We start from the raw sequence: 72,089 nt of genomic DNA, 5'->3' as shown, positions 1-72,089 counted from the left end.
CTGACCTGTCATCCACGAACTACAAGTCGTGCCATCTACACTACATCAATCGATGAAATACCCAACTCCCAAGGAAGTGAGGACAATACGAGGTGGGCAGAAGACCTCGAGGGAATGCTATGCGGTAGCCTCAAACCCAATTCCAATGGAAGCACTGGGGGCCCTGAGCTCTGAGCAAACAAGCCACTTGACGAGTAAAGCCGTAGAGAGCCAACGAAAGACCTAGAACTCGTCATGTTGCTCGGCCTAGAGAAGTGCGCAAGCATCGACACGAAGCTGGGGGCCACCGAAAAGGAAGAGCTCGTCCAGTTCCTTAAGAGCAACACCGACGTGTTCGCTTGATCGCACGAGGACATCCCTGGAATTGATCCCAGCATCATGGTGTATCGTTTAAATGTAGACCTATATGCGCAACTTATAAAACAAAAGAGACGACCTGTAAACGTTGAAAGAAGCACAACTATTGTAGGAGAAGTAAAAAAACTTTTGAAAGCTGAATATATCAAGGAAGTTAATTATCCTGCGTGGCTCTCGAATGTAGTGTTAGTAAAAAAAATCAAATGGAAAATAGAGGATGTTTGTAGACTTCACTAACTTAAATAGAGCATGCCCAAAAGATAGCTTTCCCTCATGCGGATTGACTAGCTGGTTGACGCAACAGCAGGGCATGAGCTCCTGAGCTTCATGGATGCCTATTCAGGAAATAACCAAATCAAAATGCACATCCCTAACCAGGAACACACTTGTTCATCACCGACCAGGGACTCTACTGCTACAAAGTTATGCCCTTTGGACTAAAGAACGTCGGAGCGACCTATCAGCGTATGGTAAACAAAATGTTTGCTGACAAGATAGGTCGGAACATGAAAGTGTATGTAGATGATATGCTTGTGAAGAGCTAGAAGACGACCTCCCACATGGCCGACCTAACGGAGACGTTCGAAGTCCTCTAAAGGTACCAAATGAAGCTTAATCCGGAAAAATGCGCATTCAGAGTCTCGTCTGGTAAGTTTTTGGGGTTCATGGTCCACCAGCGCGGAATAGTAGCGAACCTTGAGAAAATCCGAGCTGTACTAGGTATGCAGCCACCTCAAAACTTAAAGCAGCTCCAATACCTCAACGGGAAAATCCTTGCGCTGAATCGTTTCATGTCATGATCTACGAACAAGTGCTTGTCGTTCTTCAAGGTGCTGTAGAAGAAAGATCACTTTGAATGGATCCTAGAGTGTCAAGTGGCCTTTGACGAGCTCAAGATCTACCTAAGCTCGGCACCGTTGTTATCAAAGCCACTACCTGGCAAAGAGCTCACATTATACATCGCGGGGTCGACAAGCGCGGTGAGCTCGACGCTGGTAAGACAGGACTGTGGCTGTCAGAGCCCGGTGTACTACACGAGCAAGTCCATAACGGACGCTGAGACTCGCAATCTGCAGGTGGAGAAGTTAGCGCTGGCACTAACTGTCGCAGCGCGACGCCTCCGACCTTACTTCAAGGCCCATAAGGTGAAGGTCCTCACTAACTTCCTCCTGAAATAGGTCTTCCAGAAGCCTGAAACCTCAGGAAGACTCATGAAGTGGGCCCTCGAGCTTAGCGAGTATGATATAAGCTTCGAGTCGAGAGCTGCGATGATGGGCCAGGCGGTGGCCGACTTCATCGTGGAGCTCATTCCACTCCCCAGCTCAGGGGAAGAGACTTAAGTAAGTGGATCGTCAACGTCGACGAATCCTCGAACGAGAAGGGCAGTGAGGCTGCAATCCTCCTCCAAACGTCCATTGGAGATCGGTTCGAGTACACGGTGAGGTTAAGCTTCCAGCTTCGAACAATGAGGTAGAATATGAAGCATTGATGGTAAGTCTGCGTATGGCTGGAGCCATGAGGGCCATACACTTGGACATAAGGAGCGACTCGCAGCTCGTGGTCAATCAGATCACCGAGGAGTATTAGGTCAGGAGTCGGAGACAATGAACATTGAAACCACAGTGCCGACCTGGATTGACCCTATAAAAGCCTTCCTCCGGGGAGAGGAACTCCCAGAGCAGGCCGATCTCAGGAAGATGTGAAGCAAGGCGACGGGGTACGTCCTCCGAGATGACACGTTGTACAAATGGGGATTCTCCCTTCCACTGTTGAGATGCCTAGATCAGGAAGAGGCGAACTACGCCCTTAGGGAAATCCATTAAGGGATATGTGGCAATCACACAAAAGGGACAATCTTTGGTCGCTAAGCTTGTTAGGTAGGGCTACTATTGGCCCACCATGGGGCGAGACGCCATGGAGTTCGTTCGTCGCTGTGATCGATGCCAAAGGTTAGCCACAACAATAAACCAGCTGCCCAAGCTTCTCACGCCGATCTTAGGCCCTTGACCGTTCGCCCAATCGGGAATCGACCTCATTGGGCCCCTCCCACCTATGAAGGGGCAAACGAAGTTCGTCGTAGTGGCCGTAGACTACTTCACCAAGTGGGCGGAGGTCGAGCCGTTAGCTACCATAACGGAAGCCAAGATCACGAACTTTGTATGGACAAACCTTGTTTGCAAGTTCGACATACCTAACTCTATCATAACTGACAACGGGAAGTAGTTCGACAACCCCAAGTTCAATAAATTTTGTGAACAGCTCAGGATAAGGTACTTCAGCTCTTCACCAACTCATCTGCAGGCCAACGACCAAGTGGAGGCCATCAACAAAATCATCAAGCGCGGCCTAAACTTAAGGCTAGAGGACTACAAAGGCAGATGGGCCGAGGAGCTACACGACGTGTTATGGTCGTATAGGACGACCACGCAGAACTCAACTGGAGAGACACCATTTGCCCTGGCCTTTGGCTCAAAGGCGATGGTGCTAGTCGAGATCGGTCTACCAACAGCTCGGACCGAAGCCCTTGACTCATTGACGAACGATGAGTACTAGAGGCGAGTGAAGCGACATTCCACCGCAACGGTGAAACCACATCGTTTCGGACCTGGTGACCTTGTCTTACGCAAAGTCCTACAAAAGAGGGGGGCCCTAGAACCCACCTGGAAGGCCCATTTCAGGCGAAGTGCGAAAAGCGACCTGGGCCTATACCTTGTTCGACCTATAAGGAAAACAGCTCCCCCACCCATGGAACGGACAACACTTGTGCATTTATTATCACTAGGTATTGTTGAACGAGATGTTTAAAGATGTTGTGTACTGAATATGAAAATGTATCCCTTTCCTTCGCTAAACCGAGCTACATTTAAATGGGGGTCAAAGATGTGCAAGTATGAAATCGCGAGCTATCAAAGAAATAAGTCGCCAAAAAAAATAATATACAGATAGCAGACGAATGCACAAGAAAGTGAGACGTGAGGTGAAAAATAAAAGCGCCGAAGTTTTATTAATGTCACGAGGAGAAGGCCTCGGACCTTAGTACACTAAAAAAAAGGAGAAGATAATAAAGGTTGCGTTCAGCAGAGAGCAGTAGGGTCACTTGTCCAAGAAGTCGGACTAAGCAACTTTGGCCAGAGGGTCATCCTCCACAAAGGCCACCGGAGCCAACTCATCCAGATTCTTCAACCCAACTTGAATGACTTCCTCAGAAGCCAGAGTGCCATCAGTAGAGATCGTCTAGGACTTGACATAGGCACGTTTCAGGGGAGTCAGGTGAAGCTCTTTGTGATGCTTTTCTAGGAAGGCGAGTGCGAACTTGAAGCTATTGTCCACAAGGCTCTTGCTGAAGTTCATGTACCTCAGAAGCTCTTGGAAATGCGGATCCAGAAAGACCTCGCTCTTCAAGTTGGCGACCATAGCGGCCTCAGCTCGCCGCAACATCTCCACTTCAGCTTGAAGACCCCCAACCTCCAACTTTAAGGTCTCGAGCTCTAAGGTCGCACTCTCCAATTCAGCTCGAAGTGAACCCACCTCCTCATTCAGCTCCCCACCGCCAGCCTCTAGTGTGGTGTTGGTACAGCTTAGAACCCTTTATGCAAGTGTACACAACCGTTGTAGCAAGTGACAAAAAGATCGTATCCATAATGATTGATAACTAAACAATTCAACAATTACTTAAGAAAATAAACAAATTAACAAAATATGTTTTGTACAAGAAAAACTAAAGGAACTAAAACAAAATAGTGCATAGATGATTTGCTAAGTAAAACCAAGTAAGAATCAAGCAGAACCAAACCGATTAAAGGAAAGTGTGAAAATAAGAGATTAAATACTGATGTTTAAAAGGGTAAGGGGGAAGAGTTTATGTGACTTTTTCTGGACTACTCTAACGATGCTGCAGCATTAACGAAGTTAATATACTAGCCAAGCAGACATGAAATATTCCCACATTTCCAGATTTTCTGCTATTCATGTTTTTAGACAAACTTGACAGCATATATACTCAGTTTCTAACCTTGCTAGGTGAGCCTTATTCCTAAGTACTCACTCTCTAAACTCAAGTAGATCTAGCACGAGTTGAAGTCAAACACTTTCTATTAAAATTTTCCAATAGTTAATAAGAAGATATTCCATTATGTTGGCCAAACATATTGAAAATAAAACGTTAAAAACAACTTCAACTCAGTATATATATATCATCATCAAGTCAAAGCAAAGTTTGTTGGCTTTTTGGCTTTAATCTCAAATTAATTAATGTATTGAAGATAATAAACTTAATTTTATTTATTGACATTTTTTGTATTTTAAAGTATCCACACTGTAGAGCTCGTTACAACGATTCCAACGACTATTAGATCATCCAAATCGGATCTCAAACAGAGAAGTAAGGATCGAAACAAATTGGAAGGAAAAATACCCGAGAAGATGACGTGGACAGTTCATAAGCTGACAAGTGACAAGATTCTTTTTAAAATATATATATATTGAAATAGAAAAGAAAAAGTTAAAAAAAACAAAAGTTACGGAACGGTAACTTTGTTTAAAAAAAAAAATTTGAAAATCTTACTGTTTTCTCCCATATATATATATTATTATTATTATTATTATATATATATATATTATTATTATATATATATAATTCTGTCAATTCATTGTAAATGTATGTATTTTATTTTATTTTATCATTATTATATATATATATATATATTATTCTTAATTTTTTTAAAATTATCTCAACCCTTCTTTTTTAATGATTAAGATCTAATGGTTCAAAATTAAACTTGATTTTTTTACCATTTTCTTCCATCTATTTAAACTAAACTTCTCATTCAAAATTAAACAACAATTCTCTTATTCTCAATCCTCCATAACTTCAAAATTCTCATTTTGCTAATCTCTCCAAGTTCTCAATTTTTCTTTCTATCTTATTTGTGAGAGAAATTTTATTGTTGTGAGGATTGAAATTTTTGTAAGCTCAAATTTGTATATTTACTCTATTTGAGAGTTTGTAAGTGTGTGTTTCAAAATCTTCAACTCATTGTAACGGTGTGATCATCACCGTGGAGAGGATCGTCTTTTCTCTTGTGAAAAGCAGTGTTCCGGTTTGGCTCCTACCGTGGAAAGAGTCAGAATTTCAATTTACAACCCAAGAGGTGCTTGGGAAGTGGAGTAGGACAGTTGTGCCGAACAACTATAAAAATTCCCGGTGTCAAATTTCTCTAACCCTCTCTCTTATTTATTTTTACAATTAATCTTAGAATTTATTGTTTGCTTTAAATTTCTCTTGTTTGCCTTAGAATTTATTTTATCTTACTTTGTTAAAATTGCATATCTCAAAAAAGTGTATGATTTTTGTTTAAATTGGGTTCATTTATTAAAAAGTTTATATTTTGTTAATTAAACCCTATTCACCCCTCTCTAGGGTTGGCATACCGATCCAACAAAGTTTACAGCCCAAGAACAATTTCACAACATTCTCCCTCTTAGAAATAAACTTAGCTACTCAATGTCATACAAGAAAAGGGAAGAAGAAAATACAAATCCCGTGCACTAAAGAGTACAAAAGAAGAAGAAGAATAATAATAACAGCTTCTCTCTTTGTTGTCTTCTTCGACAATTTCTTGGGAGCTTTCTTGAAGTGAGAGTGAAGTGATGGGGATGTGGAATGTTTTTGGAGGCAACTCTAATTGCAAGCTTTTATATCCCTCTTGATTTTAGGGCAACACAAATGATAAAGTAGGCTCCAGCTCAAAATATCAGGTATTTTTCCGTTTTATAGCAGTAATTTCTCAGATAAAAGCTGTAAATGTCAACTCTGTCTTTTTCTGCCTTCTTGATTGCGATGCTGCAACATCAACAAAGCTGTAGCAAAATGCTCAAACATTGATCATTTACACATGGTAGCATTATAAAGGAAGAATCTAATTTCTGTGATCTTTTAAGCACAAACTCAGTGAATACAGGGTGTAGATAAGGCTATGAAATCTTATATGAAATTAATGCACAAATAACTTTCTTTTGGAGAGTTATCATGTGCGAGGAGCTTAGCCTTGGCATCCTTCAGCTCGACCTTAGCGAGGTTGGCCTCCTCGATGGTTTTGGCGTGAGCGGTCGTCTCCTTATCTACCCATTGCTCACGCCCAAGGAGCTCGGCAACCATAAAGGCCACCGACTTGCACATGAGAGCGTGTGCCTGAAAGAGAACAATAGTGAGAAAGAATATATATGCGAGAGAAACACTAAGTATGAAGGGAGGAGCTCCAGTGGATTACCTCGGCAGCATGGTTGATGGCCAGCTCAATGGTCTCCCCAACAGTCCCAAGAGGTGATCTGACGCGCCCCAAAGCTCGATCGAAGCTCGCACAGTTGATCCTGCAGGACAGCGCGATGATGCTGCCGGAAGTAGGGAAGGTCTTGAAGTGGAGGTCGCAATTTGTCACCTATCCTATATTCCTCGCGGCGAGTGACTCGCCTGCCTGAATCAACCACCGCAGAAGGGTCGACCTTCTCAGCCCCCTCAACAGCCCGTGAGCTCGAGCTTGACCCCTTGTACGTCTTCTTCTTCTTCTTTTTCTTATCCAAAAGGGAGTCGAGTGGACTGCCTGAAGTGGAGCCACTTCGATGGGGTCCGAGCAGGGAGTAGCAGAGACCGACCCTGCAGGGGCCTCCTAGATCGGTGTCCAGCAGCTATCAAGCTCGGCAACCCTCCTTTTTCGACCAAGAAGGAATGCAGGTATCATCTCTGCAAGACGATCCTTCATCAGTAAAGGATAGGAAAAAGCAAATGAGATGAGGACGACGTACCTTCGGAGTTGATAAGGGAAAGCAGGGGTAAGAGAGATCTGGACGGGCTCGGCGTTCAGGGCTTAGACGCTACTTCCTCAGGCGCGACCTCTGGAACAGCTCCCTCGAAGATGTGAAGCCCGCAGTCGTAAAAATTGTCGTTCACAAGCAAAGCCAAGTAGTGCCGAGCTATGCGACAAATCATGGGAATCCTCGTCAAATACTCGCGTGTGAGCTTGTCAGGTCGGGAAACTGACTTTGGGAGGACTGCAAGGAAAAAAGAGGTGAGAAGGTCGGAAGGACCCAGAAACACCAGCCAGCTCAGCTTGCCCTCATGACCCTTTGCCAACCAGTCGCTTTACACATAGAACCAGTCCTCTTTCCAGTGTTTAATGGAGGACGGTCCACGGACTAGTTTCCCAACGCCTTGCCGAGTTGTGAGGTAGAACCAACCTGGTTTCTTGGGGAGGTTCTTCATGGTGTAAAAGGAAAGAAACTGGCTTGGGGTGAGGTATTATTCACCTAAAGTATCTACCGCGAGCCCCCACCAAAGCATTCAGCAGCCTAGAAGGATTCCCTAGTCATTGGGTGCGAACTGCACAGGTGCTATGTTAACCATCTATAGGAATTCCTGCGCGAAGGGGTGGAGGGGAAGCCTAATCCCAAATTTGAACATTTTCTCGTACAAAGCAACGAGCCCTTCAAGAGGATTATCCACCGTCTCATCCCTCATTGGAAACCTCATTCTAATAAAGGTTGGGATGTCATATCGATCCCTAAAGTATGCCAGGCAGTCGTCAACTAGGTCGGACAGACTGCCTTTGGGTTTTTCCGAGATTCAAAGAGGAGGAATGTAGGAATGAATAGCCAAGCAAGAAGGCACGTCGTCCCCACCCATGTAGGAAGAAGACCTACTGTTGGAGGACTCAACAGAAGCCGACCTACCACTACAAGACGCTAAGGGAGGGGACCCCTCTAGGGGCGACTTGAAGCTCTCCTCCGAGCTCCCAGGCCCCGACCCGGAACTACTACTATTGCTATTTGACATCACCTACGACCTAGCTATGAAAGGAAAAAGAGAAAAGACGAGCTACTGACCTCGAAGCGAGAGTAAGTGGAGTCTTGGAAGCGTGAAATGGGAGAAAAGCCCTCGTGTACATATATATGCGTAGGAGCACGATCCCAGCCACACATGTGTCCCCTATAGACAGCCCAAATCTCCCCCAAAGCGACGGTTAAGCATTCAAGAGCGCATAGAAGGTCGTGCCGACGTGAAACCCCTGGACGGCTATTATATGCCCCTGTTGGGACGACTGATTGGTCCACGTCACCTATAGTAGCTTAGAGACGGAGCGACGGACAAGTCGACTGCTTTCCCACCAACGTCTCTCAAGCGAGTGACCCGTCACCCCACTTAAGAGGGGGGCCAATGTTAGGTTCAAGTCTGCATAGCCGACTTGTTCAAGCCAGCCCAACCAAGTCGATCTTGGTCACTTAGTAGGAGGAGAATGGTGCCAGATCTCACCTACCGCAACGAGGATCGGACCGGTCAATGGCAACGACCGGATGTCGCTCGGGAGAGCCCTAGACGAGCAGAACATACCCTGATGGGACAGTTATCTACTCTATCAATCGCTATAAATACACCACTCCACCATGGGCCCAGGTACGAAATCTGTCTGACGCTGATCTGTTGAGCTCAGATAAAACATTAACTTAGGTGTCGGAGTGGCTTACCTCCTTGTAGGTACCCTCAGATTATTTCAAGTAAAGTCGGCCGACCACCCAAGTGACCAGACATGTCACCTCCCATGACTTGACAGATTCTTGCATCAACACCCACAATTATTGAAATAAAAAAAAGTTTTAGATCATATTTTGGTCCTCAAACTTTTAGGTTTGTTCCATTTTGGTCTTTAAATTCTTAAAATTTCTATTTTAGTTTTTTAACTTTCAAAAGTGATAATTTTGGTTTCCTACTCTTTTATTCTTTTCATGTGATTCAGATACATGTTCAAATTAACATGTTAATGTACATTATAGAAATTGTATTATTAATTTTTTTAAATCAAAATAAAAGTAAGGACCAAAATAGTCATTTTTTTTAAATTTAAAGGACTAAAAAAGATATCTCAAAATTAGTTTAAAATCTAGTTATATTTAAACATTTTCAATAAGACTCCAGGATACCAAGATCTTCGATACTCAAACCACAGGCTTCATCTTTTGATTCACATTACCATTTTCAAGCAATTCGAACATGCTGGTAAAACATTTATGTGATCATGAAATAAATAAATAAATTAGACAGATTTGTAGTTTTATGTGTATCATTTCATTCATACTTGATTTGTATAATTAACTCCAAGTAGGGAGAAAAAAGATGTGAAGGTAATGATTTTATTTTTAATTGTTATGATTTTAACAATTATACATGATTTATCCCAATTTCATTATTATTATTGAGGGATGAAAACAACTTCTGCCACATAGAGAACAACGGAAGCTTGGAAGACAACGTCCTTCCGCAAAACTCAAAGGAGAGGCCGACCTTCGAACTCAACCTTAAACCGCTCTCGCCCAAATCTGACCTTCGGCACTCGACAGGCGAACCTTCGGTAACATACTTCCCGATAGCTAAAACCACATGGTCGAATGCCTTTCTGAATGCCTACCTTATAAATAGAGGGTCTTATTCTGACATCAAGTACACATTCTAGCTTATTCTTACCTCTAAGGCTAAATTCTTACTGATTTGAGCGTGAGTGTTTGCTTCTCTTGTGTAAGTTTTCCTTACCATGTGACATTCAAGCTCAGAAAATACCAAGTCACGCCTAGTTCTGACCTTGACCCAAAAATATGAATAAACATTTGGTGCCTTCTGTGGGGACTCAACTAAAATAAAGTCATTTCCTACACAAGCTATGACTGGCAGAACTTCTCAAAGGGTCCAATATCCTCTACAGTTTAGTAGACATTCAAGCTCTTCAAGATCTTCCGCTACCACAAGATCTTCTTACTCTAGGCACCTTCTGGAACATACCACACCACAAGAAGCATCGCTAACCTTCCACCGATCCAAGGGCGACTCGTAGTGTACAAGGTCGAGCCATGGAGCAGACCTATTATGACCTCGGATAAATCGAGATGACTAAAGCTCTATATAAGCACGACCCTTACACTGGAAAACCCATGTTGATCCAACCCTTCTTGAAGCTAATGGAGGCCAAACTCATATAGGCTTGACCTCGACACTGGGCAGGGTCGTTCAAACTAAAACTGGCCACGTGACCCATCAGATAGATTATGTCAAGGATGACTCTCCCTTCACAGAATACCTTCCCCTAGAGAACGACCTTCCCTTTCAAGATGACTTTCCCTTCGATGATGATTTTCCTTTGAGGACGACCTTTCCCTTACGAATAAACTTTCCTTGGAGGACGACTTTCCTTTCGAGAACGAGTCTCCGTTCACGAAAGACCTTCCCCTAGATGACAACCTTCCCCTAGATGACGACCTTCCCTTTGGGGATGAATTTTCCCTCGAGAACGACATTCCCCTAGATGATGGCCTTCCATTAAAGGATGGCTTTCCCCTTTAAGATGACTTTCCCCTCGATGACGACCTTCCCCTCGAGGATGAGCTTCCCCTCGATGATGACCTTTCTTCAAGTAGGACCTTCACCTTAAAGATAACCTTTTCCTTCGAGTAAGACCTTTTCGTCGATGATGACAAGTTGAGGTTCTTTTGCACAAACAATATCGTAGAATATTCTGCGTGTATCACAGGTACTTTTAGAGGTGCACCATGTTAATAGGAATCGACAAAGACCTTCTTGTACACGTCCTCAAAGGTTGCATTCATGGCAATCATCACTTTCTCCCAGAGGATGACTTTTCTATTGAGGACGTCTTTCCCGTCGAGGACGACTTTCTCTTCGAGGAAGAACTTTCCCTAGAGGACAACCTTCCTGTTGAGGATGAGTTTTCCCTTTAGGTGACTTTCCCATTGGGGACAATTTTTTACTCGAGGAAGACCTTTCCCCTTCGAGGAAGACTTCCCCTCGAGGACGACCTTTCCCTTCGAGGATGACCTTTTTGAAGATGACTAAACACATTGTTCCCGCTTAGAGCATGACTACGACTCTACTAGATATTCATATTTTAACGAAGATGTCCAAAATGTCGTCAACAATCAAGCTTGAAGATCATCATCCCACTTACAAGGTTAAACACCCCTACCAAAAGACCTAAAGGGAATGATACGTAGTAACTCTCAAAGGCTCGACAATTTGTGCAGCCATCTTCGAACTTGCCAACCTGAAAGAATACCTTTCTTATCAAGGCTGAGAAACATCATTAGAGGAGTTAGAGTTGTCATTGCTCACTCTTTAAAAGTAGGTGTGACAGACATCAAACCTAAAATAAGGGTGCATAATCGTGAGTAAGAGCTTCTATCATATAGCTCATCATCGTCTACGGCAAAAACTTTCATAAGATAGCTCATCCCTATCTAAAGAGAGAACTTCCATCAAATAGTTCATTATTGTCTAGAGGGAGGGCTTCCATCAAATAGCTCATCCCCATTTACAGGAAGAGCTTTTATTGGAAAGCTCATCCCCGCCTAAAGGAAGAGCTTCCACTAGATAATTCATCTCCACCTAAGGGAAGAGCTCCTATGATCTATCTCACCTTGGCCAAAAGGATGAGCCCCATGATATAGCTCATTTTAGTTAGAACGAGCTCTCATTAGACAACACACATAGGTAAACTGTTGGAACTTTCTCTAACTTCAAAAAGATTAGAGACTCGTGCAAGCGCACACGGTCACAAATAATACTCGGAAGTAATCCAAGGCCGAATCTTCAAGGGCTTGTTGCTTTTCAAAATCAAGTAATGTTGTGAAATGGTTCAAATATGCAATTGGGATTTAGGAAGAAAAATGTGATGAAATGTTGTTGTTTGGGGTTTTAACTAGTAAGCAATTTAATAAAAATCAACCTTTTTGCCTCCTACCTTAGTCTTGATGCAAAATATGGAAAACATACTATGTTGGGGAAATTGCGCCAGATGCAATTCCTGACTTTTCTTGGGATTCGAGTTCTACTCTTTTACTACCGCTTTTAGTTGCTACAGAGGCTAGGGAAACCTACAATCATATGTCTATGTGTGATTACAATTCTAGAGAATATCTACCAACTCACTTGCATTATAGGTCAGAGGGCCTATGTCTAGGACCATGTTTTATGTGTTTATGCCTAAGTCACATCCCATATTGGTTTCCTATTATTTTACCTAACTCACATTTCCCAAGGTTGAGTTTTGGTGTATAAATCAAGTTCCCACCGGCCGAATGGAAAAAAGATGTAAAGAGAAGTTTTTAGAAACTAACCCAAAAAAGTGTCAGTCGCAATCTGGCAAAAATTCCGAGCGTGTTAAAAATCAAATTATTTTGGCTAAGGCATTCCACAAAGAGGTTGATGATTAATTTAGAACATAATATTTTGGGTAAGGCATTTAAATGAATAAATAAGCCGTACAATGAGTTCTAGTTTGACCATCTTCTCTCTCAAGCTTGAGGGGAATTGAAACTCGCTAAAAAACTTTAAAAGAACAGAATGCACAAAGAATGGAAGTAAGAACTTGAATTAAAAGCAATACGAAAGGTAAAAGCGTGAAAAATAAAGAAATGAACAACTAGAACATAAAAATAAACCCTAAAAACGTGTTCTACAACTAAAGAGCAACTGAAAGAAGATGAAATGAAGCTTGAAAGGGATGAATTGCTGATGGAGGGATGACTTACTTTTATAACACCATAAGTTAGTTGGAACTCCCCTTCATTTTAGGTGGAAATGGGTTGAGATTCACCTAACCACCTTACTTGGACTTGGACTCACGGTTTTGAACATGTGGGAAATGTCATCCTTGCCCTTCATTAATCAAAACGTGCGTTTTGCCATTTTGTCCTCCAAAAAAACGTCGGGCGCAATTCTGAAAAAATATATTTCTGTTATTTTCTTCCAATTTTGACCGTATTTTTCTCATATTTTTCCTAAAGTACCATAGTTTGACTTTTATGCAGAAATAATCCGTGCATATTCTACTTTAAGTGGTTCTTTTTGGCAAATAATGATGGGAAAGGGATAAAAAACGTGGTCAAACCGGACTACCGACACATGTTTCTGCAGTAAAAAGTCGACCCTAACACACCCCCAAACTTAGCCATTTGCTTGTCCTCAAGCAAAAACAACAACAACAAATCTAAAACAATCAACATGCTAAAAATATGAATAAGCAACAATCCAAAGGTTCTAAATAAATGAATCATATATGTCTCAGAAAAGGCTCCACAAGCTAAACGTCCTAACTTTACTCTCAAACCAACAAACCATAAACCGTCCTTTGTTTCAAAAATAAAAATGATTCTAAATTCCTTCTTTTCTAAAACACAAAACTTTTTACAAAACCAAGGAATATGCACATTTCCATTTATAGGTTCTGATAGGGAAGACCTGCACAAGAGGGCAAAATATTCGACGCTCAAGTCAGTAAGTAGTTCGGACTCAATATTAAGTTCGAGGAGAAATTCGATACCTGATGGTGAAGTGAGGCCCTCTATTTATAGGTTTAGGTTCCGACAGGGGTCACGACAGGCGGTTACCTTGGTTGGTTTAAGGTCGAATGTGTCGGGTTCGAGTAGGTCGAACTCGGCCAGACTCCCTGAGATAATAAATTAATCCCTGGAGGAAATGGTAAGAATTTAGGAAATCTCTCATCTCGGAGGGTCCCGAGATAGACTTCCACAATATGTTCTTTTTGGGTCTTTTCCCTAGTGGCAAATCACTGTCCTCCACATGGCAATGAGCTTTCTCTCCCAAACAGATCTAATGCCAAAGATGCAACAATCTGAGCTAGAGGATGAGCTACTCTTGTCCGAGCTTCAGATTAATCTTTTTGCCTTCGAACGGTATAATCTCACCAGCTCCAAACACTCTAAGCTTGGAAGTCGTAAGTTTCCATGTCTGCATGTTGTACTCCAAATCTGCTAGAGAGGGGGCCAATGTTGGAAGATAAAACAGCCTTGACATGTGGAGAACAATTAAAGCTCGGAAGACAAGGTCTTCTTGGGAAACTCGAAGGAGAGGTTGACCTTCGGACTCAACCTTAAACCACCGCAAGTAAAACCTCATTATGAATTCTTAGACAATTTTCAATTACAAAAATAAGATTTAAAACTACTTTTTAATTTTTAAAATTTAACTTCCATTTTGAAAACGTTAAAAAGTAGATAAAAATCAAATAAACACATCCATGAAAATAGTATTTATAAGTTTAACTTTTAAAAACATAAAATAAAAAGTAAAATCACCTCAACTATAAAAACTTAATTTCTAACAAGTTACAATTTAAAGAAAAGATAATTATTATGTCTTGAGTTTGAATTCTTATTACATTTTGTCCACTTTTTCATAAAATAAAAAGTTGTTTTAATCATTTTCGTTACTTTTTCATAAATCATTTAATAAAAACTATATCTATCATCTCAATTAAAAAAAACTTAATTTTAACAAGTTTGGTTACAATTTAAAGAAAAGATCATTATTCTTGAGTTTGAAGAAAAGGAATGTTGTTTTAGTCATTTTCGTTACTTTTCAATAAATCATTTCATAAAACTTTACATACCTATTGTAAGTTATTTGTCCAATAAATAGATATTTATACGGACAAGATTGAAAGTCCCATATAGTAGTCAGATATTGAGTAACGAAATGAAGCAAGATCTCAGCCTGTTAAAATATTAATAAAAAAATATATAAAATTAATAACAAAAACCATAATAATTTCTTAAAAATTAATCAAATATAATATTTTTTTAATTATTTTAAATTTTGAATAAAATAAATATAAAAATTAAGAAATAAAGAACAATTTCTTTTAATATCATGATTCAAAACTTGGATGATTATTTAAACAATCTATTTTAATACAAATCTAATACGTTGAATTATGCTCAATTATTTGTTTTTTTATTGATTTATATTATTTCATTCCCCAAACAGAATGAAACCTCCTTTGCGAAAAAAATAAATAAATAGATAAAACCTCCATTTGGAACTCTAAAAGAGACCACTTTTGAACATTGATTTTTAAATACTTTTCTTCCCTAATCTCTCTCAAGAAGAGAAAGCAAGGGAAGCAAGAGCTGAAATTACAAGCACTATCCCTCTTCTTTTGTATTAGCTTTTTCTTCTTCTTTTTGAACACTTCTTATTATTATTATTATTATATATATATATATATATTTTTTGCTTGTCTTCTTCATGCTCTTCTTTAACTAATTGTCTTTTTCTCATAAATCAACTTTAAAATCCTGTTGCTTTTGTCAACATTATAGATCAAAGTTTGTGCAGTTTCTTCAGGAAAGAAAGAAAAAAACTAGAGGATTCCCATACTTTGGTAACCCTAATGTTCGTGGTCACAATGTTTAGTTATTGTCACATTGCATTCTTCTTTTTCTTTATTATCTCGTCAAATAGTGATTCATAAAACATCTTACGTGCTAACACTTCGACTAATCTAAGAAAGCCTCAAATTAAGAAAAATACGTGGCTTCATGAGATAAAAAATGAGTGATGTTATTAGACAAAAACAAAATGCCACGAGTCTAATCACTAGTTGAGCCACGAAGGTCGAGTCAGGAAACCAACGCGGCATGGCCGAGCACACACCAAAAAGGATCGAGCGTATCAGCAACAGAGCCCTCCTAAGATTCTTGTACGATGGACAGCCAGCAGGCAGGATACTGACACCATGTACCGGCCAACCGATGCTCTCCTCTGGGGACCACAAATGACACCACCAAGCCCTTACCTATGCAATAGAGAGAGACATATATGTCAGTGGTCCCCACATACCCCTGGCACGAGACACCTCTCCCCTGTAGATGCCAAGGGAGTAGAGACCTACCACTAAAACTCTCTCCGTCTCTATATTAGGAAACGAACAACTCTAACCAAGTTGGTACACTACATTTTCCTATACAACTTCTTGTGTGAATTCGACACACATTCTCAAGTAGACTATCATTTATGCTTTATCCTTTCTCTTCCATCCCATGTTTGTCCCTATTTGGGTTCTAAATTAAGCATCAGTGTATTCGGCAAAGCAACACACCAGTACAATATTTCTATGCGTGTAGGGTATCAGATTAGAAAAGACAAAGGTGCACGTGGCACTCGATTAGCACCTACGCATACCTCACCCAGAAATTGTCATCAATAGGTTAAATTACAAAATTCATCTTTGTACATGTTGATGCATAAATTTGGCCTCCTGGGATTCCGCCAAATTCGCACCAATCTTTTAGAATAAAAGGGATCGACGAGACTTGCAAAATAGAACAACACTTCATTATAAGTATTTACCTTCTATTTATAGAGGTAAAATCCTAAGGCGATTAGGATATCTTCTCTTTTCGAATATAGGATATATTCTCCTGAATTTAGGAGAAATCCTAAGACCATGAGGATATTTTCTCCTTTTGAATTCCTTAAATAAGGGGAATTCGAATTGTAGAAAACAGGAATTTTCTCATCCATAACAATAGCCCCCACTCTCAAAGTTGAAGATTGTCAGACTTCTACTTTGAGATTATTTTGTCGTTCATGGGTTGACTATTTTTTTGTGGAATAACCCTTTTTTTTGTCGTTGTTGGTTATCCTCTTTATGGGCTGGCTTTCCTAGCCCCTATTCTCTTATGTTGTAGTTGGCTGCAATCAAGTCTCTTGGGTTCTGCTATACGGTTAGTTTTAAACGTTAGATTTTGGCCTTGGGATCTAACTTTTAGCAGGGCCAGTTTGGATTTCTAACCTATTTGGCTTTTGCACATGGTTTTATACCAGGATTTACTCTTGGGTTTTGTTTCGTTCCCACAACTGTGATGAATGCAATTGAAAGTGTACACTATACTCGTCGATTGTAGTACGAACGAGGTCGAATCTACAGGGACTAAGGATGTTACTTTAAGCATGCGTTCAAGGATACCAAAAATGCAAATAAAAGCTAATATGTGGTTGTATAACTAAACTAAGTAAAATGCTATAAAAATGCAGAAATGAAATCCAAGAGAAAAATATTGTAATAACATATGCTAGGGAAAAGAAATGCTTTAGCACATAATGCGAATGAGGGATTAACAGATGCCGGGAAACGGGGGAGACTCCTTATGCTTTCACTAGATTTCGACCTCTACTCTAGCATGTAATCGACTGCTATTGCTCAACTCAACATGGTTCCCTTCCGAGACACCCAGATATGGATACCCACAACTCCTGTTGGTAAATACCTAAGCAATGAAAACGAGTTCTAAGCATGATTAGGGACCTCATTCCTGAGTATCCACGAACCTACTAGAAAAAAGTAGCTAAACACAAATAGAGTAAGTCAACTAACCATAAGCCCTTCCGAGTCATATAGAAGCCAGCATACTAAACAAGGTGGCCAAGAATATTTAGTAAGATGAAAGAAAATACGCACAGCTCCATTAAATAGCAAGAGTTACAACATGTAAATCTTCCCCAAAATGAGGTTTAGTTCATGGGGAAAAAAGGGAAAACGAAATGGGTAAAGAAAAGATACAACTCATTCTAGAGAAAGAGAAAAAAAAACGCAGACCACCAGCACGCAAGGTCCAGCAGCAGCTCCTCCCCGTCGTCTGCTCTTCCTCGAAATGGGTCTGGTCTCCTCAACTTCAGCACCGTATTTGGATTATTTTCTCTCTTGGGACCGATTCTCCCTTGGGGAATGATGGTGAGACAACCCTTATTTTTGTTGCTTTTATAGTACCCTAGAAAATTAGGGCAAAACTCAGTAAAACGCACGTAACGGACATAAGTGAAAATTCTGCGTGTTTCTGCGTTGCCCAGGAATTTCAGCAACAAGTGATGCTCCAACATTGATATGCTCTGGCACAATAATGCTCTGACATTTCTCCTAATATTCTGGCATTCTACTGCTCCTCAGCAACTTCTCCAAATTATGCACAAATAAACTAAAAATAGGGGAAATGAGCATGCATTTGCATAAATTCAGCAACATGAAGATTTAGCATATGATAAATAACGTTTTCGCTCAAGTCCTCACTTTAGCATGCTTCAGCTTAGATAATGATACTCACATTAAAGCACGAATTAACCCAATTATTTACTAAAATAACTCTCTTTTGGAGAGTTATCAGGTTTCTAACCTATTTAGCTTTCGCCAATGGTTTTATACCCTAAGTATAGTTGGCATCCTTGGGTTTCTAACCTATTTGGCTTCTGCCGGTTTTTTACCCTGAGTTTAATCAATACTCTTGGATTTCTAACCTATTTTGGCTTTTGCCAAATGGTTTTATACCCTGGATTTTGTTGATTGGTTTGGCATGTTTGCTTTCTATTTTAACATTGTTGGGCCTATCCGCATGCCTTTCAGCACCTTTGAGATTCTATTTCCTGGTTTCACTGACTGACTTTTAGCTTATCGGTCTACTTCTAGGTTTGTCCCAATTCGAGTTCTTTGACCAGCTGTTGATTAACTTACCTAGGATTTGTCATAGAATTTGTTGATTCATTTGTTTTGGATCCTGCCTTAGAACTTATCGATTTGTTTTTCCCTCTGCTACCTCAGGTAGGGGCAGCCCCCAAGTCGTTTGGCATTCATCGTCAAAGAGTTGTGGTCAGCCTCCATAATCCATGTCGATTTGTTTCTCCCAAGATCTCCTCGGATCCGAGCAATTCTCGGTCAATTCGTTGTTAATCGTCTTGACTTTTAGATCTTAGTCGTCCCCATAGACGGCGCCAATTGTTGATGCATACATTTGGCCTCTGGGATTCCACCAAATTCGCACCAATCTTCTAGAATAAAAGGTATCGACGAGACCTGCAAAACAAAAGAGCACTTCATTATATGTATTTACGTTCTATTTATAGAGGTAAAATTCTAAGGCAATTAGGATATTTCTCTTTTCGAATTTAGGATATATTCTACTGAATTTAGGGGAAATCCTAAGACCCTGAGAATATCTTCTCTTTTTGAATTCCTTAAATAAGGGGAATTCGAATCGTAGAAAATAAGGATTTTCTCATCCATAACAATACACTATGAGCATTATGCCAATTTGGTTTATGAACTCTAAAAAAATAATTACTATGTTCCGAAGCTTTGATTTATGTTTATGTTTAACTTCTATCATTAATACTAGTCGATGAAATAATGATGTGGACTCAATGAGGTAGAAATGGATTATAAATTTTGATGGAAGAGCACAAAACCAATAACTACGGGCCCCATTTGGTAAGTTGCCGTTTCTCGTTTTCAATTTTATTAATAAATCTAAGCATTTTACAACTAATTTTATTTTTTGTTTCTCCTTTTTTGGGAACATTCTCACAATTGTATAGAAATTTTGGAACCAACCAAAACAAGTTTCTCCTATTTTTTGTTCTCAATTCTAATTTGTTTCAAAACATAAATAAAAAGATTGTTTTATCATACCTGAATTCTTGAGAGTTGGAATCATACAATACATTTTTCATTAAAAATAAAAAAACAGAAACAAGAAATACGAACCTTATCAAACGGCCCTACACTACCTTAATTTTAACCCATCGTCCCAAATCTAATTCAACCCTAATTTATGCTTGATTAACGGTCAGATCATGCCCATCACATGTAAATTATATCTAAAAGAGTACCATGTCAACATTCTATCAAACGATATTTATAACGACGACATAATTGGAAGTAAGCAAAATTTAAAATTTAGGAAGGTAATTGAAACTTTCTAAAGCCTTAGATGCGAAGTGAAAGGCAATATTTCAAGCATAGGAACAACATTTGCGATTTAACCTTTAAAATATTTGTGAAATCTTCTCACCTTTTTTTTTATAAGTATAATATTCATTACAAACTAAAAGAAACAAAACGTATAAAAAAAATAAGTAAGATCTTCCTTTGTTCTTTGGTACGTGAGGACTCAAAGTTATGTTCCTGGAATCATAGGGTTCAACATAAGAGGTATTTACTCTTTGTTGACCGAAGCGATTTTAGGACTTCTTTGGTGACGTTGATGCTTTTTCTTATTTCTTATTTCTTGTCTTTTTTTTTCTTTTATAATAAATAAAAATGAAACAGTGCATGATAACTGTTTTTTTTTTTTTCCTTTTCTCTCTTCTTTTAGGACTTCTTTGGTGAGGTTGATGTTTTTTCTTTTTTTCTTAATACAATATGTTGGGGAGGGGATTTAAACTCACAACCTCTTAGTTGGAGCCTGGAGGTATAGTTGATGTTTTTTCTTATTTCTTGTTTCTATTTCTTATCTTTTTTCCTTGATTTTTATTTTTTCTTTTATAATAAATAAAAATGAAACTGTATTTGATCATTGTTTCTTGTTTCTTGTTCTCTCTTCTTTTATTTGAAAGAAAAAAAACAAAAACATGTTTGGTAAGCATTTAGGTTTTTCGTTCTCTAAAATTTTAGATTAAAAAATAGTACATTTTCTATGAAAAGTAATTTTTTAAATTAAATATTTAATTTTCGATGTTATATTTATTATACATTTTATAAGTCAATAATGATAAAATATTGCTTTTAATTATATTTTTGAAAAAACTGGAAACATGAACTAGAAACAACAAAATTGATTTCGTTGTTTCCAAAATTTTTATATGATTTTAAAAATATTTCTTAGAAATAAGAAATGAGAAAGAGAAACACGTTTATATCTTTCAAAAAGTGGATAAAAATAAAAAATAATAATAGTAGAAAATTACCCAATGGACTCAAAGTAAACTTTTAAAATGCGTAAAACAAAATAACATTATAGAAATAATGAAGGGTTTATGTATGATAAACCAAATTAAACAAAGGTATAAATTACTTGAGTTAAATTGTGACTAATCAATATATATTGATTAATAATTTTTATTATCCATAAAATTATAAAATTTATCATCATTGTTATGGATGAGAAAATCCTAATTTTCTACCATTCAAATTACCTTTATTTAAGGAATTCAAGGGAAGATATCTTGGCCTTATAATTCAGGAGAAGATATCCTGATTGCCACAAGATTCTCCCTAGATTCAGATAACCAGATTTTGTAGATGTATAAGGATTCGAATTCTACAATAGGATCAGGATTCAACTCCTATAAATAGTGAAGTAAGTCAAACCTGTTTCGTATGCTCACAACACTCCACACTTTATACTCAACTACTCCGATTCTGACACACCAGTCTTTAATGTTGTTCTGTTTTGCAGGTCTCGTCGATCCCTTTTATTATAAAAGATTGGTGCGAATTTGGCGGAATCCCAAGAGGCCAAATTTCTGCATCAACAATTGGTGTCGTCTATGGGAACGACTAAGATCTAAAAGCCAACAATATGAACTCTTGAGAGATCAACGGTGTTCTGACTATGATCGTCATCCGAGAAAAAGGATGAACCAAAGACAGGTCTTACGCGATGAAATTCCGAAGGAGATAAGCCCACAAGTTTCAAGACAGGGAGAGCAACATGCCCAGAACCCTAATCAGATCAACGAGGATGGATGACAAGGTCTTGATGGTGAAGTGAGAACATGTCATGCAAGTAGTTCAACACCTCCAGTAGGTGACCACTTAACCACCAGAAGGATGGAAACAGATCACGCCATGAGATTAGATCACGCAACCGGTTTGATACCCTCGATAGATAACGACACAATCGACCGCGATGAAAAGGCCGACCCGAGCCCTGGTCATCACATGGAATCTCCCACCTGAGATAGGGAAAAACCTGCTGAAGATTTAGAATCGATCCCTTTAACATCCGAAGAGCAACGAATTAACCAAGAACTGCTCGGATCTGAGGAGATCTAGGGATAAACAAATCAACATGGATTCTAAAGGCTCCCATTTTCTGAGATAGATGAGAAAAAAGCAAATCAACAAGTTTTGGGGCAAGACCCATAACGAACGAATCAACAAATTCCAGGATAGATCCTGGGTAAAATAAGTCCACCCATAAGAAGAAGAAGAACTGCTCAAACCCGATGAGGTCTAGGGCAAAGCAAGTTTACGAGTTCTAGGGCAGGACCTAGAGCAAGCAAATCGACAAGTTCCAGGATAAATCCTGGATGAGGTAAATCGACAGATTCCAAAATAGGTTCCGGGAGAAACGATCAACAAATCCCAGAATATAGAAAGCAACTTGATGAAGTTCTAAGGCATCTAAAAGACAAACTGACTGCTGTGAAAAGTAAAGGGAAAGTATCAAGAACACAATCCTCCTTTTGAAAAACTAGAACAACAAATGGCAACCTACGCCCGTCCGAGGTCCATGGAAGGACAAAACTACTACCAATACCTGATAAGCGAACTACATAACTGGTCATGACCAGACTCTAGGGCATGACCAGATCTAAGGCATGACCAGGTCTCTGCTAACCAGATGTCTTCTGTCGACCAGGTCTCTACTATCGACCAGATCTCTTCCACCGACCAGGCTTATTCTGTCGACCAGACCTATTCTGCGACCAGGCCTATTCCGCCAACCAGGTCTATTCCACCGACCAGATCCAATAACTGCATGACAACAAAAGTTAGCAGGACATAGCAACATGAGCTACCTGGAAAGCCGACCTAGTCTCCAGAAATTGTGCTTGGTAAGGAGAACTCACTTAGTTGAACGAGCAGATAGAGGAAAGCGACATAAGAGAAAACGACAAGGCTTGAAGTACTTGAGAAAGTTTTCATTTGATACCTTAAACGAACCCTCCTCAAGTGGGGGCCAGGTGAGTAACAATGGTCAAGGAACTCGAAGTGGGACAGACCTAGAAGCAGGCCGATAAGCTAGAAGCCAGTCAATGAAACCGGGGAAAAGAATCCCAAAGGTGCCGAAAAAGGCATGCGTACAGGCCCAGCAAGGTTGAAACGGAACGCAGGCAAGCCAAACCAATCAAGGAAACCCATGGTATAAAACCATTTGGCAAAAGCCAAAATAGGTTAGAAACTCAAGGGTGTTGATTAAACTCAGGGTAAAAAACTGGCAGAAATCAAATAGGTTAGAAACCCAATGGTTCCGACTAACTCAAGCTATAAAACCATTGGCGAACGCCAAATAGGTTAGAAACCTAATAGTAAACCCTGGGGTATAAAATCATGGGCAAAAGCCAAAAATGTTAGAAACCCAAGGGTGGTACCGGTAGCCCAGCTAAAAGTTAAGGCTAAAATCTAACGGTTTAAACTAACCGTATAGCAGAGCCCATGAGACTTGATTGCAGTCAACTATGTAGAAATAATATGGAGCTAGGAAGATCAGCTCATGTAACGACAACCGACAACGACAGAAGAGTATCGACTGGACTCAGGGTATAAAACAATTGGCAAAAGCCAAAATAGGTTGGAAACCCAAAAGTAAAGCCTAGAGTATAAAACCATGGGCAAAACCTAAACAGGTTAGAAACTTAAATGTGGTACAGCTAGTCCAACTGAAAGTTAGATCCCAATGCCAAAATCTAACGGTTAAAACTAATCGTATAGCAGAGCCCAAGAGACTTGATTGCAACCAACTACAACAAAAAAGAATGGGGGCTAGGAAAGCCAACCCATAAAGACGACAACCAACAACGACCAAAAAGAGAGTTATTCCACAAAAATAGTAAACTCATAAACGACAAAATACTCTCAAAGTAGAAGTCTGATAATCTTCAACTTTGAGAGTGAGAGCTATTGTTATGGATGAGAAAATCCTAATTTTCTACAATTCAAATTCCCTTTTATTTAAGAAATTCAAAAAGGAAGATATCTTGATGGTCTTATGATTCAGGAGAAGATATCCTATATTCAAAAGAGAAGATATCCTGATTGACCCAAGATTCTCCCCAGATTCAGATAACTTGTATCAGGATTCGAATTCGACAATCCCTAGAGGGATCAACATTGCTCACAACACTCTACACTTTATACTACTCAACTACTCTGATTCTGACTTAAGCATCGGAGCATGTGTGGCAAGAACCACACCAGTCTTTAATGCTGTTATATTTTGCAGATCTCGTCGATCCCTTTTAATATAGAAGATTGGTGCGAATTTGGCAGAATCCCAGGAGGCCAAATTTCTGCATCAACCATCCTAATGAAATAATAAAATTTTTTATATATTATATATTATAAATATTTAAAATCAATAAATCACTTTATCATCAATTGTGGATTGTGATAAGATTTATTTTGGAAGTGAAATGAAGTCATGAATTGTATAAATATAATATTTATGCAAATAAAAAAAGTTGATACTTTTTTCGAAAAACAATATAAAACTTGACTTCCATGCAAATTTTCTACAAAATATATTTTTCAATAGTGAGTAATGCTAAAGAAACCCCAATATGACAACATTTCTTTTTTCTTTTTTTATCTTCCTCCAATTTTGACTATATGACCAAACAAAAAAAGAAAAGGAAAAAAACTTCCACTAAGGTCCATTATCGATGAAATATATAAAGATGTGCACCATGCTAAAAGTAAATTAATATGCACAAGCATTAAGATACAAAAGTTGTTAACTTTTTTGTTTTTTGTTTTTAAATCATTTTTGCTTTTGAATTCCTTTTTGGAGAATATACCTTATCTCTTGATATATGTGTAACCTTCCCTTCCAAAATTTAAATTTTATATTTATAACAATGACTTACACATGCATGATTCATTAATTAATGGTATGATATTTCATATATCGCCTTATATTGTTTTATTTAATCAAGTGTTGAAATATATCATATTAAACTTAACAATTTTTTTTAATGAGAAAAACAGTTTCATGTTGAAATCCAAGTAACCAATTAGGAAAAGGAAAAAAATTATAGGTCAAATTATAAACTCACATTTGTTAATTCAATAAATATAACCATTATTTATTATTGTAAATAAATTTATAACCTTGGATCATAACATTATTTTCTAGAATTAAGCTATTAAGACTAAGAAAATTATTTTCTAGAATTAAACTATTAAGACTAAGAAAATGTATTACTACAAAAGGAACGACAGTAATTTAATTATTACAATCAAATCAGATCACAGAGAATAACTAATTCGAAGTTAAATGTCAGATGAACACATATTTTTGACTTGATTATTGTACCTAAGTAGTTACGAATAAAGTTTGAATATTACTTGATGAATATTCAAAAGAAGAAAAAATTTGCATGTTGAGCTAAGTTATAATTGTTTAGAACTTCTATTTAATCTAATATTTACTATGAAAAAAATATATAGGGGCTTTGGCTGGAGTCTAAAAATATTTTATTTACTTTTTTAAAAAATCAACTCAAAAACCTCTCGTTTTTTTCACTCAAATGGAACTTTAAGAACCATTTTTAGAATAAAAAAAACACAAGCAAGAGCTATTGATATATTTTCATTATGTTTTAAATTATAAAGAAAGTATTTAAATTACAATATTTTGGAATGGGCTGTCGTCAGATAAATGAACCTACAACAACAATCATCGACATCAGTGTGGTGTCCCGCCTAACAACCTTCTACGGTCAAGTCAGTAATTAGAAAGGAATATAGCATAGAGCACCTTACAAAATTAGTGAAAAAAATTTCACTTACCATCACATGGTTCTTCCCTTTTTTAGGCACCCTCGTACGACCATGTAGGACCTAGGACATCCTATTTGCAGTAGGGCTAGGGTCGACATCCTACGAGATTTTGCCGGGCGGTTAGAGAATATCCTAACGGAGGGGCGATAGTATTGTGACCTACGACCCTACAGACTATCGTTTGTAGAATGAGTCGTGCCACCCGTACCATGCAACAGGTGTTCAGGCTGCGTCCTCCCTCAATCTTACATCACATTCAGTTCGTAGTCCCTATCTAGGTGTAACCCTTCGAGCCTACCCAAGTCATCTGCTCGGTTTTAATTTCAAGTATTTGTTAATAAGTGTGATTCCAAAATCATTTAAAAATGAAAATTTTTATTTTCTGGTGTGTGTGGAGAGTCAATTTTAACCCTAAAATTTTGTCTCGTTAAATTAAACCTAAGTTTTACAGATTTGAAAATAATAGTATCGTTACCACCGAATTATAAAAATATTGTCCAAAACATTCAAATACCAAAATAATAATAATAACAATAATAATAATAAAGCTTATACAACCATGAACTTTCAACCCAATTCAATTAATAAAATTTTAATTTTAAGTTGAATTCTAACCATAAAGAAAAGGATTTGTTTTTTCCTTAAAAATTCCAACACGCCATATTAGTTGCTTACCACTCTTACCAAACACATAATTAGTCGTGTCCTTTTGGCTTGCATTAAACTTGGTTTGGCATTATCCTTTGTTTTCCAAACTGAGTAATAATGATCTTAACTTCACCAAAAATATACATATAATAAAATAACAATAAGAAGAAAAAAGTAGCAGTTTTTGTCCAATGAATTTTCCACCCTACGTCATTTCCTCCCTATATTTCAAAATTGTACATTTTTCGTCTTTTATAAATGATCCCTCAACTTATCGCTCCATTAGATACTTCACGAATAAGATGACTGAGCTGATGAGCTAATGTGGCATATCCAAATTTAAAATATCCTTCTTTATGTAGATATTCATCACACGGGCACAATCGTTAGGTCCATCACATAACATGATTGAATATAATCGCAAAGTGATGAAACTTTAATACATCCACGTTGATAACATGTTTACGATGCTAATCCACATGATCATTGGGAGTTATTAACTATTTCATAGCTATTATTGGAGTTGTCAAATAGTCGAGGATTGACATATCGTGAGTAAATTTCTCAGATGTTTTTTTAAGGTTAAAAAATATATTCGGTCTCTAAACTTTCATTAAAGTAACGGTTTAGTCTTTGATTTCAAATCGGGCTAAATTGTTAACTTTTGAAAGTTTAGAAACTAAATCATTACTTCAATGAGAGTTGAAGGACCAAATGTGTTTTGTAACATTTTTTTTAATAAAATATGAAACTTCATTGAGAAGACAACGCAGGCAAGTGTTCACGTATAAGAACCAAACGTGATTTTATCTTCTACGTAGATGTGTTAGGGTTTATGATCGTGTTGCTAAGTTATCTAATCATGCTATACTTAATGATTGTGTGGATGAGTAGCCCTATGTTATATTCTATGTAGACGCTTTTGGGTTTCATCGCTTACGGCCTATTTTCTTTAATCACACTACATAATGGGACTAACATCTAGTTCTTTCCAGATGAATATCTAACATATGAAGGATATTTTTCAATTTAGATATGTCGTCAACTCAATCATCTTTTTCGTTTAATCACACTGCGTAATGGGGCTAACGTCTAGTTCTTTTCAGATGAATATAACATATGAAGCATATTTTTCAATTTAGATATGTCGTCAACTCAATCATCTTTTTCGTAAGATATCTAATTAAGGTGTTAGTCAAGAGAACATTTAAATCTATTGAAAAAAAATCAAGGATAAAAAGTGCATAATTTTAAAACATAACGAAAGTAACTTATGGACGAAAACTAATGGAAAAAAAATATATACTTTCCCGTAATAATAATCTTTTTGGTGGTGGTTTCCACGTGGAATTCAAATCCAATCAAGTGGATGAGTCATTAGTGATGCGTTGACCAATGTGGGCCACCTTGATAATATGATTGGTTGTGACTGTGCTTGATGGACGGATAAGATTCGTTTGATCTGATAGAGGATTTCTGAGTTTGACTCAGCAAAAATAGAAAATAAATATTCGTTAAAATTTGTCCACTAATTTATTAATAACATGGTATTAAATATTTGTAACACGTTCACGTTTTTATCGATATTTTTATGTATTATGTATTTATGAATTTGATATCGAGGTGAGGTATAAAAAAATTGTCAAAATATGAAAAATATCAACAAAATGTCACTAATACATACATAATATTAATATTAATATTTTAACTATTTATAAATTGAATAATGTTTGTTTGTTAATTTAAATTTTTTTTATATAATTTTTTAATTTTTATAGAAATATCTATCGACATCAATATTTTATCGATATTTTCATACAATTGAGATCTCGACATTTCAACCGACATATTCATTTAAAACCTTAACCAATAGTGACTTTCTAAACAAAAAAAAAAGAACATAAGTTATAATAGCAAGATACGTGGGGAGAGAAGACTTTAAATACTGTTAACATCTAAAATCGAGTTATAATATGGTTTTCCGTGATCTTATAATCAATTCTCAACTTGTCCTCAAGGGATAGCTTGGGTGGCTTGGGGCTTCAAGGAATATCTTTAAGGTTTTAGATTCAAGTCACAAGGAACAGTACTGGGTAAATTCACGAAACAGTGACCCCTTGCATATATTCAGATATGGGGACAGTACTGGGTAAATTTTAGAAATTATATTTTAGTCATTTCGTTTTTGTAAGTTAGAAATTTTATCATTACCTATTACAACTTTTAGTCTTTTAAATTTTAATCCTATCATGGTCTAGGAAATTTCAAGTTCATGTCATTTTAGTCTTTGAACTTTCAAAAAATAACATTAGGGTTCATATTATTATTTTGCAATAAAATATATCAATTCACCGAATCACTATTTCAATTGATTGACGTGGCTCCAATGCATGTCTATATTACTATGTTAATATACAAGTTAGGGATATGTTGAACAATTAACAATAAAATAGCATGAAGTTATTAATTTCAATGTAGTTACTAAAATAGAGATTTTATAAATCATATTGACTTTTTGGAAATTAAATTAAAGGCAAATAATTGTTGGGTTTGTAACGTGATTGCAAACAAAGTCTCATAGACTAGAGAATGAGGTAATGATGAGTATATAAGAAAGGATAATTATCTCCAGTATGAAATCTTTTGGTTCACCAAAAGCAAAATCGTGAGAACTATGTCCAAAACGGACAATACTCTTAAATTTGTAGGTTTACTTTTCTTTTCTTAAAGTTCTTTCTCTCTCTAGTGAACTGTAGTTGATTCTTTTTTTTTTTCAATGCCAAAAATGTAGCTAGTAAACACGATGTTTAAATTTACTCTTTTTTTTTCTATTCTCATTAAGTAGTTATGCCTTAAGAATAATGATTTCTTTTACTTGCTTTATATGGTAAATTTTATTAGTTATCAATTTTGCTCTTGACCTATGAAGTTCTATGATTAAAAAAATTACTACATATAGGGGTGATCTTGAAATAGTAAAAAAACTTGTGAGCTGTATATTTAAATTTATAAAATTTTGTGTGTATAAATAATTATAGTTTAGAAGTGAAAATTATAATGTAGTTCTTTTTAAGCCCTGGGTTCCATTAGAGGCATAAGTTGGTTGGCTTTACTTAATTTTACCCAAAACTCGTTTAAATGAAAAAGATTGATTTAGAAAGAATGGAAAATTAACTTATATTAATTAATTCTCTTAATAATTTAACTAATTAAAGTCAACTTAAAATATCAAATTGAAGAGATATTTTTGCTTTTAAAATCATATAACAGCAAACCAACCAATATTAATTATCAAAACTCGATGAAGGTATAAATAAATATCAAGGGTTGGTTTTAGGGTTTGTGCTCTCATTTATTATTTCTGGTTTTCAATTTTATTAAGAAATTTGACTAGTTTTTCACTTTTTTAGAAACATTCTCAAAATTGTATAAAAATTTTAAAAACAATAAAATCAAGTTTCTCATTGTGTTTTCAATTTGTTCGCACATATATAAATAAAGATATTTTTTTGTTATTATTGAATTCATAGGTGTTGGGGTCCTCCAATTCTATTTTTCTTCATTAAAAAAAGATGAAATAGAAACCTTATAAAACATAAGGTATAAAAAAAATTATCCAAAGCAGTCCTCGAGGATAGCTTGGGTGACTTGGGATCTCAAAAAATATCCTTGAAGAGTTTTGAGGACCGTGTGGATACCTCCAGAGATTCTGTTTCTAAAAAAAAATATTAATTATTTTAATTTAATTATACTAATAGCTAACTTAAAGCACTAATTAATTACAAAATTTTAAAAATATCAACGTCCATCCAGAGATTTTAACGTTAAAAATATGAAAATTTGAAGTGTTATATATACAAAGAAATTCTTCTAATTATAGTCAAAGCGAGCATAACTCAGCGGTAATTGGCATATATCTCCAATCGAGTTTGATCCCTCACCCCATATGTTGTACTAAAAAAAATTCTTCTAATTATAAAGGTAAAATTATAACGACCTTGGATTATATATATGATATGACTATGTATAATATTTATTTTCACTTTAATGATAAAAAATTTGTTTTCTGGGAAAAAATCAACCTCAACTATATATGGCAATTTTGGAATGGTTTTATAAATTCAGCTTAATTTTCCATTAATAATCAAGGCACTTTTCCTTTTTTGGCTCAATCGTACTTCAGGTTTAAATTTCTTTTCTTGCCTAAATTTTTAAAATATGTATTTTAATCTATAAAAACTTCCATTTCCAAAATATCGAAATACACCAACCTCACCATGTTAAACAACTTGTATTTTTAAGAAATGAATCAAAACTTAAAAGTGAAAGGTTAAGTACAACTGTACCTCTCGTATCCTAAATAGTATGATATTGTTAAAAGTCTCGTATCAATGGAGATAATTATCTTCATCTATATATCATAAATCATACTCTTCTGGGACTTTGCATTCCCTTTACAAACTGAACAATTCTTCCGTCTACTCTCGAACATGGAACTCCACCATGACTATATGTTCTGAAACTCACCACTTCTTTGTTTGGCATTCAAGGATTCGCCAACACAGCTAGGTTTAGACCATGGCTCTGATACCACTTGTTGAGGACAATAGTACCCTAGTACCCCAAGTAGCTTCACGATGGTATGATATTGTCCGCTTTGGGCATAACTCTCACGACTTTGTTTTTGGTTTCACCCAAAAGGCTTCGTACCAATGAAGATAATTGTCCTCGTCTATATACCATGAATCATGCTCTTTCGTAGCCAATGTAAAACTTTGTTTATATTCCCTTTACAAACTCAATAACATGTGGAAATAATATTGGGACACTACTACAAATTTGAGATTTAATTTTATGACGTGTAATTTAAGTAATAAAAAAAACGCCGTCACACATTGAGCGCGTTTTTGCGAAAAAATGGATATTTACCTATTTTTAAAAAATTATGACCGTTTTTAACTGTCACTAAGATTCTAATGACTGCAAAAAAAAAAGGTCACAAATGTTATAGGCACTCATGAAGGATGAATTTCAACATTACACGTGTCAGCCATACGATACAACTAGATATAATTTATTAAGGTCGAAGTTGAAGATTGGAGTGGGTTCCGAAGTACTACCTATGTGGTCAAGCTCATATGGTCAAATTGAAGATAGGTTGACCAATAATCGCTTAACAATGTCACTGACTGTAATTTTGCACTAGATATTTTCACCTGTAAATACTAGAGGTAACATTATTATGAGATACGCGCTAGTCTGGTTGCAATTAAACCTAAATTCTTCGAACCTGAGACTGGTCATGAGTTCTAAAGTGTTCACCCTTATTTTGTAAGTCTCTGAGTTGATTCTCACTCCAACATCGAATATTTGAATCATTTAAGCAATCAGATTTCGACCGAAACAAAAGCATTATTACGAGAAAGAACAAAAATTTTACTAGTTAAGAAAACTCTATCAACAACAAACAGTTATCCTATCTATCTTTGTTTTGCTTTCTTTCTTTTTTCCCCTAAAAGATCTTCCATTAGAGGTGAACCCATATCCCAAATCAAAGTGAGTTCCATCTCACTAAACCACCTCTCTCTCTCTCTGTAATCTCTCTATGCCAACCCATTAATCTTCTTTTTTGTTTTTGTGTATTAAAAAAGCCTTCTGTTCCTTCATGTGTCTTCTGTGTGTCTGCGTGAGTTTCTCGTGTGCAATCCATTCGCCCTCCATTGCCCACCTCCTGCTTCCTCCAAAAGGAACAATACTCTCCTCTCTCTCCCTTTTTGGAACTTACTCATTTTTTCTTTATCTGCATGATCAGAATCCCACTCATGATCTCTCTTTTTGGATGGGTAATGTAAGACTCGTTTCGTAACGTTTTTTCGTTTCGTTACCAATTTTATTAAAAAATCTAAATATTTTTGTAACTAATTATGTTTCTTGTTTCGAAAACATTCTCAAAATTGTATAGAAATTTTGGAAATAATCCATACGAGTTTTTTGTTCATCTTGTTCCTGTTTCTCGTAGTTACAAAACATAAATATAAATATTAATTGATCGTAGTTGAATTCATAGGTGTTGAAGTCATGAATTTTTCTTTATTTGAAAAAAAAAACAGAAATAGGAAACGAGAAACAGAAATGTTACCCAACGGACCAGACCCATTATGAAATGGCATAAATACTGCGTACTCACATTCATTTTTAGTAACAAAAATACCTCCTTTTTAGGATGGGCGTTGGATAGAAGTCTATAACCCGGTATGAATTAGCATAGATATTACTCACATTTATTTTCAGCCAAAACGTACCTTCATTTTTAGGATGGGTGTTGGATAAGAAGCCTGTGAACCGTTGTGAATTAAACATAGATATTACTCACATTCATTTTCCGTTTTCGTTCAAAACCTACCTCTTCTTTCGTGGGTGTTAAAATCGGTTCAATCCAACTTTTTTCTACGTTACAATATCTGTTTCTCTATAATACGTAGGGACGTACAAATACTAATTTTCTCTGTAATATGTAGAAAATATTATCTCTTTAATATGTAGTAGTTTCTAAAATGGGGTGGGGGCATGCTGTATGGGACAAATAGGAGTATAAAATTAGAGACTATTCTTATAGTATATAAAGATTCTGTACTCATATCTAGACAATAAACTACCGTGGATCAGTGATATCGGTAAAGTCAGATTATCTAACTATCATCTTAGTAAAGTAGTACTGTATTATTGTCTTTTTGAGCTTCAAGCGAGGTTGGAGAATAGGTCGGGCAAAGTTCCTTTCTTTCCCTTTCCTTACTTTAGGGCTTAATTGTCTGGCTTTGAATAAAGGAATAGTCCAACTTTTTATCATATTGGACTTCACCGTCATTTTAAAATGATATGAGGTTTGATAGGGAATAAAAACAATCAACACCAGTAATTATCTCAATCACAAAATTAAAATCTAGAATCTTAATTAGCTGGCTAATCAAAATCAGATTTGGATTCCAATTAATTAATACTGACAATATAATATTTGTTAGCTAATCTCGTACTTAACTTGCAACAAATTACAATATAATAGATAGATGAACCTAAAACTTCTGAGCAAAAGGAAAATAAAAATGTCCAAAGCAAAATTAAAGAGGACAAGAAAGATATAAGGAAAATATAGGAACAGAAAAACGACTGCAGTGTCCCTTCTCAATTTTCTTTCTTGATTTGGCTCTATTTCTCACCACATATTTTACCACAACTCGTGCTTGCAAAGCCGAGGCAGCTTCGGGAAGTGCACATTTTTATTTTACGATATGATGGCGGCAAAAGGAAGTGACAACAACCCACGTTAAAGAAGTCCACGTGGCAGATGATGTGGCATGCTGTGGTGAATCCTAGTAATCAACGTTACAAAAATGAAACCCCGACGAGTGACGTGGGTTAGAATATTATTCATGAGAGATGATCCAGTGGGATTCTTTAATATAGTTCTATCTATTTATCTCTTGATCATCATATAAATTAACTAATATCTCACCATACAAAAAAACAAAACAAAAAGATTATGTCACTGTTTCGTTTGTGGATATATACGTTGGACTGAATCAGTGTTCGACAACACACAACACAGAAACATACTTCTCTCTCTCTCTCTCCTCTCCCCCTTCTCTCTCTAAAGCTTCTGTTTCTGCCATGACCGGAGCAGCAGGGCAGCGGCTGAGAAGATCCTGCGTTCTTCTCATAGGTATCTTTCTCTTCTCTTCCAGAGGAGCGCTCAATCTGTCAATCTTTACTATATATATATATTAAATATTTTGACTCCAAGCGTTAGAATATGAATAAAAGATTAAATTTAAAGTTGTGTGGCATTGGTTCTCGATTTTTGGCAGTGGTGTCGGGGATGGAGAGGTTTGTGTTCAAAGGGGTGGCGTCGAATTTGGTGACGTATTTGACGGACGTGATGAAGATGAGGAACTCGTCGGCGGCGAAGACGGTGAATAGTTGGTGTGGGTTCACCTCCATGCTGCCGCTGCTAGTGGCGCCGCTCGCCGATTCTTATTGGGATCGTTATTCCACCATTTTGGCTTCTGCGTCTCTCTACGTTCTGGTAATTAATATAATTAATCTTTTATTCTCTCTCTCTTCTCTCTCCTGATAATATAGTCACAAAAATCTTTAGAGTCTGATCCATTGATGATATACCCACGAAAATATTTAGATTCTTATCGGTATTGCATGTTTTACAGGTTCTAAAAGTATGAGGACCATTTTTACCATATTGCACTAGTAGAATTCTAGGATCATCTAAAATAGAGAATGATTTCGGAAATTCACTTGTGTGGTTTTTGCTTTAAAAAAATTCTAATTACACATACCCACCTCTAAGGCTCTGCCTATTAAAAATGTTATCTTATTATAAAAGATTTTATATTATAGATAAAATAGTGGTGTAGTACTTCGAACTTTATTACTCTAATATGGGAAGAAGTAAGAAGATGGATCCATGAATGTACCATATTTTAGCAAGGACTTAAATATTTTTCGTATAGTAAACGAAAAAATCAAGTACTATACAAGTATCATACTCCCTCTAATACGCCACTACTAAATTTTAATAGATTGTTTTCTTTATAGATATGTTTTTTTTCTTTTTTTCCCTTCTTGTTTTTGGAGGATGAGTCATTAGTCATTGATAGGAATGGAGAATGAGTCAGGTGGCATATGATTGTTAACTTTGTTTTTTCTTTCTCTGCATGGAAACTATAAAAAGGAAAACACAGAGTCCAAAAGAAGGGTCATAGATATAGTGTCTTGTCTTGACTTTGAAACAGACAAATAAATAGGTTCCAGTTTTGACTTTTTTATATCGTGTTTTTTTAATCTATATCTATTAAATTTAATTGATTAGTTTAGTAGATTCTACTCAAAATTTTAACTACTAAAGAGAAAAATATTTAGTATTTTACTGAATACTATTTTCCAATTTTGGTAGGCAGGAGAAAAAGAATATAGAAAAGAGATTATTTAAAAAAAAAAAAGAAATCGTCAAATTTTTATTGGAGATCTTCATGTTTAACGATAAATATTTGAGTATTGTTTCGTTAAAAATAGAGATTACGTTGCACATTTTAGAAATTATCAATTTTCAAAATTATTAGGCACTTTAAAAGTGACGCATCTAACACAAAACTAACTTTATTAAAAGTTTTGAAATTTTAGGAACCTTAAAGTTTACAAATATTTGATATTTTTTTAAGAAAAATTAGGAATTTATTAGACAAAAATTTAAACTAAACTTGTAATTTAACTAAAATTATTTTACATCTAAAATAAAGAGTTCTTATTCATCAATATGTAGGCAGAGGGTGCTTTTTGATAATCTAAATTATATGTGGACTTTAGCTTCAAATTAATATAAGATTTGAAAACTTGTGGGAAAATTAATGAAGGGCTCCCCAGTGCCTAGTATGTCTTTAGAGAAAATTAATGCATCCCCTTATTTAATTTGATGGTCTTAATTACCTCTTAATTATTGAATATATTGTCAAATTGATGATAGTTTTCAAATTTTCGGTTAAATATTCAATCTAAACAACTTGGTAAACTACCTATCTCCAACCAATAGTTTTCAAATTTTCTGTCATATATTAAATCTATATATAGTTTAATTAACTAGTATTTATCTCCAACTAAAACGTGTCGTTGTAAGTTGAATCCTCATCCCCACATGTACATATATATTCACCCTTCGGATGATTTCTCAAAATTAGTATATATATTTCTAACCGCAAATGGTTCTATCCCCTTTATGATTTCTCAAAATTAATATCAGGATAGTTGGGTAACATTTTATAGTTTAAATAAACTATTTTAGGCACGGGACTTTTGACTTTAGTTTATTTTGGTTGTTGAGACTATAACATTTAGTGACGAGAAACATATCAGAATTACTAATTTCTAAGATAGGTGGTCGTTATGGGATTTGAACTCTCAGTTAATCCTATTGGACCAAATGAGCTACCTATGATGTTTTTAAAACGTTCATTTTCATCCTTTAACTTTTGTTTATTTTAGTTTTTATACTTTTATTTTGGTTCTTGTAATTTTAAAAATTGATTATTTTACGTCATTTTTATTTTTATATTATCTGACCGTTTACCCACTAAATTTCTTGAATTCTTGAATTGTTGCTATAAATTTGTATTAAATAGTTTCTATTATGCTTAAAATTTATGTTGAAATTTTACTAGTAGGGATCAAAATAAAAATTATAGTGACAAAAACGGATACTTAAAAACAACTTAGAAACAAATTTGTGAACGACATGATAAAGATTTTACTTTACTCTTTTTTTAATAATTTCTAGAACTTAAGGTTAATTAAAATCTTCACTTTCTTAAAAATTCCCTTTAAAGTTCTCACCAAATCTAAAAGAAAAGGTCGTTTTTTTAGGGAAAAAGAATACCAAGACTAATTTAAAAGAGTTGATTCTTTTTTAATTTTTATTTTTAAATATTACAATACAACCATAATTTAATTAAAATAAAATCCAGTTTAATCTATTAAGGCATTTTCAAGTTTTTGTCCAAGTTCAATAAACGTAAATAAAATTTTAAAAGCTATTTTCCTTGATTTGGTTTTCAAAATGTTTCTAAAACATGTAAATTATACCATTAAAATATCGTTAAATTTATTTTCTAAATTAAACATTTCAGGTTAATCCACTTTGGTTATCAACTTTTGCTTTAAGACTTTTTTTTTCCTTTTTTCTTTTTCCTGCCTTTAATTTTAGCCATAAGTTTTTTTTCCCTTTTTTTAGAAAGAATTTTAGCCATAAGTTAATAATATTGATGAGGGGAATTTGCTATGCTTGCTCAAATAAATATATGGAAATATTTGGGAATAAAGTAGATTATGTAGCTTTAAGAATTATTCTAATTCTTTTTTAGAATAATAGGGAATCAATAAATCATCCCAAATTTAATTGAGTGAGCCAATTTTAATTTTATTACACTGTACTTTAATATTGGATATAAGTAGCGAAATTAAAAACTTTCACCGGAGAAAAATATAGAATTAACTTTCCAAAATTTAATATTATATATTGTTTTAGGTCTAATATGTTATATTGATTAAAATTTTGTGCAGGGTCTAGTTGCTTTGACATCAACAGCATTGGCAAGATCATGGTCACCAACAAACATGGCTTCCTCCTTCCTCTTCTGGTCCCTCTACCTCATCTCCCTCGGCCAAGGCGGGTACAATCCCTCTCTCCAAGCCTTCGGAGCCGATCAGCTCGACCACGACGATGTTCAAAAGCTCCCTACGTCCTCCAATGAAAAACCGAACAAGAAAAGTGCATTCTTTCAATGGTGGTACTTTGGCGTTTGCAGCGGAAGCCTCCTTGGTGTCACCATCATGTCTTACATTCAAGACACCTTCGGATGGGTCCTCGGCTTTGCCATCCCGATGTTCGCCATGGTTTCCTCTGTTGCTCTGTTCGCTTGTGGCACTAGAATTTATCGCTATAACGTAGACGATAAGGAAGATGGAGTCGAGAAGAGACGGTTCGAGAAGGCGATGAAGATTGTAAAAGCAACAGTTTCGAGGCTCATGTGTGGCAGAAATGTTACCTTGTCCAACAACAAGTCCGATGATGTTGAGTTAGAGTAAGATGATGACACTCACCCTCTCTTTCAAATTAGTACTTTTGATAGTTATGTCTAGTGTTAAATTTTTTTAAATTTTTACTTACCTAACTTTCCATTTTAATTTTAAAATTAAAATAGTATCGTTAGTCCAATTTTTTAAATGTTAACATGAAATACTCACTAAACTAATGAGTTAGAATAAAACGAAAGGGAAATAGGCAAAAAATGGAGTTTCATATGCTCACCTTTTTTTCGAGTTTTTTTAGCTAACTTATCTTTGATCTCGTGTCATGTCATTGTTAGTCCAATTAGTATTTCAGGTCAATATTTAAGCAACAATTTTAACGACAAAAATCTATAAGATTCAAAATTATTCATAGTAGGAGCGTCATATTTATATATGGATTTTGCGGGGCTGATTATTTTGCAGGCTGCAAGAGAGCAAGCCACTCTGCAAAGAAAGCTCAGGAGCCATGGAAGACACCCACATTATTATTCCAGAAGAAAGATTGTGTGTCCCCGACAAGGTGAAACTAGTCTTGGGACTGTTACCAATTTGGACAATGCTTCTAATGTTCGCTGTAATATTCCAACAACCGGCAACCTTCTTCACCAAGCAAGGCATGACAATGGAGCGGAACATCGGCCCCCACTTCATGATCCCGCCCGCCACCCTCCAGAGCGCTATCACCGTCTCAATAATCCTCCTCATGCCATTATATGACACCGTTTTGATCCCGATCACCCGCCTCTTCACCCGCACCGAAAAGGGTATCACCGTCATGCAAAGGATGGGCATTGGGATGTTTCTCTCTACCATCGCCATGATCCTTGCCGCCCTCGTTGAAGCCAAGAGGTTGACGTTGGCGACGAAAACGTCATCGTCTTCATCATCTGTGCCCCTCAGTATCTTCTGGCTCCTACCTCAATATGTAATATTAGGAGTTTCAGACATCTTCACAGTGGTGGGGATGCAAGAGTTCTTCTACTCGGAGGTTCCGGTGAGCATGAGAACAATGGGGTTTGCACTATACAACAGCGTGTTTGGCGTTGGGAGCTTTTGCAGCGCAATAATGATATCGATCGTGGAGATGTTGACAAGCTCGGGGGGGAAGCCGAGCTGGTTTTCCGACGACATGAGTGAGGCTAGGTTGGACAAGTATTATTGGCTGTTGGCATTATGCAGTGGGTTGAGCTTTGTATTGTATGTGATTTGGTGTAAATGTTGCAGAAAAAATAGGATCAATGAAGAAGAAACATAGTGTTGAATTTGAATCAAGCTTTGTGGGTTTGATGGGATTTGTAAATACTTCACCATTTTGAACACAGAAAAAGGGATGTTAACAAAACAGACCCTAAAGAATTTAGAATTTAGATCAATACAGACTCATCTCAGAATATTTTTAAATTATAAATTATAAATTTTGTCCTAATTTATATTCCTTAATTTGATCAGATGAGTCTATTTTTACTCTAGAGGTTCAAGAATCATTCAAAAAAAAACAAAGAAAAAAAAACAGGTATACTCTAGCAGTCTAGTATATAAAATTGATTTGGCACCCGCCAATCCAAGCATAAGTTAATAGTTAAAGACACCTACTAGATGTCAATTGTTCGATCTCCGAATGGTTGAACTAGAAAAAATGATCAAACGCCATAAAAGCATGACGCTACAGAGATTTTTGTTGAAATTGATGATTTCTAATATACAGAGCAAACCAACATCAAATATTGAGTAGGTTTTCTGATTTCTTGAATCACCAACATGAAGCTATCAAACCCGAACTGAAATCGTCCATTGCATTGCTCTCACAGAAAATACTTAACCATCTTGTTTCTCCCCATGCTTTGATGATGCAATGAGTAATCTTCAAGATTAAGCTGCTCTTATCTTTTCCAACAACATCTCTACTCCAACGTTAACATACAACACGACCTACTCTATTCAAACACACCAAAACTTAGATTCCAAGAACGGAAAACTGGAGAAAACCTCCTAAAAATTCAAAAGTTGAAAAACTGAAGTTACACAACAATCCCATATCCTTCCTCATCCATGCTATTGATCTTTATCATTCCCATTCCAATGATATTGGAGGAGTCTAATTTCTATCAAGTCATTTCCTAGTCCCACATTTTGTAGGCAGAATAATCCTATAGTCTGCTTTTTCCAGGAACTAAAAAGAAACACACAGATTATCAAAATGAGCCAAGTCTAGGATCGAACGTAGTCCCACATTTTGTAAACAGAACAATCCTATAGTATACTTTTTCCAAGAACTAAAAAGAAACACAGATTATCTGAACGAGCCAAGTCTAGGATCGATCAGAACCAATGCTTTACAAGGAAGGCAACCTGAAGCAAGACGTAAGCTTCAAGATGATATGAGGCACCAAAAATCCTAATAAAAAATGGTATTGCTAAGCTTGTATGGTTATAAAAATAATCACATCTATCAACGGTCACCTTTAAATAATGATTCTAAAAAGTCAGTTAAATTTTTATCTTCAATATTTTTTCAGTCCTTACAGGTAAAGTAGTAAAAGGTTGAATCATAGCTTCTTTTATACGTTGATGACAACATTTCACACCAGGAATGAACGGATGATTCTTCTCTTTTATTTGATTTCATCAAGGTGCTTGACAACCAATTTGTCTTTTTATCAAATGTATTACTTTCTCTAAATGGAGGTATCTCACTCTACCTCTGAACTTCGCCTATCCAAACAATGAAATGGAATTCTTATCTCATAGAGAATGTCTTGCACTACACCTATATCTCCAAGTTCCAAGCTATCCGCAACTACTCAACTAAATAAAAGACAGACTGCCCTGACGACCGACACTATACCTCGGGCTACATACATGAACTTCAATATTAGGTTTGGGTACAAGCTTCATCTATAAGAGGCATAAGCATCTAAAGAATGTATGAACTTTGAGGCTAAAAGTTTAAGTTTCTTCCTGAGGCGAGCTAAAGGCGTGAACGTGAAAAACCTTTTAAAACATTGAAAGAACAAAAAAATTAACACAAGGCCCCACTTTCAGTATGCATTTATAATTGAAGATATGAACACTATTACACCAGACAAAGCTCAACAACATCAGCAAAACTACTTTCTATTTCTCAGTCAAAATGAAAAAGAAAGAACCCAAATCACCACTGAGAGGATATCTCAACCATTTGATACAAGTTAACCACAACATCTGCAGTCTAAACTAACCATAAGCAAACAATTATGAACCAAAATTTACATTCCTCAAATGAGATTTCCATGGAATTTACCTCATTGATGAGCATCAAGACCATTCACACCGACATCGACCACCGCTTGCTTCGTCCTCCCTGAATTGCTTTCTTCCCCGAGATCATCATCAGAATCCAAAGTGAACTGACCCTGAAACCCGAATGACTGCATCTCTGCCCCTATCGGCCGGTAATTTGTAAAATCACTAGCGCCTCCATTTCTGTACATGATGATTGAATATACACCAACCACCAAGACCAGAATAAGGGCAAGATGGCAATTGAACTGAAGAGTAGCAATTGCTCTGGCTCTGTGATATTCAGGGTGCCCCTTGCATTTTATAGTGTAATTTCCTCTGCTTTTTTCGTGCAAAGAGCACCCATCTGTAATCAAATAGGTGAAGAAAGACACACCCATTTGTAAGAACCATATTCCCTGCAGAATCAACCCAACCCCACGAAGAATTTTGGGGGAATTCAAATTTGGGGATTTCAATTCGAAGATTGTGGAGAAAACACAAACCGCAATGGGGACGAGCAAGAGATCGAAGTACCGATTCTCGATCCCACTGGTGTCTTTCCTCTGCAGGTAGAACAACAAAAACTCTTCTACAAAAGCGAATAAGGCGATCAAACTAAGGATCGGCGATGGAAGATGAAATGAACCCTTAAGATTAACCAAAACACCGATAATCGAATATAGGAAGAAAAGAGAAGCAATCGCCAGAACTGGTAACTGGAGGGCGGAGCCGACTCGGTCGCTCGAATCAAGCGCATCGAAGAACGAAACGAGGGAGTTTAAGATGACGAGAAGTGAGAGAACGAAGACGAAGAGGAAGGAGAGAGACGATGAAGATGTGGCGATTGTGGCGGTTGGCGGCGGAAATTGAGATGGGGGAGATGGGTTTGGATTAGAATTGGAATCGGAGTTGGGATTCAGGGAAGAGAGTGCCTCCCACGCGCCGATCAGACAGAAGCCCCCGCCGGCAACGGCCAGGGCGAAGAACCCCATTCTTGGATCTCGCCGCCCTTAGCCGTATTGCTCTGGAATTTGGATATGAATTTTTGGATCGCTTTCGATTCGCCCCTTTTGTTTCTTCAATCAGCTTGTTTGAGCATTGACCTCTCAGTGTTTGGGTTCTGGAAATTCCCTCCCGTTCCTCCTTTGTTTTTAGCATTAATAAATTTAAGGAAAAAGGAAAAAATAAATTAACCCTTTATTTGGTGTCAGAAATTAAAGAAATTATTATTTTTATTATTTTGAGAAAGAAGAACTTCAATTAAACATAAACACCACACTGGGTTACCAGAGAGGAAAGCCCCTGCAATCTGACCATCTTGAGTTTTCCACATAAAATGTTTAACCTTTGGAGAAACATTTTAACTTCCAAAGGGTCTTCCACACACTGACCATCTTGAGCATTAGAACAAGAATATGCAATCTTTGAATTCATATATAATTTATACCCACTTTTAATGCCGTAGATTCCTCTCTTGTCAAAATGTCATAGCCAACTATCCTCTCTCGATGAATTGTATCGAGGGATTTGCTTGATTAAATCAATATCTTTGGACTACTAATGCATATGTGATTTTTGCTCATCCCAATCCCCAGAAGCACCAAGAAGATCCGACACTCTAAAGTCTTTATTCAATGAGGGAGGGGTAATAGGTTTAAAGATAGTTTCTCTAGGCAATTATCTATCTTTAAAATTGTAAATTGACTTATCGTACCCAACACACGATCTCTACCCCAAAGGAAACTCTTCTAGAAGTATGACGGCTTTCTACCAAGCTCTACATCTAGAAACTCAGTATTTGGCGAATATCGAGCCTTACTAGAAATAGTTTTTAGTAATCTACACTTGTCGAAAAGGTAGGAATAGTTTGACTCACGCTTTTGATGAGAATTTCTTTTCCCGCCACAGAGAAAAAGTGCCTATTCCACCCTTGCATAATTTTACAAACCTTATCCTTTAGAAAACACCAATCCTTAGATTTCATTCCTGTAAAAACTTACTAGAGTCCCAAGTAGGTCCTCAGGCTATCAACAAGCCGGGAATCCAAGATAGATTGGAGATATTGTTGTTCAGATGTTCGGAGTGAAACAGACAACAGATTTCTCGAAGTTAACACATTGGGTCGAAGCTTTCTCATACCATGCTAGAACCTTTTTAAGGACCAACATTCCACCGAATCTGCCTTTATGAAGATAAGGCTATCATCGGGAAAGAAAAGATGAAAAATGATAGGACACTTATCTGCTATCGACATATCTATATCTATACAATATTAAAAATGGACAATCTTAAAAAAAAAAAACATTTTTGGACTAATAAGACCCTCTCTCAATTTCTAAATTACTAGACATGCCACTACTAATTAATTTTAAAAAATAAATTAATTATTTTATCCCTTTCTTTAAATTTAGTAAATTAATTAGTTAATAATTACTAGATGGAATATAAAAGGTTTCAATGCTAAAAGTCTTCTCTACACATTTTAATTAGTTAATAATTAATTATCAATAATACTACATATATTGAATATAAAATGTTGGAATGCAAAAGGTCTTTTATACAACTTTAAAAAATTCATTTAATTATAATTTATGATGGAATTTCTAATGTTTTGTAACTTTAACCATCTATTACTCTATAAATATAAGATTTCTTCTACAATTTTGTTCACAAACACTTAGAGATCCATTCATTGTTCTTTTTAGCATTTTGAATTCATTGTTCTCAAAACGCTCTTCAATCTTCAAATATGACTCAAGATGTTGCGATATATTCAAGTTTCAAAGGAAACCGATGTTGGATCTATATCTCGAATCCTAGGCCTGCTATATGAGAACTCTCCAATTTTCAAATACGTCTCAAGATGTTGGTGGCATATTCAAATTGCATGATTAGATATTGGATCTATATCTCAAATCATAGGTTAGTGACATTACAATTTCACTTTGTAGCACGAGTCTATAGCTAGGGTCTTAGTCTAATTGTTGATATTGTTTTTTTCTATAATTAGTATATGTTTCTCACAAAATTTTTAATTAATTATAAATAGTAAATTAATAAATTGCCAATAATATTAGGTAAGTAATCTAAAAAATTAGAATAAAAACAAGTTTTTTCATTTCATTAGTAGGAACTTATAGAATTTTCAAATAATTATTATAATTATAAATATAATTAGTAAAATAAATTTTATTTAGTGCTGTTGGAAATATATATAAAAAAAGGCCTAAATTAGGCAAAATGTATTTTTTAAAATTAAAATATAAGATTACTTATATATAATTAAAAAGAATGTGATTAAAAATGTTGTATGAGATAATGCAATGTAACGTATATGCACCTAAGAGATTGAATGTAACGTGAAAAGTTAGAATGTAAAAATTAGTTTTGTATTCAATTACATAAATTAATTGTATAATTAAATATTTATATATAATAATATTTAATTGTAGAATACGAACATTTTTTAAGGTTAAAAGGTTTATAACTTTTTAGTTCTCTCCCACCATAATTTCGTGATTTCATTTCTATTAATTATAAATAATAAAATATATTCAACGTAACTATAACGTTTCTATAAATTTAAAGTACATGCTAATTTAGTTAAATAATTTTTTTTAAAATCATTTTTTATTACACGTGCATGGCATGTGGTAATGCACTAGTAACCTAAAATGCTCTCATTGCTAGTCGTCAACAACATAGAAAGACCTTGACACAAATAAGGAAAATATAAGGCGATATAGAATCCCCTTGGTGAAGACCCCTCTCCGGAATGATGCTAGCAATAGACTCGCCATTCAATTGGATCGAAAAGGACACCGGCGAGATACAATGCATAATTTTGGCAACTCATGCTTTAGCAAAACCGAGACAAAGCATAATCTTTTCAAGAAAAATCTACCCCACTCGATCATACGTTTTACTGATATTAACTTTCAAAGCTGCAAAACTTTCTCTACCATGTTTGATGTCCGTAAAACTATGAAGACACTCATGGCTCTGGATAATGTTATCACAAATAGAGCGCCCTGGGATAAATGCAAATTGGAAATCCGAGATCACCACATTCAAAATTCTCGACAGTTAGAAAGCACCGTCGTAACAATCTTATAGTAAAATTTTTTATCTTATTTGAAACAAGATTATTTTGAAATGAATATATTTAAATTTCGATGTTTGGAAAGAAAAAGAAAAAAAATTACTGATTTAAGTTTTAATATAAATTTACTCATTAGAAATTAAAATAATTAAAATGTTAAATAAGTAACTTATTTTGAAAAATAGATTTCAAATATTCAAAATCTTAAAGTAACAATCAATGGAATTAGTTTTCCATTTAAAATTTGTCCAGATTTAAATCACTCAAAATCTTGAAGAAGCCTTAGTTTTCAGTTTCTAAAAATTATGCTGGTTTCTTCACGATTATTTATTTGGTAGATTTTATATATATATCTATTCGGAACACATTTGAATTCTAATCAAATTTTAAAAATAAAAAATTAGTTTTTCAGTTTCTTTTTTTCCAAAATTTTGTTAAGATTTTAAAAACGTTTTAAAGAATTGATAACAAAAGAAAAGAATAGATAGATGGAACCAGTGTGTAAGCTTAATTTTCAAAAAGAGAAAATTAAAAGCAAGATAGTTATCAAACCGGATCTTAATTATTTCGTTTTTAGTTTTCTATTTTCTAAAATTATCTTGTTTGCGTTATATATTTTTTTTTAATGACTTTACCTTTCTTTAAAATACATTTTAATTTTAGGTAAATATCAAAAAAAAAAAAATCAAATTTGTTGATGTAGGATCTGGATCCGAGCTCCATCTTCGATGCAACGACGAACACATGCACATACGATAGATTTGCGTATCGATGTGATGTTAAGCCCTACGCACTCTGATGTCTAAGTCAAACAAAGAGTTGAACTAAGAGTAGCAAAACTTAGGTTTGTAAAATGTACCTCGAGCCCTATGCTTCTCCTCTTTTTTATAAAGGGAGTCTCCTTAGACTAGCTCGATCAAGTTTTGTGAACTTGGTCGGGTGGCCAGCTTGCTCTAGTTGGGTGGTCGCACCTGGTTGATCAGGTGGTCTGGTTTGGCCAAGTGGTCCTGGTCTAATGTGGTGGTTCAACTTGGTATGGTCTAGCTGGATGGTCCAATTCGATCGGATCAAACCTGGTATGGTTAGTTGGTCTAGCCAGACGTCCCCATCTACATCGCTTCCTTGGTCTCACTTCATGTTAACCTGAAATTCTTAAAACATTACTATTTTAAAAAAAGTAGAAAGAAAAACAAATGAATATAGGAAAGTAGCGTTAAAGCTTAATTTTCGTGGAAAATAAAAAACAAAAGGGTTAACAATAAAGCTTCAACTTTCCTATTTTTCAACTCTAAAATATCTTACATATCAGTTAACTATCAATTTTATATCTAAATTTGTAATTTTAAAAAATTTACACCAACTCTATTTTATTATAGATAAAATTGAAAGTTCGAGGATCCATTAATACCAAATTCAACATTTATGTTTCTCTGCTACTAAACTTAATTTGGAACTAAAAAATTAACATAAATATGTATTTATAAAAATATAATTACTTTTTTACAAGTTTAATAACCTACTTATATTTGACTAACGTGTTTATTGAAAAAAGAAAAATAAATAAAAAAAAAACTCAAAAGCCTTTCTTGGCCACTAAAATTTTAGGGTTCTTTGGCTTACATGTAACAAGTTCTCTTTTTTTTTTTCCTCTTACCATAAGATATTTCTAACTTTTTTTTCCCAATGTATTCAAATTACTACGAAGGTATTAGTATTTGTGTTTGAGAGGTTGATATAACGAAAGGGTTGCGTATACTAATTCACTATTGTTGTCCTACCGACTTTTATGTTATTAAAAACATCTTCAATTAATTAAAAGGTTATGAATTCAAATCTTCACCCTCCACATGTTATTTGTACTAAAAAAATTGATACTCTCCCAAACACATCCTAACCGGATTTTTGAAATTAACACGCCAAAACACTATTGAACTCTTAAACTATTAGAACCCGTTTGATAACCTTTTTGTTTTTAGTTTTTTAAAAACAATGTTGTTTGATAATCAATTTTTTTTCAAAAAAAAAATTTCAAAGACAGATTTCTGTTTTTTAAAATCTGGACTTGACTTTTTTTTTCTAATACTGAACTTTTTTTTTATTTCTCGTATTTATCTCTAAAAAATTTCTTTCTCACTCTAAAATTTTTTTATTTCTAAATTTGTTTTTGAATATTTATTATTATTTACCTCTCTCTCAAAATTTTTCATCTTTATGTATTTTTATTTTTTATTCTGTTAAATAAATTTCTCTACAAAAATTTTTTTTCTCTCTCTAAATTTTTAGTACTTTGAATATTTATCATTATTTGTCTCTCTTTTTCCAACCGATCAATTTCATTTCTCTATCTAAAAATTTAATATTTTTTCGAATTTTTTTATCTCTAAAATTTCGTCTTTCACAACTTTTCTTTCTCTTCCTAATCTATTTTTACGTCTTCTTTTCTCGTTCAATTTTCTTTCACTTTAACTTTTATTTATCTCTGTATTTATTTATTTTCTCTAAAAATTATATTTTAAATCTTTTTTTTTATCTCTAAATTTTTCCACTATAATTTTTCTTTTCCGGATAGTCAGGCCCCAAAAATAGAAAATTCATGTCCCAACCTCGTCCCAATTCCATTTTTTAAATAATTAATATATATTTATTACGTTTTTTTATTTTTAAATTCATTATAAAACCAATAATTTTTCTTGAGAACGGAAGAACGAGAGGTAGAGACGGGGATTAAAAATTTTCACGGACACGAGAATGGAGGATAGCATCCTCACTCGTATCCACACCATTGTCATCTCTACTCTACATATAATTTTCTCTCTTATTTTAAATTTTCTAACTTTTTAAAAACAGAAAACTAAATATGGTTACCAAACAAGTTTGGTTTTCTGTTTATCAAAAACAAAAAATGGTTATCAAACATTTTTGTTTTTTAAAAACAGATAATCAAAAACCAAAAACAAAAATGGTTATCAAACGGACCCTTAGTAATCTCTTTGTTATGGTGGTAGGTACGTTTAAATACTCGTCTTCTATTTGAACTAATATGTTTGTTCGCCTTTTTTTTTTTTTTTTGGTAAAATCAATTACTTTGATTTCAATATTTGAAATAACTAAAGCCCTCTTACTTCAATAGTCAATAGAATTGAAATCAAAATTTTCTTTCCATGTTGGTTTATTATGTTTATTAAAAAGTAGGAATAGAACTTGCCTCAAGCTGGAAATCACTCACCGCTCCACACATTTTCAATAATTACTTTACAGCTTCTCTTTTCTCTTTTAGAGATACATAACTTATTTTTATTGCATTATTTTTCTGTTTTAGAGATACATAACTTATTTTTATTGCATTCTTTTATAGTTTTACTTTTTTTTCTACCAATTAATTTTTTTCTAATAAAATAAATTTATTATACTAGTCTTTTTTAGTATATGTGATTTATTCTATAAAATTATGAATTTTATTTCATTACTTAACTATTTAATGTGAATTAGGTTATTATTTATTATTTAATTTGTTAAAATATAATATCGTTATTAGAAAATATATACAATGAAATTTGATCTGTATTTTCAACTAATAACCAAAAAGAACTAAACTAAACTAATAACTTTTCTTATAACAAATTTTTTTTTTAACTAAAAAGATTTACCAACTTTTTTTAGTTGATGTAATTTTATTATATAATATCATAATTTTCTATATAATTTATTGATTATTCAATTTTACTTAATTGTTATTATTTAATATCAATAAAATTGTACCAAAACGAGCATAACTAAGCGGTAATTGACATATATCTCCAATCAATAGGTTGTTAACTTGAGCGTCGAATTGTTTGTTTGCTTGTGCATGTCTTTTCTCACTAAGTGGTCTCTCAGCTCTATCCGGTTAGCTTACCTTGACCTCTTGAGCTGGTCATTCCTCCCCAAGGACATTCAAGCTCTACCAGCGGTCATACCTTAACCACATTTGATCTTTTGTCGATTTTGTTGCATAAACATTTGGCGTCATCTGTGGGAAACAGACATTTGAAGTCATTCCTACTGAACAAATTTATGACTCGCAGAGTTCTGAGAGGTCTAGTACTCCCGACAATCAAGCTCTTCAAGATCTTCTACTTCCACTAGATCTTCCTCTTTAAGATCTTCCCTCAAAGACAACTTTTCCTTGGAGGATGACCTTCCCCTTGAGGATCTCTCTTAAGTAAGACATACTCTAGGAGGAAGACCTTATCATCGAGAATGACCTTCCCTTTGAGGAAGACCTTCCCCTCGAGGATGACTTGTTTTCAAGAAAGACCTACTCCATGAGGAAGATTTTATCATTGTGGATGATCTTCCTCTCGATGACGACTCTCTCAAGAAAGACTTGCTCTAGAAGAAAGACCTAATAATTAAGGATGACCTTCCCCTTGAGGAAAACCTACCTCTCAAGAAGGATCATCCCTTGAGGATGACCTTCCCTCTGAGGACGACCTTTCCCTCCGAGCTTCAAGGATGAACTTCCCCTAGGAGAATGACCAAACGTGTTGCACCCGTACAAGGATCAACTTCCCACCATCAAAGAGTCGCGTCTCAATGGAAATCTCCAAGATGTTCTTAATGGCCGAGCTAGGCAATCAACATCTCAACTATGAGGTCAAACTCGAAAGATATTAGATACACGCTCAAGGAAAAGGCAAGACTATCCTAACTATCAATGATGGCGAGCAGAATGAGCCCCTCTTCCATCAAACAGCTCATCCCTGCCTAAAGAAAAAGGTTCCATCAAGATAGCTCATCCCCACATAGAAAAAAGCTTCCATCTTAGCTCATCCCCGCCGAGCTCATCCCTGCCTAGAGGGAAGAACTTCCATCAAGATAGCTCATCCACACATAGAGGAAGAGATTCCATCAAACAGTTCATCCCCGTTTATAAAAAGAGCTTCCATCAAGATAGTTCATCCCCATATAGAGGAAGAGCTTCTATCTCAGCTCATCTCTGCCTAGAGGAATAGCTTCCATCAAGACAGCTCATCCCTCCATAGAGGAAGAGTTTTCATCAAATAGTTTATCCTCACATAGAGTAAAAAGTTCCATCTTAGCTCATCCTCGTCTAGAGAAAGAGCTTCCATCAAGATAGCTCATCTCCATCTAAAGCACGAGCTTTCATCAGATAGCTCATACCCGCCTAGATGATGAGCTTCCATTTGAGCTCATCCCTACCTAAAATAAGAGCTTCCAACAGACAGCTCGTCCTCATCTAGAGGAAGAACTTCCATCATCTGATCATATTTAAGCAATCATGACAGACCCAACTTAGGTGCTGCCGACCTATACTCCAATGGGAGCCACCAAATATAAAGTACACATGTTATTCTTAAGCACCTAGCTTAAGCCAAGATATGATCTTACCCAAACCCCTAAGCGCCCAGCTTAGGCCGAGCTTCTCTAAGCTCTTACCTCAACCTAAGCACCTAGCTTAGGTCAAGCTTCTCCAAACTCTTACTTCAAACTCCTAAACGTCCAACTTAGGTCGAGTTTCTTCAAACACCAAACGTAATCAACATGGCAAGCCTAAGTTGAACATCTCAAAGCGTCAACCTTAAGCAAAGTGTCATGAGATATTCTTAAGTGCTAAGTCTCAATGGTCATACCTTACAAAGTAAAGACCTTGACCCAAGTTCTCAAAGTTGGCTCAAGTCATGACGGTCATACCTTAGAACAAGAATGACTTTGACCAAACTTCTCAAAGTTGGCTCAAATCATGACAGTCATATCTTAGAACGAGAATGACCTTGACCAAACTTTTCAAAGTTGACTCAAGTCGTGACAATATACCTTAGAACGAGAATGCCCCTAACCAAGCTTCTCAAAGTTGGCTCAAGTCGTGACGGTGAGACCTTACAAAATGAGTGACTTTTACCAAGCTTCTCAAAGTTAGCTCCTGACCAACTGACCTACCAGTCAAGTTATTACTAGAGACACAACTATCCAAGTACGAGGATGAGCTACTATGATCTGAGTGTCATATTAATCTATTTGCTTTCCAACAACTATAATCTCGCCAACTTCGAGTACTCCAAGCTCAAAAGATAGAAGTTACCACTTAGGCGGATTTTCAAACCCAGGAAAAACTTCTCTACCAGGTCAGACTCGGACCAGCAGAGAGGGGGCCAATGTTTAGGGGTGAAAATCATACTGCCACGTGGAGGACAGAGAGAGGTCCAACTTACAAGATCTTTCCTGAAGGCCAACCTAAAGGTCTTCTCTAAAGATCGACCTCGTTAAGGTCTTGCTTGAGGACTGACCTGAGGGTCTTCCTTTAAGGCCTACCTGAAGGTTTTCCCTAAAGACCAACCTGATCAAGGTCTTGCCTAAAGGCCGACTTGAAGGTCCTTTAAGGCCGACATGAAGGTCTTTCCTGAAAATCATTCAAGGGAGGAACGACCTTCTATACTTAGCTAAATTCTAGATGACAAGCATATGAACTGGAATAGCTACTTCTGACAGGCCGCCTTCGGTCCGACATGCCCAACCACTGGTCGTATTCCTTGTCGGGTAACCAAACTTATAAATAGGGCACTTCACTCTTCAGCCAGACATCGTATTCTAGATGGGTCTCCATGCTAAGGTCGAACTCAAAACTGACTTAAGCGTCGAAGTGTTTGGGATATGTTTCTTTAGTTTTATTTCTTCTTGTTTTTCCTTTTTCCTCATTGCCAATTTCATATTATGGTTGCTTGAACTATTTGTAACATGAGATTTTATTGATTATATGTGTAACATGTTCATTTAGATTATGTGTATGATATTTGACAAATGTATGTATTATGTAATATTATACAATAAATGTTATTTTTCTTGAATTTATTAAATATCTTCAACTCAAATTTTACAAAAGGAAATTTTCCGACGATGGAACCTTGAAATGTTCTGGAGGTCGATGTTCTTGGATTCTTGAGGGTAAAGATCGATATCTCGGGAGGCTAAGATTTGATTTTAAATACGTTTTCCTAAATGTGTAATTTTAATCAATATGGTTTATCCCTATATTTTGCAAAGAATTAATTGTTTTTCACACTTTTTTTAAAAAATGGTTTATCATTTTAGGCCAATAAATATTTTTTCTTTAAAAATTTTAAAAGATCTTTTTTTTTTGTTCTTGTAAATCTTCTTTCGGTAAGAAATTTTGTTTTTAATAAAAACAGTTAACTAAAAAATGTCTTTTATAAATGCATTTCCTCCGAAAAAACTCAACACTTTTAAAACATTTATGATATTTCAAAAAATAGCAAATCAAATCTTTGTCATTAATGTTTTTCCTAAAAAATTGTCGTATGACGGAAACATGTGATAGAAATTTAAAAGGGCAGCGGGCTACAACCAGAACTGATGTGGAGGGGCGGCGAGCGGTAACTGTGCAGTGGGCGGATGATGGGGGCGGTGACTATGCAATGGGTGGACGGTGGAGCGGCGGAGCGATAAGAACTTGAGTGGGAGGAGAGATGGAGGAGTGGGCGAAGCGGCAACAATGGAGCTTGAGTGGAAGGAGAGATGGAGAGAGCTTGAATGGAAGGAGAGATGGAGTGTGATATTTCATTCAACTTGACAATTAATGGTGTTCCATATTTTTATTGACATTTTTGTACATCAACTCGAGTGGAAGGAGAGCGGTGACAGTGTGATATACATCGGACGAATATCAGATATATACCGAGCGTATATCAAATATATATCGAGTGTATATCAGATATACGTCATATATAAGATCAGATGTTATTAGGGTAAAATTGGAATAATAAAAATTTCGAAAATAAAAATTTAAATTTTTACTATATTTGCAAAATAGAAAAGAGATTGACATTTTTGTAAATATGTATAAAAATTTAGCTATCCAATGGAATGTCCCATTAAAATTTGTGTTGGGGAGTGAAATTTATCTAATTTTTAATATTAAAAAGTAATTAATTAAAATGAAGTGTATTTAATTTTTTAATAAGTGAATTAATCAATTTGTTTAATTTAAATAAACATAAATCAAACTCTAATTAATTTAAAATTCTCCATCTCTAGAGGATCTAGGTGACCATTTCTGTCAAGTTTTGTACGGGTAACAATGAAAATACCCATATCTAATATTATTTTGATTAAGGACGAAATGTTTGAGATATTGCAAATATGGTCAATCACATCTTTATCTGATTGAGCCAGGTTCAGATTGACGTGGGTTCGGAATAAGAAGTTTTGAGTTGGGAGTATCTCCATCCACTAAGAGGTATATATATATATTTGATTGTATTATCATATTTGATTTCATTAAAATCGATATTATTTTTTTGTTTAGGTCAGCAGGAGATCGCAAGTAATTGATTTATGGGTTTTTTTTCTCTTTTTTTTTTTTGGGTTGGGTTAGTGGTTAAAGCATACGTTATATTCTCTCTTTTTAGTCATAGTTTGTGTAAAAATTAATGCAACGTACAAATTTGCCCCTTCTTAGTTTGCAAATGTACAGGACTATTTTAATCTTATTTAGTCACTAAAATATATAAAGTTGTTATATTTTTTTAATTAACAGGTAGAAGAAATTACTTTTAATCAATCACCGTTTCTTTTTTAAAAAAAAAAAACAATCACTGTTTATTAACTTATGAAGATTCTAAAAATCAAATAAATCGTTTAAACATTTTTTTTTAACATTCAAAACCTCAATTCAACACAATTGTGACAAAAAAAATTGACGGTAATATACTACTATCACAATATATTAATATATTGTTAGTAAATTTATCATGAAAGAATAAAAAAGATTTAGAAAAATTATAGTAAATGACATAAAATAAATATGTATTTATAAAACGATAATTATTTTTTATTTTTTCAAAAATATCTTTAAGGTTAAAACCAATGCCATAGATAAAAATACATATTACTGTTGTGCTACTGATTTTTTCTTGACAATTTTCAACCATCGTGAGTTTTTCATGACGATTAACAAATCTAGCATAGTTGCTTGTTGAGGAAAAATCTAAAAAAATTATTCAGAAAAAAGGAGAAGAAAAGAAAAACTAGAGTATCTAAACCATTATCCTAGTAAAAAACTAGAGTAGCTTTCCATTAACCTAACAATTTCTAATAGTCATTTGATGGTCTAGATTGCATTTTAAAAAATAAACTATCAAAGATTTATATACATCATCTAGAAAGGCAAAAATATCTTGCACGCATGGAGAGAATATATAATAATGCAATCACCTTCCTGTTTTTCTCTTCTTTCCACGTCTCCTTTCTTCAGCTTCACTTTCCTCGGAGCTGGACGACTCTGATTCCGACTCGGAAGCAGTTGAGACCGACGAATCAGAACTTTGAGAATCGTCATCAGGGTCAGATGCTGGTTCTTGCTGCTGTTGCATGATTAGGCGTGGCATATTCTTCAAGTATTCTCGCAAATTCTCTGTGAGACCACCAAGCCCAATAGACGTGAAGAAGTTGATAGAAAACCTTGTGTTCTTTGGATTATCCCTAGGGAAAATGGATTCAAACGAATCCTGCATTGTCGGGTCCGTGAGACGTTCATTCAACAGTTGAATGCCCAGATGCTCTGACAGTTCCTGCATCCCAATGAACACAAAATTAACATCCATCTCCCAAGCAATCTTCTCAAAATTGATGATTGACTGGATAATTGACTGGAAATAATACCTGGAAAAGGATCTTAATAAAAATACGAGAGGAAGATGTGGTGTCTTCTTCGGTTAGGCGAATGTAAGACAAGACATGCCATGGGAGAGCATCCGTGCCGAGAAGGTGCGCGAAAAATTTGGCTACATTACGTAGCTTATTAGTTTCAAGCCTATGAATCATCGAATACTGCTGGACGAAGCATCTCTCAAAATTTTCCTGATACACTTTGTTGATCTTGCAAAATCTTTGCCCCAACAGACCATAATATCGAAGGTAAGTTCTCTCCTGGCTGCAACATTCCAACAGCATGACACATAACTCTATTTCTTGACCAGGCTCGAGTCTAATTTTCAGAAGCTTATGCCCGGCCTCCTCGAAGTCTACACTGGACATAATTGTCAGATATATTGTTCTTCTGAGGTTCACCAGATTGGTCTCTGTTTCATCATTTATTTGCATCTGCTGCTCATCATCTTCTTCAGAATCATCTTCGTCGTCCTCGTCTTCATCATCTGATCCAACAACCGACTGATCATCCTCATCCTCAGATTCCTCGCCAAGTATATTTTTCTTCAAATCCTCATAACGCTTCTCATTGTCGAGGAAATTTGGATCAGCTTTGAAGATATCTGACAGCAAGACAAGAAAATAATAAATGCATAATAAAACAAACATCATGAGGACGCCAACTTTGATTAATTGATAAAGCATGTACAAAATTTTATAGAAATAGATACCTAGAGCAATCTCAGGATCTATCTCTTCTGCAAGAGAGATTTCGTGAGTTAACTGATCTTCTTGCTCTACAAGGTCCAGCTCCGGACGAACAGCTGGATAGCCCTGAATCAAATCCAAAACGTGTGAATTTAAAAGTGAATAAAACAATTGCTGCTGCCATACAAAGAAGCCAGACATGTATGCTTGAGAACAAACAACTTAGGTATCTTTTTCTTATCAGAAACCAAACTTTTCATTGAGAAAAATGAAAAACGTTATCCATTATGTATCAAAGGAAATAAAGAATTAAAAGATGTGTTACTTTTTGCAAGTTACCCAACAGCATACCGAGAACATCAAGACTAACTCTATATTCCTCCCCATTTTCCTAATCTTTTAGGTATTGTTTTAGTTGGTTTATTACCCCTTTTTTTATTCTTAATACTTTTTTATTTTATAAACTTTCAAACAAATATTACTCCAACCAAAATTGTACATGTTCTCTAATACGGTAATATTAGGACTACAAAACTTTATGTTCTTATGTTTTTTTCCTTTTTTATTTAAAATGAGGCTTATGCCTCACACCCCTTAAGACTTATGATTCACCTCTTGATGAGGAAAATCTTCGAGGCACCTTAATCCTGTTAAAACATTCATAATAAATTAATCTTCTAACATAGTCTTCCAAAGATTTGTGAGCTGTCACTGTTAAAACATTCATAATAAATTAATCTTCTAACATAGTCTTCCAAAGATTTGTGAGCTGTCAATACAATTACTGCATTTCTAGATTCTGACTTGAAAAAAGAGAACCTTTTAGACTAATAAGGGGGAATAACTGAGAGAGTGACTATACCTCGAACTTTGCTTTCCTGATTGCAAATAGGCCTTCGATCAGAAACTGAACCCTTTTGTCTATTTCTCCTTCATGAAGAATTCCCCGAAAACGCTCAAATATTCCTACAATCATTGAATAAGAAATAAAGAAAAATGAATAAACAAACTTGGGGTAAAATAGGTATGGATCATATGGGGATTTTTTAAGAATAAAATTACATTAAAAAACAAACTTATTTTTCAGATAATAAGGATTGAAGAAGATATTCTTATTAATTAATCTAATCCTCCAAAGAAGAGGGATTCTGAAGAAAAATGTTCTAGTAACTTCAAAGTTGGTAATCTTCTACATATGATATAAGATTTCCCAGAAAGCCAAACGAGGCATGGCTAGACGATGATAATTTCATGAGACAGATCCATGACAAACAAAAATCAACAAACATTGTGACTGCACACGAGATACTATCTCGGAGATATATCAAAGATTCAAAATAAAGTAATTTCTTACAAGCTGCATATAGCACATATTTTACAATTATAATCTTTTTTTTTTTGTGAAAGAAACAATTTTACAATTATAATCTTTGAACTAGATATTTCTCTCAATCTTCTATCCAAGAATTATGTCTTTCTTGATACCACGTCAAGAAGTTAAAAGATTCTATGATGTATTAATACGATTGAATATTTCCAAAATCAAGAGATAAGAAATAAATTTGTACAAAACCTCATAAAATGATAATAGCATACTCACCATGAAGCCCTTTAGGTGAAAGATCTTGTAGTATTGATCCACAATCGGTCACAAAACCAACCGCGACCTCAACACTATCATCTGTGGGATTCTCCAGCAACACAGTCAGAAGCTCTAGTGCAATTATTTCATGAGCCACCTGTTGGTTCACTAGATGTGCTATAAATTTTACAGCAGCTAGTAGTTGATGCTGTCAAAGATAAATAACGCAATAAGGATCAAATAGAAATTTTAAAATATAAAATCTTACAGAAATTAAATGGAAAAGGAAAATAAATTACAAACATCACCAAATATTACCTTGTCATTCCTTTTATATGCTCTTTTGAGCTGCAATACAATTCTTCTTAATAGAAGTTCGCCCACTTCTGGAAACTTAGTATTCACAACAGCAACCAACGCAGCAAATACGTCGGTGAACCCTGGGGATGCCATTTGTGACTTCATACAGGAGCGGCAGAATAGACCCCTACCCCTGATTAGATTCTCAGCAAATAACTCCGGAATTATATTCTTTATATTAGTAGCATTGACCTTGTTAACAAGACCATTGATACTCTTTCGTAGTGCGTCCCATGTCAAACGTTGGTATTCAACACTACTCTTGTCTTGGACCTCCTTCATCATTCGGGCCAACTTAAATGGTGGAATGTAAACGCCCCCACTCTTACCCAAATTTGAAGCATCAGAATTCAAATGGTTTTCAGACAATTTTTCCTCCCTGTGAGGTGGATGGTCAAGATGCTTCCTCTGCCTATCTTTGTCAGTCAAATTCCTTCGATGTTCTGATTTTCTGTCCAATTCCTTGTCACGCTCATCTTCTGAATCATGACGCAAATGGCGTTCCATATTTTTATTCTCGTTCTCAGCTTCACGTTGCCTACGTGCATGCCTTTTCTCTCGTAGTTTGCCTTCATCAGAACTTTGATATGATTCTTTCCGGTCTCCTCTCTCTTGTTCTCTATGTCGATTTTTGTCTTGATGCCTTCTATCTCTATCATGCTTCTTTCTATCTCTGTCTATTCTCTCATAACCTTCGTCAGGACTCCGTCGAGACGCATTCTTTCTTTCTTCCTCACTTTGCCACCTATCACGCATGTGCTCGTCATTTTTCCCACTAATTCTGACCTTATGCCTGTCATCATCATTATACACATCTTTCTTCTCAGGTCTTCTACTCCTATATCCTTCACTAGCACCAGAAGAATCGCTTTCATTTTCACGACGGCCGTGTCGTCTGGAATATCTTTTTCGACTACCATGGTGATGCTTATCTCCATTCTTTTTCAATCCATCATAATCTGACTCTCTATTATACTTCATATCCATACCACTGTCGGAGAAAAATGTATACTGCTCAGACAACACAAATATCCTTTTGGCACCAACCTAACGTCCCAATGCCTATCAGACAAAAAACATACGATCATCAGATTCAAATTAAAAGTAATTTAATATTTTTGAAATTAACATAGTACTCATAAGCAAAAGGTGTAACACCCCAAAATTTTCAGAACATTACTAAAACCATCCATTTAACTCAACTCAAAGAAGGAAATAAGACTGTTATTTACACTCGATGATAAACTTTAATTAACTCAGAGAAGTCTCAGCCCACAAAATCAATCAACTAAACAGAACGTTCCAACTCTCAAAATTTAATAACTCAAGGAAACCTTCAACCAACTCACAAAAGATACCCAATAATCCAACCTTTAACAAGAATTTTCACCAATGACCAACGGAACAAAAGAATCATCTAACCTACTACCTTGCCAACAAACTTAATTCAAAGATTTAAACATAAACCACCCAAATTCATGTAGAAATATCCTGAGCACGAATAACAGATAAGTAATAGATTAAACATCAAAATAACCAGATCACCTACCCCGAAAGCAAGTAGACAAGAGTCAAACCAAAATAAAGCAGGATTAATGCAGAAATGAACTGAGATAAATACGCACTACAGCGTCAAATACCTCGGACCACCAAAGTTGAGAGAAATCGAAAAATCGTTGGAACCACTGAAGGGTGAGGCAGATACAGATCGAGGTAGGGCGACGAAATTGTGAGGGAGCGTTAAAGTAAATGGATAAATACAGTAATCAATATGAGTGTCGCCGAATGATGCGGCTGCAGGTTCGTCGCCGGAGAGAGGAATCGCGTCGCCGGCGAGAGAGGGGGCTGTGACGAGGGAGGAAGGGAACGGAAACCTGCGGCGGATCGAGGGAGAGAATGAGGGATACGGGAGGCGACTATTTTGCTTGCGACCTATTTATGTTTTCCCCTTTTTTTTCTTTCCTTTTTCCGTTCTAAAGAGGATTTTAAAGATAATATCTAACATAATTTTAGGAAAGATTTAGGGGAAGGATTTGAATTTTTTTTTTTTTATCAAAGAAACATTGCATTACAAATAAATCGTACCACTAAGGGTTAAAAAAGGTGTGACAACGCATCACAAATAGAAGCCTTAAAATAAAACAATTATCCCAAATGACATAGAAACGATCATTACATTTCGCCAATAAAACAGATTGACTAACTAAGAATATGAACAAATTCTAGCCCACCAAACATTTTCTCCAATGCCACAACATCCACAATCTCATTTAATGATTTTGGGGGAGATTCTTCAATTAATTGAATGATATTGACAATTATAGCGCCTCTATTTAGAATTTGGAGAGAAATAATTGCATCAAAAGTTGTCTTATCCTCCACCATGACAGGTAAGGAAGGATTAGGCAAATTCTCAAAATCATGCTCATAAGGAATCTCAAGATAATTAAGATTGATAACCTCCACATATCTCAAAACGGTGTTCGAGCTGATCGCTGCCGCACCTCCATCGTTGCCCACCTTCTGCTCCGTCATCTTTGCCCCAGAACCATGTAAGTTATATGAACTAGAATACAAGGAAGATAAAGAGTCATCCCAAGAGATTACAAGCGGTAACACTCTCCAATTTTGTGCATGGTAACTCTTCAAAACGTCCTGATGACGATGTCATGGACCATACATAACGATGTTGGCTTTGATTTTGTCAACGGCAACAGTACTATTGACATCCAATGGGGAGATCCCCGACATCCAACCATTATCCGCCATAACATAAACTAGCGGGAAAAAATGATGCTCCCTGAAAATTGCACTCACAACAGCAATAGAAGTCCTCAAAATATCTTGATCCATACTACTTCCTACTTGAAAAAAACTACGAAAAACCTGAAACAAAGTAGAAAGGAAAACCCTATGAAAAAACTCAGCTAGAGGATTGAGAGAAAACACACCCCCTTAACGGGAAGGAGAAGGAGAGGAGGGGAGTAGGCCACTGGCCACCCCCTCCCCACTTTTTTCCACTCCCTTTTGAAAAAACTCAGTCGGCGTAAAGGATTTGATTTTGAAACCTAAATAATTTTTAAAATTTTGTATAGGATTTAATTAAAAAAATAATCTCTTTTCAAAATTCAAAAATTAAATTCGTTTAAACTATTAAATCCAAATTAAATTTTTAGTACAAATCCAAATTATAAGTTCTTAACGAGAAAAAAAAATTCTAATAATCTAAAGTAGGGGTGATTAAAAGAATTTGAAAAACCTACCCGACCAACTAAAATTGACCGAACCAGTATCGTTCGAAAAAACGATGGATTGGTATGACTGAGAAATAAAAAATCTACTGATCGTCCAATAATAAAATTATTTTTAAAAATCTATACTATATTAAAAATACACAATTTCTTCAAAACTGTTTTGGACAATAATACCCCTTATTAATTATAAACTCTATCAAATTTATTGTTTTTCATATGATTTTTTTTAACAGAAACCGTTGTTGTAATTATTATTACGATGAAATAGAAGTAAACCGTTTTTAATTTACTTATTATTGTCATTAGTATTATAATGAAATCGATGACTATTAAAATTCCACATGAATTATATAAATACAAAACATTAGAATCAATCACTCGAATATTTTTTTTTTATATATCCGTGTGTATGGACCAGTTTGCGCGCAACTCTGACTATTCAACGAGACACAATCTCTGAAAAAAAAAAATTGGACAATAGTACCTCTTTAATTTTTAATTAATTACCAACTGTATCAATTTTATTGTTGTTTATATGATTTTTTTTTTCAACATAAACATTGTTGTAATTATTATTACATTGAAATAGAAGTATTAAACCGTCTTTAATTTACTTATTATTGTCATTAGTATTATAATGAAACATATGGCTTTTAAAATTCCACATGAACTATATAAATACAAAACATTAGAATCAATCTCTCCAAATATAATTTTGGTGAAATAAGTTGTAACACAAGATTGTAGACAACAGATGGACTAATTTCGAATAATAGATACAAGACAATGTAATTGATGAAAGAATACTCGAAGGGGAAGGAAGGATGTTAGTAAACATATTAAGCATAAAGAAAGAGCAAGAGCGACGATGATGCCAAGAAGAAGAGATGATGAACACTAGTACGATGATAGTAGTGCCGAGCATAAGTGGGTAGCAACAACAAGCAACAAAGTGGTATCGACCATGAACACTATGACCGTGGTAACGATGAGAGTAATTGAAAACTAAAGATGGAGGGCAAGAGATGTTCATGTGGTTATGTGACCACATAGAGAAAGGAAAGATGGAATGAAAGGCAAGATTTGAGAGAAAGGTAAGGTTGGGTTTTGTAAATATTGTTTTAATTACAAAATTGTCATTAAATTTTATTTGTTTAATAAGAATGTTATTGAATGTGATTGTATATTTTTATTTCCTATTTATTCTTTTTAAAAAATATGAACTTGTATTAAAATATTAAATAGTCAAATATACATAACAATGAATTAAAATATTTTTTAATTAAAAAAACAATTGACTTGCAAAGATAGAAATAGTAATTATTAAGTAAGGCAATACATTAATTTCCAAATTTTCAAGAATGGTGCAAAGTTACATGCAATTTCCATTATCGATAACTTTCCACATTTAAAAGAATATTCCTCATACTTTAGTTTAATTTTGTAACGGATTGTTTTTCTTTATCATTCCCTTAATATTATTCACTCTCATAATTGTTTCTCAATAATTTGCATTTAATTTAGCCTGAACTTGTTTATTTTGCCCACCATGGTTCAAAGTAGAATTGGAAATTTTTTTTTTTCAAATTACAACGAGAGTGGGGTATTCAAACTCATGATCTTTTGGTCTATTTTTTTGGTCACATAATGAATTAAAATGTTTTTCAATTAAAAAAACAATTTACTTGGAAAGATGGAAATGAAATTATTAATTTAGGCAATACATTAATTTCAAAATTTCTATGAATGGTGCATTGTAATTTCCATTATTTATTTGACTGTTGATAATTTGAAGAAAAATTTTCTCCCTTAAAAAAATGAAAAATGATAATTTTCCATATTTAAAGAATATTCCTCCAAGTTTAATTCTGTAATCGATTTTTTCCTTTATAATTGTCATTAATATTATTCATTCTCAGGATTCTTTCTATGTAATTTGCATTTAAATTCGCCGCAACTTCCTTATTTTGTTCACGGTGGTTCGAAATAGAATTGAAAAAATCTTTTATGGTTGATGATTCAAACTCATGATCTTTTGGTCACATAATAGACCCAAATTACTTGAGGGAAGGTTAAGAATTGAAGAAATCTATTGACACATATACTATATCTTTTAAATTTTTTAAAAAATACCAATAATAACAAAGAACAAAAAACAAGCACGTCATACTTCTAAATTAAAATTAAGAATTTTAGTATTCTCAAAATATATTCCACGAAAGTTATTTAATAAAATAATACTAAATATTATAAGAGAGAAAAAAAAGTCACCTATTTATTCGCAAATAAATAAATATTTGATTGTATTTTTGCATATATTGATTAAAGAATAATTTGTTATTATAAAATTCCTACTTTGGTGACTTGAAAATATGCACTAATTAAATTCCTAAAAAAATCGTACTATCTGATAAATTTATTTCTAAAGGTTAAAATTAGTAATTAAAAAAACAAAATAGAAAAATAGATATAACAGTACTAAATTCATATGAGGTATGAAATTAAAAAAAGGAATTGGGTATATCTTCTTTAACCATTTTTTTCAACAAAATGTTTTTTAACCAATTGAATTAGGTTCATTTAGAAATTATTTTAATTTTTAGATAATGGAATAGAAACATTATTAATTAGCAACGTAAAGCCTAAAAACACAAGTCATATCAGAATAAACTTAAATTATAAAAACTATGATAATGTTATTTCCACAAAACATTTTAAAATTAGGTTATCTTAATTGTGAAAACATTTTCATGGCAAGATGAAAAGAAATCTCATACGCTTATTTGATATTCAAGCTTTAATTAAATTAAATATTGCCTGGTATATTAATATATTTTACTAAACTAATTAATAACTCAATTATATGGATTAAAAGTAAAATGTAAAATTAATTGATAGCTCAAATCTCACTCTCATACTTTTATATATATATAACAAAATCTCACTAAAAAAAATATAATGTTATATTCAAAGCAAATTTATGATTTTAAGATAACAATCAAGTTTTTTTTTAATACAAAATAACAATTAAGATAGTTACATCAAAATCACATAGACGGAGTTAACTTTAACATCAATGGGTTAAGACGTATATTATTGACCAAAATGTTGAGGCTCAATCCTTACCCCTATATGTTATTGAACTGAAGAAAAAAAATCACACTAGTAGATATTATAACATGTAAAATAAAAATATGCTTAAATGTTTTTAACTCCTAATGTTTGAGTTTTTACGTTTTAATTTAGTTATATTGTTTTAAAATTTTCAATTTGATCTTTTATACTTTTAGCATTTTTCAAGTTAGTCTATCGCGAATGGTGAACATTAAAATTGATTAATTATAAACTTACCTGGGATGAGATAATACCGAATGAATTTGTATAAATTTAGAGAATAAAAATATTATAATACTTAATAAATTGGCAAACTTGGAGGACAAAATTATTATAACACTTAGTGAATTAACCGAAATTTAAAGAAGAAAAGAGTATCATTTAAGAGAAGAAAATAACATTTATTTTAAATTTTCAAAAATTTGAAGGATGAATTATAGACTTTCTCTAAAATTATTTTTTTTCTCCTATAAATTTCCACGTATTTGCTAACTATGTGAATAGCCAATTTTAATAATGTTCACCAATAACAAGAGACTAAAAATATTAAGCATAAAAGACTAAATTGAAACATTTTAAAGAATAGATACTAAATTAAAAAAATCCTACATGATAAACTAAAACATATAGTTAGTGAATAGAAGTATTCCACCCATTAAATAAAATTGTATTATTTTTGTTTTTGAAAAATAAAATTATAGGGTAAAATATGCTTTTTGGTCCCTGAGTTTTGAGCTAAGTGTCTATTTGGTCCTAAAGTATAAAAATTAACACTTTAGTCTCTGAGGTTTGAGAAATAGTTCTAAATGGCCCCTAAGTTCATTTTAGCTTTAGTTAATTAACGAAAAAGTGACGTGGCATAATTGAGGTGACAACTTTTATTATTTTTACCATTAGTTCATGTATATATATTTTTTCTTTCTTCATTTTTTTCCCTTATCTCTCCTCACCCATATCTTCTGGGGTAAATTTGGTTCAATAGGGACCAATATTGTTTTTTAATCACCCTCTTTAAAATCTATGTTTTCTAGGGCGTTTGTTGTTGTCAAATGACCATCATGCCCCTCATTTATCTCTCCGTCCTCTCTCTCATCCCTCCCCCTCCTTCTCTTCCTATTTTTTCTCTCCATCATCTCTCTTATTTTCCTCTGGTTATACACGATCTTCCACTTTCTTATTCCCTCCCTCTATCAAATCTCAGTTGAGAAAAACTACCTAAGGGAAGTTTAGATTTGTCAAAATATTTAGCAAATCTCGAAGAAGACGGTGACCAGGGAGGAGATGTTGCTAATGCAAACGTGAGACCCACCGTCGAAGAAGAATACCACCGAAAAATGCCTGGAAGACAGAGGGAGAAAGCGAGAGATGAGGGGGAGAAGGAAGAACGGGAGAGAGGGAGAGAGGAGAGAGCGAGAGATGAGGGAGGGAGGGAAGAATGGGAGAGAGAGAATTGAGATTTCTAATTTAATTTAATTACTTAAAAATCTATTTATAGAATGAATAAATTTCCTAAATTATTGAATTAATTTCGAATGAATATTTATCCATTTATAAAGTGAATAATTTTAAATATTTTGAAATAAAATGACATTTATCTTATTTATCTAAATAATTATTAATAAATTTTGGTTAATTTAAATGAAATCATAAACAAAATTAAATCAATAGAAAATAAATAAATAAAATGTTTGGTCAAAAATGATTAACAAATAATTTAAGAGATTAAAGATTAAAATTAGAAGGAAGGAAAACATAATCTCAATTTGCTTAATTTTAGTGTATTCATATTCAAATTTGTTTAAGATTTTTTTTCTTCCTTAAATTATGATTGGATATCAAATTTAAAGTTTAATTAAAAAAATTATTGAGTGTATCTTTACCCGTTACGTGAAAAATAAAAAAATAAAAATCTCCCAGAGCGAGAGAAAGACCGAAGCGAGATATGTATCTGAAAAGGGTGTTTTAAGTGAAAAAAAAGATGGAAAATTTGAAAAGGTTGTTTTTTGGTAAAATTCAAAGAGAAGAAGATGAAAGTTATGTATAATACAAACCAAAAAAATTGAAAAGAAAAACTCAGACCATAAGAAAGTGGAAGATTCTCTATAACGAGAAAAAATAAGAGAGATGGTGGAGAGAAAAAATTGAGAAGAGAAGGAGGAGGAATGAGAGAGAGGCCGGAGAGAGACTTTAGGAGGGACATGACGGTCATTTGACAACAACAAATCCCTCGAAAACATAGATTTTAAAGAGGGGATTAAAAAACAATACCTTGTAAGCCAAATTTCCCCATCTTCTTCCCTTTTTTTCTTGTCGCCATCTTCTTCTGGTTGCCGCCGCACCCCACCATAACCCACAAGAAAGCAGAAAACCCAATTCGAATCCAATAAAGTAGTCTTCAAAGAAATAAGAGAAAACCCTAGAAATGATTATGAAGGGATGCAAAATTTGTACAGAAAAATAATTCCTCAAATTCATAATGTAGACCATGGCTTGGAGCAGTGCAATCGAGTCAAGATTAATAAGAGGCCTTTGAAAATACTTGTATTCAAATTCAATTTCTTTATCCATTTTCAGATTTTTCTATTGGAAAAATTGTTGCTGGAAATCGGTTGGTTTTGTTTTGGGGCAATACACAACCATAGGACGAATGTGATCTACAAATTCAATTTCTTTTCATTACAAATGATGGTTTTGGTAAGGTGCATCGGCAAGTCGGAGAAGATGGCGAAGAGGAAAGGCGAAAGAAAAGAATGGGTGAGGAAAGAGGAGGGGAAGAAAAATGAAAAAAAAAAAAAATATATATATATATATATATATATATATATATATATATAAAACCAAACCAATATAAAAATAATAAAAGTTGCCACTTCAATTATTCCACGACAGTTTTGTGTTAGTTAACTACGCTAAACTTAAAGTGTTATATATGTTGTTGGAATATATAACATGTGACTTCATGTTGGAACTGTTGGTACATACAACTCATATACCACTTATATAACTTCTTATATGGTCATATGATTTACCATTTATTGATTTATCATTGATATAGTCATGATATAGGTTAGATATAACACTGATGTACTTAAAATATATCTTATATTTAGTATATAAGTGTGATATACTTCATATTAGAATAGAATAAAGAACATAAATACTTCACTAATTTAAAATAAAATTAAGAACGAGATGAACAAAAAACCTATTAAATACGGTATTAATTTTTTGGCATTCTAAAAAATTGAACCCTAGATTACGAAGAAGAATCCCAGCGATGAACAAAAAACTTATTAAATGTAGTATATGTTTGATATACATCTTATATACTATTGATATGATATTCTGATATACCTGATGTGAGATGATATTCTGATATACCTTATGTGAGTTTCTATGTAATATATATCTGATATATGTCCGATATACGTTCGATATACTATTGATTTGATATTCTGATATACCTGGATATGTATGTGATATACTACTGATATGAGTGTTTGATATATTCACTACTAGAATTTTGGTTTTTCGTGATAGTCATGAACAGTAAAATACTATTAAAAAAAACGTCACGAAAGGAAAAACTGGGTTTTTGGAAGGGAAAAAAATAGGTTTCTGAAATTTTGACCTTTTGTGAGGTTTTTTAAACGTCACATAAGGTTTGGCCAAACAAACGTCTTCCGTGACGTTTAAAAAATGTCACAAAAAGCGAGGCGCTCTTTTTGCGGGAAATGACGTAATGTTCCGGATTTTTTTGCCTTTCGTGACATTTCTTCTAATCGTCACAAAAAATTAGAAATTACGTATATTTTCCGTGACGTTTAAAAAAGCGTCGCAAAAACTTAGATATTGTGATTTTTAAGAATCGTCACAAAAAGGTAAATCACATATTGAACCAATGACCTAGACACCAAATCTACAACTTGAAGCCAACCGACCAACAAAGCTTTTTGTGATTAAGACTGACTTTCTAAATATATTAATAAAAATGTAATTTAAGTAAATTATGTTAAAAAAAAGAAACAAAACAAAAACCAAACCCTAAGGGCCCCTTTGATAACCATTTTAGTTTTTGGTTTTTGGTTTTTCTTCTTTTTAGTTTTTGGTTTTTGGTTTTTGTTTTTAAAAAACAAAAACCATATATGTTTGATAACCATTTTTTACTTTTTGTTTTTAAAAAACCGAAAACCAAAACATGTTTGGTAACCATTTTTAGTTTTTTGTTTTTAAAAAGTTAGAAAATTGAAAATACATACTAGAGAGAGAAAATTTTAGGTAGAGTAGAGATGACAATGATGTCGATGTGAGTGAAGATGTTCTCCCCCATTCTCGTGCTCATGAAAATTTTTAGTCTCCATCTCCACCTCGTTTTTTGATCTGAGAGATGTTCTCAAGAAAAATTATAAGTTTTATAATTGTTTTTAATTATTTTTAGAATTTAAGTATAAAAAAGTGTAATGAATATATATTAATTATTTAAAATATGAAATCGGGGACGAGGATGAGGTCGGGACATGCATTTCCTATTTTTGGGGCCCGACCCTGCTGAAATTTTTGTCTTCCCCCTAAGGTAGAGACATGAAAATAAGTTTAAAGATATGTAAATAAACTTTTGGAAGATAAATTTTAGAGAGATAAATAAAAAGATTTAGAAAAAAAATAGTGAAAGAAAAGTTAAAGACAAAAACAGAAAAAGAATAAAGTTGAGAGGAAAAAATATGTTAAAGAAAAAAAGAAATTATAAAGAAACAGAAAAATTATAGTGGAAACAAATTTAGAGATAAAAACAATATTCAAAATATAATTTTTAGAGAAAATGAATAAATACAAAGATAAATAAAAGTTACAGTGAAAGAAAATTGAACGAGAAAATAAAATATAATTTTCAGAGAAAAAAATAGATTACAAAGAGAATGAAAAGTTATAAAAGATGAAATTTTAAAGAGAAAAAAATTAGGACAAATATTAAATTTTTAGAGAAAGAAATGAAACTGGTATGTTATAAAAAAATAAAAATACATAAAAATTTGGAGATACGAATAATAATAATTATTCAAAATATGAAAATTTTAAAAAGAGAAAAATAAAGTTTGTAGAGAGAAATTTTAGAAATAAAAAAATTTTAGCGTGAGAAATAAATTTTTTAGAGATAAATATGTGAAAGAAAAAAAGTTGAGTATTAGAATAAAAAATCATATTTTGAAAAACAAAAATCTGTTTTTAAAAACTGCTTTTTTTTGTTTTTGAAATTTACATAGAATTTCAAAATGGTTTTTGACAAAACAAAAACAGAAAATTGAATTGGTTATCAAACGACCCTGTATTTACAAAAACTAAAAATCAAAAACCAAAAACAAAAAACGAAATGGTTATCAAACGAGCCCTGAGTGTTAATTATTTCCTCTTTGTTCACGCGTGCCGCCACCACCCATCTTCTCTTCTTCTTCGTAACCTCTCCTCTCCCTTCCATTTTTTCGTCCAACCTCAGCCACTCTCCGGCGATCTTAAACCTTCGACGGCAGGACACGAAACACGAGCAGCACGAGCAGAGGCGGCGTGTCATTCTAGTGGCGGTCGACGGCAGTGCAACCCGAGAACCAGCGGTGTTTCCTTCGATTTCCAACGTGCGGTGGTCGTTTTCTGCGACAACGACCTGTTCTTCAATGAGTTGCGAGAACAGCCAAATAGTTTCGCTTCAGATCCGACGAACTTGCAGAGGCGCAGTAGCTGCACCTACGACAAATGACGATACGAGACATTATAGGTAAATTTATTGCAACCAAGAAACTTAAAATTTCTTCACAAAAGTATGAATAGTATATAGATTAATTAACGAAGTGGCGGGTGATTTGGATGATTCGTATGTGGGAATTTGTTGGTGGGAGTGGAGAGGAGGTGAAGGGGTATTTATAGACAAAAAAAGGAAGGAGAATTTGCTTGATCCAGAAGGGAATAGGAATAGGGAAAGAAAGCGAAACCGGGTGAGAGGGAATTTTATTTTATTTTTATGAATTTGTTTTTGGTGATGTGACGTTAAGACTTATAGGTGTTCTTACTACTCTAATTCAAGAACATGATGGTAGCTGATCCTCTTCATGTTCTCGCCTCTTTTTTTCTTTTCTTTTTTCTTAAAATAGATCTAAGAACAGAAACCAGACTTATAGGTGTTCTTACTATTCCAATTCAAGAACATGATGATAACCGATCATCTTCATGTTTTTACATTTATGTTTTGAAAATTTCACTATTGAGTTAGATCTTGCCATTGACAAACTTTTGCTATGGCTAAACACTTTCTAAACGAGAGTTTTTATATTATGCTTTCCTTCTGCCTTACTTTGCATTTTAGTTACTTGAATTATTTGTACAGTTTACTGATATGATCATACATTTTAGGTGTTGATTATGTCTGTTGACAAAACGGACAAAAGTTTAGGAGATATCTGATGATACCGGAAGTTAGAGAAACATCTTGTCATAGTTTATGATCTTGATAGAACTTTAGTCTTTTTTCAACTAGTGATCTTGTAACCTAATTTGTTCTGTTTGGAACTTTGTTTGGTCATTTTGTTGGTTATCGTATCATATTATTGTGTAAGTACATAAGAGTTTTATGAATACTGATTATCGATACTTTCATTATGGGATGATTGTACGTTTACAAACCTGATGATTATACTGATATTTTGTGCTATGTAATTTAAGGATGTAGAAAAAGTGTAGGTATGTCATTTATTTTAATCGCGCTTGTTCTGTTCGGATCTTTGTTTGGTCGTTATGTTGGTTGTTTTATCAAATTATTGAGTAAGTTGATAAGGAAGACTATGAATGTTGATTATTTGTCATGAAATCTTTTTTTGGTGACGTTTAAAAAACGTCACGAAAGGATGTCACGTGACATTTTCTCGCTACTTAAGGTCTTTCCATGACGTTGTATAATCGTCACAAAATCAAATGCCATCACAGTTACTCATTTACGATGATCTTTTTTAAACATCACGAAAAGTCTTAATCGTGACGGTCTTAAAACGTCACGAAATCATTTTCATGACGTTTAAAAAACATCGCGAAAGCCTATATTTTGCATGACGGTCTTTAATCGTCACATGTGCTAATTTTCGTGACGTTTTTTAAACGTCACGTATACCTTTCGTGATAGGTGTATAGGTGACGGAGTAAAAAACGTCACAAAAGGTTTTTGTGACGTTTAAAAAACGTCACGAAAACCCGAATTTCTACTAGTAGTTTGAAATATTTGAAATATAAATATATGATATATATTTGATATACTATTGATATGATTATTTGATATACTTGCAATATGTATGTCAGGAAAGGGTAATTTGGGAATACTGAAATATTCAAAATAAAAAATCTAAAAAATTTGCTATATTTGAAAATGTAAAAAAGGTGTGCTATATTATTAAATATATAAAACTAATTTGCTACCCAATGCAATTCCTCCTATAAGAATATATAAAACTACCTTAATTGTGTTTTTTGCCCTAAAAAATAATAATGAAATTGAATAATATTTTACCTATTTATTTAAGATTGTAACTATTTTAAATATTAAAAAACAACATTCGTACATTTGCACGCGGTAAAACACTAGTATACTATAGTGTGTAGACTACGCTTAATGTAGTATGCAAAACTGCTTGAGAAAACCAGTGATTCAGTTCTCACAAACTAAACTTTGAAATAAAATAAAAACAATTTTTTTATTTGAAATCATGCGTCATTATGGTATTTTAGTAGTTTAAATTGTACGACTAGATATCCAATTTGGAATTTTATTGATTGATTAGAAAAATTCAACTAAAATAAAGATGTTTCAAAACCGAGAAAAGAAAAAAGAAACAAATAGAAGAAAGGAATTATAATGGAAAAAAATAGAAAATAGAAAAGGAAAAATAGAAGATGATAATGGAATGAAATATATATATATATATATATATATATAGTTGTATATAGAAAAACAGATT

The 72,089-nt window shown here is 34.4% G+C and overlaps 3 protein-coding genes across 4 annotated transcripts; 1 reads left to right on the top strand and 2 right to left on the bottom strand.

The window, feature by feature from the left end:
- Positions 1-33,976: 33,976 nt before the first annotated feature.
- On the top strand, positions 33,977-39,319 carry LOC111018339 (protein NRT1/ PTR FAMILY 5.8). The gene is made up of 4 exons (XM_022294381.2): positions 33,977-34,137; positions 34,283-34,500; positions 37,542-38,062; positions 38,475-39,319. The coding sequence occupies exons 1-4, from the start codon at positions 34,086-34,088 to the stop codon at positions 39,304-39,306; spliced, it is 1,623 nt and encodes a 540-aa protein (XP_022150073.2). The 5' UTR covers positions 33,977-34,085; the 3' UTR covers positions 39,307-39,319.
- A 238-nt stretch (positions 39,320-39,557) lies between these two features.
- LOC111018390 (plant viral-response family protein (DUF716)) lies at positions 39,558-42,548 on the bottom strand. Of its 2 annotated transcripts, none has more exons than XM_022294446.2 (2): positions 41,332-42,548; positions 39,558-39,985 (listed from the first exon to the last, which is right to left on the bottom strand). In XM_022294446.2, exon 1 carries the CDS (start codon positions 42,302-42,304, stop codon positions 41,333-41,335), a length of 972 nt encoding a protein of 323 aa, XP_022150138.1. In that variant the 5' UTR covers positions 42,305-42,548; the 3' UTR covers positions 39,558-39,985; position 41,332. The 2 variants fall into 2 exon arrangements, with proteins under 2 accessions (XP_022150138.1, XP_022150137.1); XM_022294445.2 differs by having other exon boundaries at positions 39,558-39,980.
- Positions 42,549-54,468: 11,920 nt separating this feature from the next.
- Positions 54,469-59,690, bottom strand: LOC111018369 (uncharacterized). The gene is made up of 7 exons (XM_022294415.2): positions 59,371-59,690; positions 57,689-58,792; positions 57,389-57,578; positions 56,651-56,754; positions 55,812-55,914; positions 55,093-55,703; positions 54,469-55,001 (listed from the first exon to the last, which is right to left on the bottom strand). The coding sequence occupies exons 2-7, from the start codon at positions 58,715-58,717 to the stop codon at positions 54,642-54,644; spliced, it is 2,397 nt and encodes a 798-aa protein (XP_022150107.1). The 5' UTR covers positions 58,718-58,792; positions 59,371-59,690; the 3' UTR covers positions 54,469-54,641.
- Positions 59,691-72,089: the final 12,399 nt, after the last annotated feature.

This window comes from Momordica charantia, assembly GCF_013281855.1.
Source record: "Momordica charantia cultivar OHB3-1 chromosome 8 unlocalized genomic scaffold, Mcharantia_2.0 BLBB01000008.1, whole genome shotgun sequence".
NCBI classification, from domain to species: Eukaryota; Viridiplantae; Streptophyta; class Magnoliopsida; order Cucurbitales; family Cucurbitaceae; genus Momordica; species Momordica charantia.
The sequence above is the reverse complement of the archived record's forward strand: the minus strand, read 5'-3'. Positions and strand labels throughout refer to the sequence as shown.

Excerpts from the sequence above, each read along its gene's own strand:
- LOC111018339 (XM_022294381.2), top strand. The coding sequence starts at position 34,086 with ATGACCGGAGCAGCAGGGCAGCGGCTGAGAAGATCCTGCGTTCTTCTC. Across the intron at positions 34,138-34,282 it reads ATCCTGCGTTCTTCTCATAG|TGGTGTCGGGGATGGAGAGG; the intron begins GTATCTTTCTCT and ends GATTTTTGGCAG. Across the intron at positions 34,501-37,541 it reads CTGCGTCTCTCTACGTTCTG|GGTCTAGTTGCTTTGACATC; the intron begins GTAATTAATATA and ends AATTTTGTGCAG.
- LOC111018390 (XM_022294446.2), bottom strand. The coding sequence starts at position 42,304 with ATGGGGTTCTTCGCCCTGGCCGTTGCCGGCGGGGGCTTCTGTCTGATC.
- LOC111018369 (XM_022294415.2), bottom strand. The coding sequence starts at position 58,717 with ATGGATATGAAGTATAATAGAGAGTCAGATTATGATGGATTGAAAAAG. Across the intron at positions 57,579-57,688 it reads CATATAAAAGGAATGACAAG|CATCAACTACTAGCTGCTGT; the intron begins GTAATATTTGGT and ends TATCTTTGACAG. Across the intron at positions 56,755-57,388 it reads TTCACCTAAAGGGCTTCATG|GAATATTTGAGCGTTTTCGG; the intron begins GTGAGTATGCTA and ends CAATGATTGTAG.